This window comes from Camellia sinensis, chromosome 6, assembly GCF_055761805.1.
Source record: "Camellia sinensis isolate YWXY chromosome 6, ASM5576180v1, whole genome shotgun sequence".
NCBI lineage: Eukaryota > Viridiplantae > Streptophyta > Magnoliopsida > Ericales > Theaceae > Camellia > Camellia sinensis.
The window spans coordinates 111,789,873-111,861,961 of NC_138966.1; the positions used below are offsets into that span (position 1 = coordinate 111,789,873).

Consider the following 72,089-nt stretch of genomic DNA (forward strand, 5'->3'; position numbering starts at 1 on the left):
GATGATAACCATCTATTAGGCAATATTCCTCCAGATTTCAGCAAGTTGTCAAATCTAGAGATCCTTAATTTGGCAGAAAATGACTTGAGTGGTTCAATCCCTGGAGCACTAGAAAAGTGTAAGAAACTTTGGAACTTGAATTTGAGCAATAATAGATTTGGGGAAAGCATTCCTGCGGAAATAGGTGGTGTGCATAACCTTCAAATTCTTGATCTTGGTCATAATTTGCTAAAAGGTAAGATACCACAGTAGATTGGAGAATTGCAAATGTTAGAAACATTGAATATCTCCCACAATGAACTCTCTGGTTTCATTCCATCATCTTTTGATAATATATTAGGTTTGATATCAATAGATGTATCTTTCAATCAATTGGATGGTCCTATTCCTAACATCAAAGCCTTCCAACATTTGACGCACTTAGAGGTAATAAAGGTTTATGTGGTAATGCTACTAGTTTGAAGACTTGCTCGCAAAAAATAAACAATGGGGTTGCTAAAAAAAAGAGTAACGAAGTTGTGTTATTAATTGTTCTTATTTTTGCTTTTCTATTTCTTTTATTAATGGTTGCTAGAATAGTACTCTTGATTTTTTTTTTTAAATTGAGGAACACAAAAAATGAGCCAAGACGAGTAAATAACAAAAATTGTTTGAAATTTGGAGGTATGACGGGAAAATGGTGTATGAAAACATCATTGAAGTGACTGAGAACTTTAGTACCAAATATTGTGTTGGGGAGGGAGGATGTGGTACTGTTTACAGAGCTGATCTCACAAGTGGTCAAGTAGTTGCTATGAAGAAACTTCATGTATCACCCGATGGTGACTTGGCTAATCTAAAAAGCTTTACGAGTGAGATAAGTGCATTAACAAAGATTTGCCATCACAATATTGTATTACTTTATGGCTATTGTTCACACCAAAGGCACTCATTTTTGGTTTTCGAGTTCTTGGAAGGGGGAAGCTTGGGAAAGATATTGAGCACGGAGGATCGTGTATTATACTTTGATTGGATTAGGAGAGTGAATGTTGTCAAAGATGTAGCAAATGCTTTATCTTTTATGCACCACGACTGTTCACCAGTGTAACGCCCTCATAATAATACATAACACCCAACATTTTAGACATGCATTGATACAAAGAATTCAACCATTTCTATTCATCAGAGTAATTCTTGCAACGGTATTACATGTTAATAGTAAAAGCAAATGCCCTATGGGCTTACAGCTTTCCAAGTTAACACTTGGTCACAAAAGAAGAGTACTAACTCAATACATATTAAGCCCTTGGCTTGAATTTACATGTAATACATCAAAATAAACAAAAAAAAAGAGTCTTCAACTCTCATCATCATCCAAGCTATGTCCTTGGAGGTGGCATACTACCTGTACCTGAAAATAATGTCCCATATAGGGTGAGCCAACGCCCAGTAGAGATATGCTAAACACAGTATGAGCAATGACTAAGACATTAGCAATTGATAAATGTTCAATTTTCATAAACCAACCCATAATCCATTTCCATTTCATGACCACTATGTTCATGTTTCATTTCAGTTTTCATTTCTTGTCAACTTTCACAATTTACATCAATGGCTCAAAACCTGGCCAACCACTTATATGAGACAATGACTCATATTAAACGTTTCTCATTTTACAGTAAATAAACGTATTAGTTGTATCAACATCTCAACAGATAAGCATACAAGCTGTATCCACATTTCAACAGATATGCATATTAGCTATATCAACACTTCCAATGACAAGCATATGAGCTGTATCAACACTTCCAAAGATAAGTATATGAGCTATATCAACACATTATCTGACAATCATATGAGCTGTATCAGTGAAGTCCATCTCCTATCTCCTCCCAAACAATATCCGGTTTAGAGGTCCATCCCCTATCTTCCCCTAAACCGTGGAGTACATCCCCTATCTCCTCCCACACACACAACATATATACACAAAGGTCATATACGTAATCAATCAATACATAACATTAATGTATTCTATCAACCGTCATACTCTATGACATATCCATTTGATTAGTTTTAGTTTGCCTAATCATCATGCATTGTCTACAACAATCAAAACTACCCTCCACCGGTAGTCCAAGCAATTATTTCTAAACAGATAATAAAAGCTCCAACAGATAAAATATCAATGTTTTCAAAAGTGAGCGATTTACAAATCCAACTCCACTATTCAATCATATAATGAGTCAATTTCATTATTCTCAACTCAATTCCATATAACCATCATTTTCTCAAATTAATCATACAAATTAATTTATATAACCAATTAGGGTTTTCTAACCCATTTCTAGCGACCCCGGTCTTTTCCCATTTGATTATTGTATCCGGACTTAGGTTCCGTAGATTCTGTCATTGTATAATTGTTGTTGTCGTCCTTTATTTTCTCATTTGGAGTTATAGGATGTGTTGGGCAGGTTGGTTGGGTTGGAAACCAAGTGTTGCTGTCCAGATTTTTTGACCTTCGCTCAAGCGAGGAGTTGGTCGCTCGAGCGAGAGACTGCATCTGGCTCTAGACCTGAGAGTTGTGTTTCTTGGCTCGAGCGAGATTTCCTTCGCTCGAGCGAGCTTCTGTGTTGCAGACCTGAAGCATTGTTGCTGTCCAGATTTTTTGACCTTCGTTCGAGCGAGGAGTTGGTCGCTCGAGCGAGAGACTGCGTCTGGCTCTAGACCTGAGAGTTGTGTTTCTTGGCTCGAGCGAGATTTCCTTCGCTCGAGCGAGCTTCTGTGTTGCAGACCTGAAGCATTGAGTTTTTGGCTCGAGCGAGCTTTTCTTCGTTCGAGCGAGGTTTTCGTGTGTCTGGTCGCTCGAGCGACCAAGTCTTCGCTCGAGCGAGCCTGTCAGGTTTAAATAGGCAGCAGCGTGTTTCAGATCAGTTTTTCATACACTTTCAGATTCCAAAACCCTAGTTACGAGTTCTCTCTCCCTCTACACACCTTCTCTCTTAGGATTGATCTACTTAGAGTGAGTTTCTACCTTTGATCCTTTATTAAAAAGATAGAGTGAGTCGAGGGCTTCCATTTAATCTGAACATTTAGTGATTTGGAGCACATTGAAATTTGGGTATTCATCTCTGTCTTCTTCATTCGGGTTATTTTCTTCGAGGTAGGGATTTCCTACTCCATCTTATAAGTTTTGTTCTAAGTTTTAGTATTTTGATATGTTGGGGGTACTTTGGTAATTTTGGGAAAAACCCTAGTTGTATTAATAAATTAATTTGTATAATTAATTTAAGGAAATTGGGGAAATATGGTTAAATTCATGGAATTGGAGAATTCATTGATTAAATGGCGTAGTTGGATAATTTAAATCACTCGCCTATTGAATTGTTGATATATTTATTTTTTTAGTTTAGAAATAACTGTTTTGGGCTATCGGTGGAGGATAGCCGTGCTTGTTGTAGACACTGCATGTGGATTAGGGATAACTGAAACTAATCATTGATTAAGTCATCAATTTTGACTGCTGAATTAATACGGACATTATGTGGATTGATTGTGTGTTGTATATGTTATGTGTTTACATACATTGTTTTGTGTGGGAGGAGATAGGGGATGTACTCCACGGTTTAGGGGAAGATAGGGGATGGACCTCTAAACCGGATTTTGTTTGGGAGGAGATAGGGGATGGACTCCATTAGCATCACTTTTATGTGTGCTTATTTATATTGAAGTGTTTTTATTGATACAGCACTAAAATGTGTATCAAATTGGAAGTATGAAGTGTTTTGATTTGAGCCTGAGTCTCATCTGTTTGTTGACATTGGAAGAATGTGAATATGATATATATAGTTCACTGTTGTAAGTTTGGCCAGGTTCTGAGCCATATTGATAAAGTTGAGAAGTTAAACGTGTCTTGGACAATAGTGTCATGAGATTGTAAAATAATGTAATTGATTATCTTGGTTAACCATCTATTGAATGATATTCCTTTAATCAATGCTTATATTTGGTTTAGTATATCTCTACTGGGCTGTGGCTCACCCTTTATGGGAACATCATTTTCAGGTCCAGGTGATAAGCTACCTCCAAGGACTTAGCTTGGAAGGATTTGGATTTTGAAGACTATCTTTAGTTATTTGTTTTTATTTGATAAACATACAAGCCTAGGGCTTTATTTGTATTTGAGTTAGAACTCATATTTTTATGTCCAAGTGTTGCCAACTCATATACGACATTCCCTCTCGAGCGGAGAACACAACGCTCGAGCGTCAAGAACAAAAATCTGGACACGTTCGAGCGCAAGAAGGCCCGCTCGAGCGCCAAGACACAAGAATAAAGCACATCCGCTCGAGCACGAAAATCAGTCCGCTCGAGCGTAGATTTCCCCCTCCCAGAACTTATACCCAGAAAGTGCTACCCGCTCGAGCGTAAACAAACCCGCTCGAGCGCCACCGCTCGAGCGTAAAGAAACCCACTCGAGCGTAGAAATCATACCTGCAGAAGTTTTACAGAGACACATAGAAACTGGGAGTGTGCAATCCCCGCTCGAGCGGACCGCCTAAAAACTGGGCAACAAGGAATTGAAACCAAGGCCTAACCAACCTGTAACAACCCTACCCAAAACATTCTAAAACTCAATCAAGTGGAATTAAAGGACGACAACAAGATAGATACAACTACCAACTTCACGGAACCGAGTCCGGAATACAACAGAACAGTAGAGCGGCAACCGGGATCGCTATAACCTGCCCCCCTTAAAGAATTTCATCCCCGAAATTAAACACAAGTTTTTCAAAAAAAAGTTTTCTCCATTCTCAACAATATTACAACATAATATTAAACATCCCGACCCATTACCGATCAATTCCATCTCTTTTCAAGAGGCAAAACACATTATTCATAGCAACCTGCTTGCACAATTCCATAATACATGCAGCATTTATATCATGCTTGCATTTCCACAATATACTTAACATACGCAATGTTGAAACAAACTTCCATTAACCCAAACATTTACAATGTTTCACAACTTAAGACATATACAATGCTCTTAAAGTTCAACAATATTACAAAATTTCATTACAAAATTACACATCAATGAACATGTCCGGATACTTTTCACGGACTTCCAACTCACGTTCCCAAGTGGCTTCTCCACTCCGTGATGTTTCCACAGAACCTTTACCAAGGGAATGGTCTTGCCTCGCAAGACTTGATCCCGCCTATCCAAGACCCGAACCGGTCTCTCCTCATACGAGGCATCCTCATCTACCTCCAAGTCGGTCCAACCTAACACATGGGACGGATCCGGCTCATACTTCCGAAGCAAACTAACATGAAAGACGTCATGAACCCCGGACAACTGCGGTGGCAAAGCCAAACGATAAGCAACTTTCCCAATCCTCTCAAGGATCTCAAAGGGATCAATAAACCGAGGGGATAACTTCTCACTCTTCCCGAACCTCATCAAACCTCGCCTAGGTGATATTTTCAAGAAAACATGATCACCTACTTCAAACGCCAAAGGCCTCCTCCGACGGTCGGCATAACTCTTTTGGCGACTTTGGGCTGTAACAAGCCTCCTACGGATAAGCTCAACTTTCTCCATCGTCTCCCTAACCAACTCCGAACCCAACAAAGGTGCATCACCCACCTCGGCCCAACACACTGGAGACCTACACGGTCGGCCATACAAGGCCTCAAACGATGCCATACCGATGTTAGACTGAAAACTGTTGTTGTAGGCAAACTCCACCAAGGGCAAGTGCCTCTCCCACGTCCCACTAAAGTCAAGGACACAACCTCGAAGCATATCCTCAAGGATCTGAATAGTACGCTCGGACTGCCCGTCAGTCTGAGGATGATACGCCGTACTAAAGGTCAACTTAGTGCCCAAGGCACTCTGCAAACTCTGCCACAACCTGGCTGTAAAACGAGAATCTCTATCTGAGACAATCGTCACTGGGACCCCGTGCAGTCTCACTATGTCCCGAATATACAAGTCGGCGAGATGATCTACCGAATCTCTCACGTGCATAGGAATGAAGTGCGCTGACTTGGTCAACCAGCCTACAACCACCCAAATGGCATCACTACCCCGCTGAGTCCTCGAAAGACCAACAACGAAGTCCATAGTGACATGCTCCCACTTCCACTCGGCAATAGGCAAGGGTTGCAACAAACCCGCAGGCCTCTGATGCTCGGCCTTCACTTGCTGGCAAGTAAGGCACTTAGACACGAAAACAGCCACATCTCTCTTCATACCCCGCCACCAAAACTGGCGACCCAAATCCCGATACATCTTAGTGCCTCCCGGATGCACCGCAAAACGCGAATGATGAAACTCTCGGAGTACTTCCTCTCGGCACGACTCCGGTACAAATAGACGGTCTCGGTATCTTACACTCAGGTCGGGATACATCGTCAAACCCTTCTCAACCTTCGCATTTGAGATCTTCTCTTGGAGGGATTCTACCTCAAGGTCACCTTTTTGTGCCTCTAACACTCGAGCCACGAGTGTAGGCTGCACAACAACAGAAAACAAGGTCGCAGCCTCAACAGATTCTCCCAGGAGCAAATCAAATTCACCAAGCGCACCCAACATCTCCCATTCCCGGATGGCTATACAAGCTACATCACTAATGGATTTCCTACTAGGGCTGAGCAAGGAATCCGTGAAATCCGTAATCCGATCCAGTCCAGTCCAATCCAATAGGTTTGGATTAGTTTTTTGAATCCGTGGTTCGGTTCCGGATTGAAAAATTAAAAATCCGTAGTTCACGGATTGGTTCCGGATTGAATCCTATGGTTCTGGATTGGAACCGATCCGGACCGTATACAAATAGTCTATATTTTTATTATACACCCTCCTACATAGTATCTTCTCTTTTTTCATATAAAACTTAAATCCAAACCTAAATTGCATAATACCTTCTTTTATTAATTTTGTTTGCTAGTTTTTAGTGTTAATTTGTAATAGTCTAAATACTTATGGTGGAACTAGTTTCTTTATGGTTGTTTAAATTTTAGAACAGTTTGTTGCTATTATGAAAAGACATGTTGCTATTGCGAAACTAATATTGTGCTATATTTATATTTTTATGAAAATAAAGTGTTATATATATTTTTTTGTTATTTAATTATATAAATCCATGGTCCTAAACCGATCCAATCCGTATTTAAATGGGTTGGTTCGGATTGGTTCCACGATTTAAACGGATTGGATTGGTTCGAATTTTTCAGGATCCGTAGATAACGGATTGGTCCTGGTTTTACTCCAATCCAGTCCAATCCGGACCATGCTCACCCCTATTTCCTACAAAGGGCATCGGCTACAACGTTGGCCTTTCCCGGGTGATAGTGCAACTCAAAATCATAGTCCTCAATGAACTCCAACCACCTTCTCTGCCTCAAATTCAAGTCTCTCTATGTAAATAGATACTTCAAACTCTTGTGATCCGAGAACACCTCGAACCTCTCACCATAAAGGTAGTGCCTCCAAATCTTCAAGGCAAAGATCACTGCTGCTAACTCTAAGTCGTGTGTAGGGTAATTCTTCTCGTGTATTTTCAACTGACGTGAGCCATAAGCTACCACTTTCCCCTCTTGCATCAACACATAACCCAAACCCTCTCGTGAGGCATCACAATAGACTGCATAACCCAACCCTCTCTCCGGAATAATCAAAACTGGAGCGGTGGTCAATCTAACCTTCAACTCTTGGAACGACTTTCACAAGTCTCACTCCATACAAACTTGACCCCTTTCCGCGCCAATCTAGTCAACGACGAAGCTAGCCTAGAGAAATCTTTTACAAACCGACGGTAATACCCAGCTAATCCCAGAAAACTGCGGATCTCAAACACACTCTTAGGCTATGCCTAATCTTGCACTGCCTTCACCTTAGATGTATCAACAGACACCCCTTCCCCGGATACCACATGGCCTAAGAATTTGACTTCCCCTAGCCATAACTCACATTTCCCAAACTTGGCATACAGCCTATGGGCTCTAAGTAACTCAAGCACCACTCTCAAGTGTTCCTCGTGTTCCTCCTCAGAAGGCGAATAGATAAGAAAGTCGTCCACGAAAACGTCTACAAAACGGTCTAAGAATTACCGGAAGATCCGGTTCATCAAATCCATAAAGACTGCCGGTGCATTGGTGAGCCCAAATGGCATCACCAAAAACTCATAATGGCCATACCGCGTACGGAATGCCGTCTTAGGAATATCCTCCTCCCTGACCCTCAACTAGTGGTAACCCGATCTCAAGTCTATCTTAGAGAAACAACGGGAACCCTTCAACTGGTCAAACAGATCATCTATACGGGGCATAGGGTACTTATTCTTGACCGTAGCCCGATTCAACTTCTGGTAGCCTATACACAATCTCAAGGCACCATCTTTCTTTTTAGCAAAGAGGGCTGGTGCTCCCCACGGCGAAACACTAGGGCGAACAAAACCCTTATCTAGCAATTCCTGGAGCTGAATATTCAACTCACTCAACTCGGCTGGGGCAAAACGGTAAGGTGCCATAGAAATCGGCACTGTGTCGGGCACTAAATCAATAGGGAACTCTATCTCTCGGTGAGGTGGCAAACTAACGAGATCCTCGGGAAAAACATCCGAATACTCACAAACCACCCTCGGCAAAACAATCTGGGTCTCATCACACTCACCACTCATAAAGCTAGCAAGTAGACCACTAAACTCATTCCGCCCTCACGGATCATACATCGGTGGCAACACACTACCAACCCGATCCCCCAAGAAATGAAAACACTCCCCGCTCAAGGTACAAACTGTGACCCTCTGGCGGTAGCAATCAATAACAGCCCGGTATGACGATAGCCAGTCCATACCCAGAATAACATCAAAACCCTTTATGGACATGACAACAAAAGGAAAAGGAAGCCTATGGTCGGCGACCTCTATATCACAACCCCTAACACCTTCTTTCAAGATCAACTCACCACCAACAGGCGATACTACACATATAGGAGATGCTAACTGTGCCAACTCCAATTCCAAAACAGATGCAAATGCAGCAGAGACAAAAGAATGAGATGCACCCGTATCAATCAATACACTAGCAACCGAGTTACAAAACAGAAAGGTACCTCTCACTATTGATGGAGCCGGTACTAGATCCTGCACGGTAACAGCATACACGCGCCCTGTAGGCCCCTGATCTACCTGCTCACCTCTAGGAGCAAAAGACTGCTGCACTGACTGGGGTGACGAAGCTCCCGGATTGGCCCTCGAGGCCTGCACAGACTGAGCTGGCTGATAACTCTGCGTCTGCTTAGAACCAGACGTTCCTGAAGTAGCACTCAACTGTGGGCAATACCTCTTCAGGTGCCCAGGCTGACCACACTTATAACAAGACAAAGGCTGGCCCCTGCCCTGACTCTGGCTCTAAGGTCTAGTTGAAGAAGAAGCAGCTCGCTGACTGTAGACACCCCATTTTTGACCGACCTTAAGACTCAGACGTCACCGATTGAGCGCTTGGTGATGTTCCATAATGTGCTTGTTCAGAAGTTTCAGAGTCGCGGCCGTGAGCCCTGCCTCCGGACTTCCGAACCCTTTTCCGTGCCATGTCTCGGTTTGCGAACCAGACTCGGTTTTCTCTATTTCTTTTCCTAAGGGGAGGGAGAGGTCCCATAGACCGTCTCTCAAATGTCCGTAGGCTACATTTGGTGGCCGTAGGCCATTTTGCCCATTTCGGAGTCCGGTTCCCGGTTTTCGGAGCCGTCAGGCCGTGTGCCTCGGTTCGGGACCGCTTAACCATCTCCTATTGCTCTGATTTTTGGCATACATCTTATTTCATCCCTTTTGAGGGACACTGGGGGTTGAGAAACCCACTTCGAGGTCGAATACCATTTTCGGTGCTTAACAGCCCATTTTCGGGACCCCAAACTGCGTGTTTTGGCCCCGGAACATTCGTTTTGCAACGGTTTTCGTTCATTTTTGGCAGGTACCTCTGTTTTATCACAAGGAAGGTCACTGAAGGGTGGGAGGCCAGCAATTGTTGCAACAACCAGTTATCTCTCTTCCGGAGCCTCCCGGCGCCCGTTTTTCGCACTTCCGGGCTAATGTTGAATACCTTGGAGCTAATGTTGTCAACTTTCAACCACATATCTGTGATGTACACACCTGAGAGGCCCCTAAAAGTTGGTGGCCGGCCATTAAGGTCACCTGACCCTTTTGACCCCTTTCTTCCGGGCTAATGTTGAACCCCTTGGACTTTTTTTCTTGAACTTTCAACCACATATCTGTGATGTACACATCTGAGAGGCCCCTAAAAGTTCATGGCCGGCCAGTAAGTCAACTTGACCCTTTTGACCCCCTCTTTCCGAGCAATTGTTGAACCCCTTGGGCCCACTTTCTTGGAATTTCAACTACATGGTTGTGTTGTACACACATAGGGGTACCTCTCCAATAGCTGGCCGGCCAGAAAATCACCTTGACCTTTTTGACCCCTAGCCGGCCGGCTAGGGGGTGTGGCCGGCCGGCCACCTCCAGCAAAAGTAATGGGCCGGCCGTGTTCTTTGCACTGTGCACTTTACAGCTGTGGGGCAATGTCCACCAGATATTTTCTGTATCCGGGGGATATTTTGTGGGGGAGTTTTGCCCTCCTTCTCCCCCACCTTTACACCCCATTTTGAACCCTTATAACCAGCTGGTGGCCTTCTTTGTAAGGGTTAGAAAATTTACTCTTCAAAGCTCCATAGCCAACACTATCTTCTTCCTTCTCAATTCTTCAAAAAACCCTAACTCCCTAACCATCATTCCTTCTACACCACCAAGCTCTACCACCACCATCTCATTTCCAGCAACAAGGAAGGATTCTTGAAGGCTAAAGAAGCTGCAAATCCATCCAAGAAGCAACAAAAGTTTGATTCTTCAAGGGTAAGTTACACTTTTACCCTTTTGACCCTTTTTCTTGATCTATTTCTAAGCCCCACTTATTTTTGGTTTCAAGCTCCGGCCCTAACTGAAAAGGGCCATATTTTGAGCTCATCTTCACTTCTCATTAAGGGCTCAACCTTGTTTGAGCCCTCCATAATATACTTGCTTCATTGATCATCTTGTATGTCATAGTTTTGCATGCTATTTTTGACCCATGAGAAATTTATTTTCGAGCATGTTATAAACTGATATTAGGCTTATTTTGAGCCCCTCTTCAACATTGAGGAAGGGCTCAACCTTGTTTGGTGTCTCCTTGTGTCACTTGTAGTTCAATCCCTTATTTGGCCCCATTTTTGCATAAATTGGTAGCCCTCTTTGCTTCTGTTTTTGGACCTTGGTCCGAACTGAAAGTGGTCTTATTTTGGCCTATACTTCATGTTTCATTCACACTTTTTTTCTGTTTGGTGATTATTTTATATACTTCATGTTATAGCACCTTTTGAGCCTTGTTTTGCATCACATTTTTAGCATGTTTTTATACTGATTTGAGGTCTGCCATATACTGTAAATGTTCATATTTTTGGTCCATATTCAGTGTTGTAGAAGGAAATTTTTCAGTTTGAGTTTTTCTTATACCACTTGCTTCATTACCCCTCTTTTGGCCCCTATTCTTGCATGCTATTTTTCCCCTACCTATACTTGCTGTTTGGCCATGTTTATAACTGTGAAAGTGCATCTTTTGGGACTGTCTAGCTTCTGTCTTTGCATTACATGTCCATATTGTGCATGTTTGGCATAGCTATAGGCCATTTCGGGTGCCTAATGTTGCATTTCGGGACGTTTCCTTGCATTTCATGTCATTTCGTTTCATTTCGGGACTGTTTTCCCCCATATTTTAGTGCTGAAATTCCATTAGTATGCTTGCATATCATTTTTGCCACATTTCATTGCGTATGCATTGCCTCGGTTTGCGTGCCTGTGTGCACGCATTTCGAGGCACTACATTTTCTGCCATCGGCATCTTATGTGAGTGCGGCTGAGGCTCACTCATGTTAGTATAAGTCCATTTGTCTTTTTTTATGTCATTTGCATTGCGTATGCATTGCCTCGGTTTGCGTGCCAGTGTGCACGCATTTCGAGGCACTTCATTTTCTGCCATCGGCATCTTATGTGAGTGCGGCTGAGGCTCACTCATGTTAGTATAAGTCCATTTGTCTTTTTTTATGTCATTTGCATTGCGTATGCATTGCCTCGGTTTGCGTGCCAGTGTGCACGCATTTCGAGGCACTACATTTTCTGCCATCGGCATCTTATGTGAGTGCGGCTGAGGCTCACTCAGGTTAGTATAAGCCCATTTATCATGTTTTCACATCATTTCATTGCATTCCGCCACTGCCTCGGTTTGCGTGCCCGTGTGCACGCATTTCGAGGCACTCCATTTTTACCCGCCGGCATCCTATGTGAGTGCGGCTGAGGCTCACTCATGTTGGTATAAGCCCATTTATCATGTTTCCACATCATTTCATTGCATTCCGCCACCGCTTCGGTTTGCGTGCCTGTGTGCACGCATTTCGAGGCACTTCATTTTTATCCGCCGGCATCCTATGTGAGTGTGGCTGAGGCTCACTCATGTTGGTATAAGCCCATATCATGTTTCCATATCATTTCATTTCATTGCATTCCGCCATCGCCTCAGTTTGCGTGCCCGTGTGCACGCATTTCGAGGCACTTCATTTTTATCCGCCGGCATCCTATGTGAGTGTGGCTGAGGCTCACTCATGTTGGTATAAGCCCATTTGTCATTTCCATGTCATTTCATCATATCATATCATCGCCTCGGTTTGCGGACCCGCGTGCACGTATTTCGAGACACATGTCATCGCCTCGGTTTGCGTGCCCACGTGCACGTATTTCAAGACACATGTCATCGCCTCGGTTTGCGTGCCCGCATACACGTATTTCGAGACACATATCATCGCCTCGGTTTGCGTGCCTGTGTGCACGCATTTTGAGGCATCTCGGTTTGCGTGCCCGTGTGCAGGCATTTCAAGGCATCTCATTTTCATAGCATAGTGCATACTAGGTTGTATCTTAGATCGCATTCTGTCATTTTCTCGATTTGCGCGCCCGTGTGCACGTATTTCGAGGCATGTCATTTCCATAGCATTGAGTATGTTAGGATTGTATCTTAGTTGCATTTCATGCATATCATGCATATTGCATCGTGTCCGGAATAAGAGTTAGCCCGGGCACGGGAAACGAGGTACATTTCGTACTCCGAGTGACGGAATGTGTCTCAATTCCCCAGTCGCCGACACTCCGGATTATCCATGATGGAGTTAGGTTTTAGCTGTAGTTTCATGTGCATTCATCCTATATTGAGTTGTGCATTTCGACTCCTCGGCCATCATGCCTCGGTATGCGTGATTGGTGGCACGAGGATCGAGACATGCATATATTTGTGCAAATACATTGCTATGCCCCTTTCCTGCTCTCTGTTGCAGCAAAACCAGGAATCAACAACCTTTTGGGGCTTGGCACGCATTTCAAGAACAGGTGTAAACAGAGGCTAATTGGGGCATTCCGGTGGATTTCCGCGCAAGACAATCCGGACATGCATCATCCATCAGAAGCAAGGCAGTCCCTGGCTTGCATGCCAGTTTTATTTGCTTTCTTAGTTAATTTGTAAATTAATTAGGAATTTGTACATATTCGGACTGTAATATTTGGACTGTAATATTCTTTTATTTGGGACTGTATATTTATTCGGACCCTCTGCGCGAGGGCCACAACTGTAATAAGTGTGCGTGAGTGTGTTGTATGTCTTCCAACCCCACGTCTTTCTCCCTTTTATTTATCCGCTTTTGATGGTTAGATTAGGACATATTTAAATTAGCATACAGTATGACAGCATGTTTGCATTCATTCATCTGTATTGCATGCACCGGGCTCGGCGCATCATACTAACTGCATTGTACTTTCAATTTCAAAATTGAATACATGATAGTTGTAGCATTTCATATGCCATCTTAGAATAGCCGAGCCTGCTATAATTGCATTTTGCATGTGTTGCATTAGGCATTTCTGTATAGTTAGGATCATGCATGATTTCTAATGAATTCTTATTTTGGCTTGGAGTACTCGGTAAGCTTTATGCTTTAGCATCCTTGCATGTGTGTGAGTGACTGCCATGAATAGCATGCTTACCATGAGGCTATTTGCTTATATGATATAACTGCCTGAATGCCTGTGGGTGAAGGTTGGGTTACTTAAATTGGAATAAATCATCAAATGTTTTAAAGCCTACTTGCGGGTAGCAAAACCTCTTTCAAAAATAAACATGAAATGTTTCGTTCCAATTCAGGCGATCCGGTCTATATTTGTATGCTGTGCGCATCACATAGTAACCTAGGCTAATAACTGGAATAAGAACTCACAATGTTTTCAAAAATTGATATCATGGTTAGTAGAGGCCGGTCTATGACCGGGCGAGCGGGGGTGCTCACGAAGTGACCTTCCCCAATCGTACCCAAGTTCCCGAGCCGAGGCAACTTTGGTGATGACGGACACGTGGCCTTTTGGCACCGAGTCAGGGTTTCCTAAATTTCCCAAAATAAAATATTTAGGTGGCGACTCTGTATCTGGCAAAGCAGTCCATGTTTGGCACTTCTTTCAAAAATCTGTTTTTCTCAAATCGATTTGCCGGATTTGGACTCTTTGGTTCAGATTTAGAACCGTGACTACAACAAGTCGAGTCCGAGCTGTAGCGAGGTCCCCCGCGGGCTTGTTACACTGACCCCCTCCCTTCTGCGGGCAAACCAAAGACTTGTGACCCAGCTGGCCACACGCAAAACAGGTCAAACCTCCCTGACTACCTCTCCCAGAGCCCGCACTCGGCACTGGAAAGGTCGATCTAGCCACACCACCCTGAGACTGCTGAGGGTTAGAGCCCCTCTGTCTCCTGCCATCACCCTGACCATCTTGGCTCCTCTTGGAGCCTCTCTGCCCCTCGTCTTCCTCCTGCATCATAATCTCCATATGAGCAGCAGCATCCACCAAACGCCTATACTCTCGGATGAAAGATCCACCAACCCTCAACTTGAGGCCTTGCTTCAACTTCCGCTCAAACTCAAAGCAACGGCGTTCCTCGGACGCCACCAGTTCAGGTGCAAACCTGGACAGACTAGTAAAAGTAGCCTTGAACTCGGCCACAGACAAGCCCTGCTGTCTAAGCAGGCAAAACTGCTCCCTCAGCTTCTCCCTCACAGCTGAAGATAAAAACTTCTCCTGGAAGGTATTTACAAACGTCTTCCATGCACCACCAACACTGCCCTTCTCGTACTTCCACCATTGACCCGCATCTCCCTTCAGTTGGAAGGATGCCAAGGTCACCTTTAAAGCCCCGTCCTCGATGCCAAGCATCTCGAACGTCTTCTCCATTTGTTCTAACCACTCGTCAGCCTTAAGTGGCTCTTTCGGATCCCCAACAAACTCGTCCGGGTTAGACCGGAAGAATTCCCTCTTCAAGAAGAAAGGCCCTGCCTCAGCAACCTGATTCTCAGCTCTGAGAATACCCAAAGCCCCCGCTATCTCTCGGGCCAAGACGCCCACAGCCTGCTGACCCGCTGGCTCGACCACGTTGGCCTGGCCAACTCCCTCCTGCATTGCCGGAACATCATCCGGTAAAGGCATCTCCTGCCTACCACGCCTGCCACGCTTACCACGCCCTCGTCCTGACATCCTAATAAAGGTAACCAAGACTATTAGCACATTCACAAATGTGCCGAAGCTATAACACTCACGTCCTAATGCATGGACAACTGTAATTCACTCCACGTAAGCACATAAACACATAAGCACTTACGAATTTCATTTCCGGATAATGATAGTCCCGAGGCGTTACTAGAGTTCCGGTTAGAAACAGCATTGATCAAGTGCCTTTCCGAAAGGACTCACAGAAACCCAAGGATCCAATCAACATCCTAGAAACTAAATCCCATACCCATATAGTCACATAAGCATGTTATCAATTAAACACATAGCACATGACACTACATCTAAGTCTCTATCGAGCGAGACGAACCCATTGTGATCCTAATCACTTCCCACGTACCCAAAGTATTCGAACCCGGTACGCTCTGATACCAAGTTGTAACGCCCTCATAATAATACATACTACCCAACATTTTAGACATGCATTGATACAAAGAATTCAACCATTTCTATTCATCAGAGTAATTCTTACAACGGTATTACATGTTAATAGTAAAAGCAAATGCCCTATGGGCTTACAGCTTTCCAAGTTAACACTTGGTCACAAAAGAAGAGTACTAACTCAATACATATTAAGCCCTTGGCTTGAATTTACATGTAATACATCAAAATAAACAAAAAAAAGAGTCTTCAACTCTCATCATCATCCAAGCTATGTCCTTGGAGGTAGCATACTACCTGTACCTGAAAATAATGTCCCATATAGGGTGTGCCAACGCCCAGTAGAGATATGCTAAACACAGTATGAGCAATGACTAAGACATTAGCAATTGATAAATGTTCAATTTTCATAAACCAACCCATAATCCATTTCCATTTCATGACCACTATGTTCATGTTTCATTTCAGTTTTCATTTCTTGTCAACTTTCACAATTTACATCAATGGCTCGGAACCTGGCCAACCACTTATATGAGACAATGACTCATATTAAACGTTTCTCATTTTACAGTAGACAAACATATTAGTTGTATCAACATATCAACAGATAAGCATACAAATTGTATCCACATTTCAACAGATATGCATATTAGCTATATCAACACTTCCAATGACAAACATATGAGTTGTATCAACACTTCCAAAGATAAGCATATGAGCTATATCAACACATTATCTGACAATCATATGAGCTGTATCAGTGGAGTCCATCCCCTATCTCCTCCCAAACAACATCCGATTTAGAGGTCCATCCCCTATCTTCCCCTAAACCTTGGAGTACATCCCCTATCTCCTCCCCCACACACAACATATATACACAAAGGTCATATACGTAATCAATCAATACATAACATTAATGTATTCTATCAACCGTCATACTCTATGACATATCCATTTGATTAGTTTTAGTTTGCCTAATCATCATGCATTGTCTACAACAATCAAAACTACCCTCCACCGGTAGTCCAAGCAATTATTTCTAAACAGATAATAAAAGCTCCAACAGATAAAATATCAATGTTTTCAAAAGTGAGCGATTTACAAATCCAACTCCACTATTCAATCATATAATGAGTCAATTTCATTATTCTCAACTCAATTCCATATAACCATCATTTTCTTAAATTAATCATACAAATTAATTTATATAACCAATTAGGGTTTTCTAACCCATTTCCCAATATTGACCCAATGGCCTATATATCAACAACCAACAACAACATCATTATTTTGAAACCCAAAATACACATTTTGAGACCAAAATCACAAAACCCTCTTTAACACATTTTGAAACCCTAAGTCCCAAAACCACCCAACTACAACACTTTATCAAAACAGCTAAAAATCTAGGTCAAAGACCATAAGAGTGAGTAGGAACCCCTACCTCAAAAGATGACACTCGAAGGAGAAGATGCCGAAAACAAAGTTGCTCCAAATCACAAGTTTCTCAGATCAAAAGATAGCCCTCGACGATCAACAACCTTTTTGTAAAGGCCAAAGAAAAAGGAAACACTCTAACTAGATCAAACCCTAGAGAGAAGGGAGTTTCTAGAGAGAGGAACTCTCAAAAATGTCTTTTTAGAAAGTAAGAGAGAGAGAGAGAGAGAGAGAGAGAATGTAAAAAGTGATTTTAAAATGCCCAGCTACCAACTCATATACGACATTCCCGCTCGAGCGGAGAACACAACGCTCGAGCGTCAAGAACAAAAATCTGGACACGTTCGAGCGCAAGAAGGCCCGCTTGAGCACCAAGACACAAGAATAAAGCACATCCGCTCGAGCGCGAAAACCAGTCCGCTCGAGCGTAGATTTCCCCCTCCCAGAACTTATACCCAGAAAGTGCTACCCGCTCGAGCGTAAACAAACCCGCTCGAGCGCCACCGCTCGAGCGTAAAGAAACCCGCTCGAGCGTAGAAATCATACCTACAGAAGTTTTGCAGAGACATATAGAAACTGGGAGTGTGCAATCCCCGCTAGAGCGCAAGAAGACCCGTTCGAGCGGACCGCCTAAAAACTGGGCAACAAGGAATTGAAACCAAGGCCTAACCAACCTGTAACAACCCTGCCCAAAACATCCTAAAACTCAATCAAGTGGAATTAAAGGACGACAACAAGATAGATACAACTACCAACTTCACGGAACCGAGTCCGGAATACAACAGAATAGTAGAGGGGCAACCGGGATCGCTATAACCTCCCCCTCTTAAAGAATTTCGTCCCCGAAATTAAACACAAGTTTTTCAAAAATAGGTTTTCTCCATTCTCAACAATATTACAACATAATATTAAACAACCCGACCCATTACCGGTCAATTCCATCTCTTTTCAAGAGGCAAAACACATTATTCATAGCAACCTGCTTGCACAATTCCATAATACATGCAACATTTATATCATGCTTGCATTTCCACAATATACTTAACATACGCAATGTTGAAACAAACTTCCATTAACCCAAACATTTACAATGTTTCACAACTTAAGACATATACAATGCTCTTAAAGTTCAACAATATTACAAAATTTCATTACAAAATTACACATCAATGAACATGTCCGGATACTTTTCACGGACTTCCAACTCACGTTCCCAAGTGGCTTCCTCCACTCCGTGATGTTTCCACAAAACCTTTACCAGGGGAATGGTCTTGCCTCGCAAGACTTGATCCCGCCTATCCAAGACCCGAACCGGTCTCTCCTCATACGAGGCATCCTCATCTACCTCCAAGTCGGTCCAACCTAACACATAGGATGGATCCGGCTCATACTTCCGAAGCATACTAACATGAAAGACGTCATGAACCCCGGACAACTGCGGTGCCAAAGCCAAACGATAAGCAACTTCCCCAATCCTCTCAAGGATCTCAAAGGGACCAATAAACCGAGGGGATAACTTCCCACTCTTGCCGAACCTCATCAAACCTCGCCTAGGTGATATTTTTAAGAAAACACGATCACCTACTTCAAACGCCAAAGGCCTCCTCCGACGGTCGGCATAACTCTTTTGGCGACTTTGGGCTGTAACAAGCTTCCTACGGATAAGCTCAACTTTCTCCGTCGTCTCCCTAACCAACTCCGGACCCAACAAAGGTGCATCACCCACCTCGGCCCAACACACTGGAGACCTACACGGTCGGCCATACAAGGCCTCAAACGGTGCCATACCGATGCTAGACTGAAAACTGTTGTTGTAGGCAAACTCCACCAAGGGCAAGTGCCTCTCCCACGTCCCACTAAAGTCAAGGACACAACCTCGAAGCATATCCTCAAGGATCTGAATAGTACGCTTGGACTGCCCGTCAGTCTGAGGATGATACGCCGTACTAAAGGTCAACTTAGTGCCCAAGGCACTCTGCAAACTCTGCCACAACCTGGCAGTAAAACGAGGATCTCTATCTGAGACGATCGTCACTGGAACCCCGTGCAGTCTCACTATGTCCCGAATATACAAGTCGGCGAGATGATCTACAGAATCTCTCACGTGCATAGGAATGAAGTGCGCTGACTTGGTCAACCGGTCTACAACCACCCAAATGGCATCACTACCCCGCTGAGTCCTCGGAAGACCAACAACGAAGTCCATAGTGACATGCTCCCACTTCCACTCGGCAATAGGCAAGGGTTACAACAAACCCGCTGGCCTCTGATGCTCGGCCTTCACTTGTTGGCAAGTAAGGAACTTAGACACGAAAACAGCCACATCTCTCTTCATACCCCGCCACCAAAACTGGCGACCCAAATCCCGATACATCTTAGTGCCTCCCGGATGCACCGCAAGACGCGAATGATGAAACTCTCGGAGTACTTCCTCTCGGCACGACTCCGGTACAAACAGACGGTCTCGGTATCTCACACGCAGGTCGGGATACACTGTCAAACCCTTCTCAACCTTCCCATTTGAGATCTTCTCTCGGAGGGATTCTACCTCAAGGTCACCTTTTTGTGCCTCTAACACTCGAGCCACGAGTGTAGGCTGCGCAACAACAGAAAACAAGGTCGCAGCCTCAAAAGATTCTCCTAGGAGCAAATCAAATTCACCAAGCGCACCCAACATCTCTCATTCCCGGATGGCTATACAAGCTACATCACTAATGGATTTCCTACTAAGGGCATCGGCCACAACGTTGGCATTTCCCAGGTGATAGTGCAACTCAAAATCATAGTCCTCAATGAACTCCATCCACCTTCTCTGCCTCAAATTCAAGCCTCTCTGTGTAAACAGATACTTCAAACTCTTGTGGTCCGAGAACACCTCGAACCTCTCACCATAAAGGTAGTGCCTCCAAATCTTCAAGGCAAAGATCACTGCTGCTAACTCTAAGTCGTGTGTAGGGTAATTCTTCTCGTGTATTTTCAACTGACGTGAGCCATAAGCTACCACTTTCCCCTTTTGCATCAACACACAACCCAAACCCTCTCGTGAGGCATCACAATAGACTGCATAACCCAACCCTCTCTCCGGAATAATCAAAACCGGAGCGGTGGTCAATCTAACCTTCAACTCTTGGAACGACTTTTCACAAGTCTCACTCCATACAAACTTGACCCTTTCCGCGTCAATCTAGTAAACGACGAAGCTAGCCTAGAGAAATCTTTCACAAACCGACGGTAATACCCAGGTAATCCTAGAAAGCTGCGGATCTCAAACACACTCTTAGGCTGTGCCCAATCTTGCACTGCCTCCACCTTGGATGTATTAACAGACACCCCTTCCCCAGATACCACATGGCCTAAGAATTTGACTTCCCCTAGCCAGAACTCACATTTCCCGAACTTGGCATACAGCCTATGGGCTCTAAGTAACTCAAGCACCACTCTCAAGTGTTCCTCGTGTTCCTCCTCAGAAGGCGAATAGATAATAATGTCGTCCACAAAAACGACTACAAAACGGTCTAAGAATTCCCGGAAGATCCGGTTCATCAAATCCATAAAGACTGCCGGTGCATTGGTGAGCCCAAATGGCATCACCAAAAACTTATAATGGCCATACCGCGTACGGAATGTCGTCTTAGGAATATCCTCCTCCCTGACCCTCAACTGGTGGTAACCCGATCTCAAGTCTATCTTAGAGAAACAACGGGAACCCTTCAACTGGTCAAACAAATCATCTATACGGGGCATAGGGTACTTATTCTTGACCGTAGCCCGATTCAACTTCCGGTAGTTTATACATAATCTCAAGGCACCATCTTTCTTTTTAGCAACGAGGGCTGGTGCTCCCCACGGCAAAACACTAGGGCGAACAAAACCCTTATCTAGCAATTCCTGGAGCTGAATCTTCAACTCACTCAACTCGGCTGGGGCAAAACGGTAAGGTGCCATAGAAATCGGCGCTGTGCCGGGCACTAAATCAATAGAGAACTCTATCTCTCGGTGAGGTGGCAAACTAACAAGATCCTCGGAAAAAACATCCGAATACTCACAAACCACCCTCGACAAAACAATCTGGGTCTCATCACACTCACCACTCATAAAGCTAGCAAGTAGACCACTAAACTCATTCCGCCATCGCGGATCATACATCGGTGGCAACACACTACCAACCCGATCCCCCAAGAAATGAAAACACTCCCCGCTCAAGGTACAAACTGTGACCCTCTGGCGGTAGCAATCAATAATAGCCCGGTATGACGATAGCCAGTCCATACCCAGAATAACGTCAAAATCCTTCATGGGCATGACAACAAAAGGAAAAGGAAGCCTATGGTCGGCGACCTCTATATCACAACCCCTAACACCTTGTTTCAAGATCAACTCACCACCAACAGGTGATATTACACATATAGGAGATGCTAACTGTGCCAACTCCAATTCCAAAACAGATGCAAATGCAGCAGAGACAAAAGAATGAGATGCACCCGTATTAATCAATACACTAGCAACCGAGTTGCAAAACAGAAAGGTACCTCTCACTACTGATGGAGCCGGTACTAGATCCTGCGCGGTAACAGCATACACGCGCCCTGTAGGCCCCTGATTCACCTGCTCACCTCTAGGAGCAAAAAACTGTTGCACTGACTGGGGTGACGAAGCTCCCAGATTGGCCCTCGAGGCCTGCACAGATTGAGCTGGCTGATAACTTTGCGTCTGCCTAGAACCAAACGCTCCTGAAGTAGCACTCAACAGTGGGCAATACCTCTTCAGGTGCCCAAGCTGACCACACTGATAGCAAGACAAAAGCTGGCCCCTGCCCTGACTCTGGCCCTGAGGTCTAGCTGAAGAAGAAGCAGCTCGCTGACCCCCTCCCTTCTGCGGGCAAACCGAAGACTTGTGACCCAGCTGGCCACATGCAAAACAGGTCAAACCTCCCTGACTACCTCTCCCAGAACCCGCACTCGGCATTGGAAAGGTCGATCTAGCCACACCACCCTGAGACTGCTGAAGGTTAGAGCCCCTCTGTCTCCTGCCATCACCCTGACCATCTTGGCTCCTCTTGGAGCCTCTTTTCTCCTCGTCTTCCTCCTGCATCATAATCTCCATATGAGCAGCAACATCCACCAAACGCCTATACTCTCGGATGAAAGATCCACCAACCCTCAACTTGAGGCCTCGCTTCAACTTCCGCTCAAACTCAAAGCAACGGCGTTCCTCGGACGCCACCAGTTCAGGTGCAAACCTGGACAGACCAGTAAAAGTAGCCTCGAACTCGGCCACTGACAAGCCTTGCTATCTAAGCTGGCAAAACTGCTCCCTCAGCTTCTCCCTCGCAGCTGAAGATAAAAACTTCTCCTAGAAGGTATTTACAAACGCCTCACATGCACCACCAACATTGCCCTTCTCGTACTTCCACCATTGACCTGCATCTCCCTTCAATTGGAAGGATGCCAAGGTCACCTTTAAAGCCCCGTCCTCGATGCCAAGCATCTCGAACGTCTTCTCCATTTGTTCTAACCACTCGTCAGCCTTAAGTGGCTCTTTCGGATCCCCAACAAACTCGTCCGGGTTAGACCGGAAGAATTCCCTCTTCAAGAAAAAAGGCCCTGCCTCAGCAACCTGATTCTCAGCTCTGAGAATACCCAAAGCCCCCGCTATCTCTCGGGCCAAGAAGCCCACAACCTGCTGACCCGCTGGCTCGACCACGTTGGCCTGGCCAACTCCCTCCTGCATTGCCGGAACATCATCCGGTAAAGGCATCTCCTGCCTACCACGTCTGCCACGCCTACCACGCCCTCGTCCTAACATCCTAATAAAGGTAACCAAGACTATTAGCACATTCACAAATGTGCCGAAGCTATAACACTCACGTTCTAATGCATGGACAACTGTAATTCACTCCACGTAAGCACATAAACACATAAGCACTTACGAATTTCATTTCCGGATAATGATAGTCCCGAGGCGTTACTAGAGTTCCGGTTAGAAACAGCATTGATCAAGTGCCTTTCCGACAAGACTCACAGAAACCCAAGGATCCAATCAACATCCTAGAAACTAAATCCCATACCCATATAGTCACATAAGCATGTTATCAATTAAACACATAGCACATGACACTACATCTAAGTCTCTATCGAGCGAGACGAACCCATTGTGATCCTAATCACTTCCCACGTACCCAAAGTATTCGAACCCGGTACGCTCTGATACCAAGTTGTAACGCCCTCATAATAATACATAATACCTAACATTTTAGACATGCATTGATACAAAGAATTCAACCATTTCTATTCATCAGAGTAATTCTTACAACGGTATTACATGTTAATAGTAAAAGCAAATGCCCTATGAGCTTACAGCTTTCCAAGTTAACACTTGGTCACAAAAGAAGAGTACTAACTCAATACAAATTAAGCCCTTGGCTTGAATTTACATGTAATACATCAAAATAAACAAAAAAAAGAGTCTTCAACTCTCATCATCATCCAAGCTATGTCCTTGGAGGTGGCATACTACCTGTACCTGAAAATAATGTCCCATATAGGGTGAGCCAACGCCCAGTAGAAATATGCTAAACACAGTATGAGCAATGACTAAGACATTAGCAATTGATAAATGTTCAATTTTCATAAACCAACCCATAATCCATTTCCATTTCATGACCACTATGTTCATGTTTCATTTCAGTTTTCATTTCTTGTCAACTTTCACAATTTACATCAATGGCTCAGAACCTGGCCAACCAATTATGAGACAATGACTCATATTAAACGTTTCTCATTTTACAGTAGATAAACATATTAGTTGTATCAACATCTCAACAGATAAGCATACAAGCTGTATCCACATTTCAACAGATATGCATATTAGCTATATCAACACTTCCAATGAAAAGCATATGAGCTGTATCAACACTTCCAAAGATAAGCATATGAGCTATATCAACACATTATCTGACAAGCATATGAGCTGTATCAGTGGAGTCCATCCCCTATCTCCTCCCAAACAATATCCGGTTTCGAGGTCCATCCTCTATCTTCCACTAAACCGTGGAGTACATCCCCTATCTCCTCCCACACACACAACATATATACACAAAGGTCATATACGTAATCAATCAATACATAACATTAATGTATTCTATCAACCGTCATACTCTATGACACATCCATTTGATTAGTTTTAGTTTGCCTAATCATCATGCATTATCTACAACAATCAAAACTACCCTCCACCGGTAGTCCAAGCAATTATTTCTAAACAGATAATAAAAGCTCCAACAGATAAAATATCAATGTTTTCAAAAGTGAGCGATTTACAAATCCAACTCCACTATTCAATCATATAATGAGTCAATTTCATTATTCCCAACTCAATTCCATATAACCATCATTTTCTCAAATTAATCATACAAATTAATTTATATAACCAATTAGGGTTTTCTAACCCATTTCCCAATATTGACCCAATGGCCTATATATCAACAACCAACAACAACATCATTATTTTGAAACCCAAAATACACATTTTGAGACCAAAATCACAAAACCCTCTTTAACACATTTTGAAACCCTAAGTCCCAAAACCACCCAACTACAACACTTTATCAAAACAGCTAAAATTCTAGGTCAAAGACCATAAGAGTGAGTAGGAACCCCAACCCCTACCTCAAAAGATGACACTCGAAGGAGAAGATGACGAAAACGAAATTGCTCCAAATCACAAGTTTCTCAGATCAAAAGATAGCCCTCGACGATCAACAACCTTTTTATAAAGGCCAAAGGAAAAGGAAACACTCTAACTAGATCAAACCCTAGAGAGAAGGGAGTTTCTAGAGAGAGAAACTCTCAAAAATGTCTTTTTAGAAAGTAAGAGAGAGAGAGAATGTAAAAAGTGATTTTAAAATGCCCAACTGCTAACTCATATACGACATTCCCGCTCGAGCGGAGAACACAACGCTCGAGCGTCAAGAACAAAAATCTGGACACGCTCGAGCGCAAGAAGGCCCGCTCGAGCGCCAAGACACAAGAATAAAGCACATCCGCTCGAGCGCAAAAACCAATCCGCTCGAGCGTAGATTTCCCCCTCCCAGAACTTATACCCAGAAAGTGCTACCCGCTCGAGCGTAAACAAACCCGCTCGAGCGTAGAAATCATACCTGCAGAAGTTTTGCAGAGACACATAGAAACTGGGAGTGTGCAATCCCCGCTCGAGCGCAAGAAGACCCGCTCGAGCGGACCGCCTAAAAACTGGGCAACAAGGAATTGAAACCAAGGCCTAACCAACCTGTAACAACCCTGCCCAAAACATCCTAAAACTCAATCAAGTGGAATTAAAGGACGACAACAAGATAGATGCAACTACCAACTTCATGGAACCGAGTCCGGAATACAACAGAACAGTAGAGGGGCAACCGGGATCGCTATAACCAGCAATCATCCATCAAGACATATCAAGCAAGAATGTTTTACTTGATTTATGGTATGTGGCTCACATATCTGATTTTGGCACAGCTCGATTTATGAAGCCTGACTCGTCCAATTGGACATCTTTTGCAGGGACCTTTGGGTACACTGCTCCGGGTATGTAATGTTCATTTTATTTTATCAACCATTGCATTTTAAGAGGTTTCTAATCTTGGATGTTATTTCACTCAAATTGAAAGGGCCGTTGAACTTCTAATTGTCATTTTGATATGGAGCATGAGCATGTGCATGTTTCTTGTTTTTCTTTTTTCTTTTTCCAGCTTTGTTTTGTTTTGTTTTGTTTTTTTTTTTTTTTTTTGATTACTATTTTCTTCTCTTGGTCACTTGTTTCATTTGGTAGAACTTGCTCATACAATGGAAGTGAATGCGAGGTGCAATGTTTATAGTTTTGGGGTTCTCACATTGGAAGTGATTATGGGGAAGCATCCAAGCGATCTAGTCTCCTCTCTGTCATCGTCGTCATCCTCCTCCTCATCCACATAAATTGTGCATGGGATATTATTGAAGGATGTGTTGGATCAACGCCTCCTAGCTCCTGAGAATCAAGTGGCAGAGCAAATAGTTGTGGTTGCAAAACTAGCATTTGCATGTTTGCATGCCAATAAACCATCTCGGCCAACCATGAGACAAGTTGCCATGAAACTATCAGATGATCGAAGGTCACATTTGCAAAATGAATTCCACATGATCACATTGGGACAACTGATATCAACTGCTCAACCTCTTTCTATCCTTGGATTATATGTTGTTCTTATTTTCCATTTTCTTCTTAGATTGTTCAATTTCAACCCCCTTTTCTTGTCTATTTTTCTGCTCTTTTATACTAATTAGCATTTTACAAAACTTTTTAAAGACTAATTTAAAAGCATCTTAAATCTTCATGTTGTGGGTTGTTTTCATTGGATTTTTGCCAGCTTTTTAAATGAATAGTTTCACTAAAAGTTTTCTACTTATTTATCTTAAATTTATTTGACATTTGAGTTGCTCCTATAATTTATACATTTATAAGCTCTAAATTCCACATTAGCTTCACTCTTATTCAGTATTTCGAACTTGCTTACTCTGTTTCTTCCAAAGTGGTGTTGTGCTATGCAGGCAACTAATGCCCTTAGCCATCCAGTCTATTTGAAAGCCTTTTGAGGTAATTTGAGATCAAAATCGATAAATTTGATTACGACGTTTTTATTTTTCAATATTTTTTTTATAATTTATTTTTCTGTGATTTTGAGATGAAAATTTACTAATTGAATCCTCATATTCAAATTTTGATAACATTTTTTTTTTCAATTGATAATATGGCTAATTTACTGTTGTTATAAAATATTTTTGAAACTGTCATCATCTATTGATTTTATTTTTTAAAATTAAATGAAAAAATCAACAATTTCTTCCAAAGTTAGAAATTATTCAACATGACTTGAATTGAAGAAAGCAAGCTAAAGAGAGGGGGTCTGTTTGGTTTGGCGTAACTTTTTTCAAACTTTTGAACTTTCCTTTTTTTGATCTCAGCAGAGAGTTGTATCAGTAAAAGTATTATGTAAATTAAAGAAGGTCAGTGTAATTATATCAAAAGTATAAAATTAAATGTATTTTCTTCAAATCTCAAGAGAGGTGAGTATAATTTATCCAAAGCAAATGTAAGAATTATATAGAATCTTAACCACAACCTGTAGATTTTCAAAAAATGTGGGTCATATTGGGTCTGTTTTTCCATGTGAACCAGCATGCCTTATTTTCGGGGTGAAAAATATTGAAGTTAGATAGGGCCTTAATATATGCGATAATTGCTAATAAGTCCTATTGATTGGATTTATTTACTCATAAATATGAAGTGATATTTTTATTTTTACGTATTTACCTCTTATTTTAATAATGAGAAAATTTTGAAACTTTATACATGTATTTTGTGTTTGTGAAATGATTGTTTGGCAGTCATAATGATGCTAATAAATTTATCAAAGTGATAAATGATTAGGACATTTTGAATTATGTTCGTGAGTTTTGCATAATTTTTGTTTATTTGTGTTGATTTGCATTAAAATATGATGTGAGAGGTGTAACTAGTTAAATTATATTTTTTTTATAAATATTTTTACAGTAATAAATTTATCACTAAAAGTTAAAATAGGATATTTTTATAAATAAATTTGATTCATAGAATCTATCCCTTAATGTATAGGCTTTCAAAAAATTAGGACCATAAAAGATTAAGGCATAGTAAGGGTTTTATTGGCTTTATGGTTAAGCCACCCATGTTTCCATGTTTAATTTTACAACAATGATTGAGACCTCATTTTTTGAAGACCCCCACAATCCCTTTTGGATCTCCACCATTAATGATGTGAGCCCCACACATACATTAATGGTGGAGATCCAAAGGGGTTGCAAGGATCTTCAAAAAATGGGGGTCTCAAGCATTTTTCTTAATTTTAATTTTATCTTTTTCATGTTGCTTCCATTCCTTTCACAAGGTCATCCACTCATATTAATGATTTCATCTTCTGTTTGGAAGGATTAAAGACCATCGAGATCAAGACCAAGAGCTGATAAGTTAGAAGAAGCATTGGCTGGTGCACATATGGCCATGTGTGATTACATGGACCTGCATATTGCTATTGCAGGTTGTCTTGTGTATTGGATTGTATGTGAAGGCTTAGAGTTATTCTCTGTTCTGTTATTTGGCTGTTTTTTGGGTTGGTTTCTCACCAACTTGTGGTGATGTCCTTGCACATGATTAGGCTTATATTTCAGTATCAATCTAATTGGGATCGTGTGGTCTTACTATGATGCAATCTTGCACTTGCCTTTTTTCACTTTATTGATGTTCTATTTGTTTATATGCTAATCTTCATCAATAAAAATTTGTCTTTGTATGATAATAATAAAAATAAAAAGACAGTGGTCTTGTGATGGTGCTATAACGTAAGTATTTGATTTATTTTTTTCCAAGTTTTTCATTTTTCTTCCGTAAATCTTTTCTTAAAATCCATAATTTATACATAACCAGAGTTCATATCACACAAGAAGAAGAATGGAAAATAGGACACCTAAAGTCTATTAGACAAACGAAAGTGTTTCATTAAGATTCCTTACCTTTTATACTGTTGGAAAATTTATAAAGAGGTAGTTGTGAATTGAAACAGACTCCATTTTGAATGAAAGGGTGTAACCTTTCATGATGTCTTTTTGTTTTAAAGGAAGAGTCAAACTTCCATTTGAATGAAAGGGTGCAAACCTTTCATGGTGTCTCTTTATTTTAAAGGAAGGGGTATGCCCCTTATTCATACATTTTCTATTCAAATTGAATAGGTGCCAACAAAGCCTATATAAAGGCAGCCCTATTCCAATTTTGATTAATTCCGAAAATTCATTTTCCTTACCTTCATTTTGCTCTCTTGCGTCCTTTATTCTTCATATTATTTTAGGGTAATTAAAGAGAGTATAGATCACAGGTTTGGTTCGTCGAATAAATTTATTTGAAGTGCTTCTATAAATTTGTGAAGATCATTGTATCCTGGAACCGTAAGCACCGTAGCGGGGCGAATCTGTCTTAAGGACAGAGTGTCACACACTCGACTTGGTCTTAATTTAAATTCGGTTCAATAAATAAATTCGGTATGTTATTTATTTATTTTGTTTGAATTTATTTTAAGTTATTTTATTTGCACAGAAGATTGATCCAACATATACATGGTAAAGGCAAATCATTGGTCCTACACAATTATTTATATGATTTAGGAAAAAATTATTCTTGCATCTGGGTCAAATTCATGTGCTATTTTTACTTTATAACTTATTTATTAAAATAACAAGATTTAATACTTTTTTGTTAGATTTTTCAAAAATAACTTGTAAATATTAAATGATGAATAATGTAAAGTAATGTTCCAAAACTATAAAATAATCAATCATGATTCGGAGTGTATTCCATTATTTTCTACACATATACTAGTGTTAGCAGGTGTTTTCCAGGTAAATTGTTTTTTGAGATATTTTTTATTAGTTACTTTTTAAAGAGTGAGATACTTATACAAAAAAAACACAATAAAAAATGTTCGTTGGTACCTTGCGTACAAATGATATGTATGATTATGCAAAACCCTGGTCAAAAGCTCTTAACCATCAAGAAATTTTAGGCGCACTCGCACAGTATTTTGACAACTAAGAGAGTGTTTAGAATAATTTAAATAAATATATTTTTTAATTTTTTATAAAAAAGATGTGCACATAAAAAAAATAATATAACCAAAAATATAAAAAATATATATATATATATTTTTTATAGAGAATGTCCAATAATGTGACTGTTTGGCAGAGCTTAATTACAGCTTATTTCAGCTTTCAGCTTAATTTAAGCTATTTTGATGTGTTTAGTTTAGTTTATAGCTTATAACTTATAGTTTTTTGGAAGTCAGAAATCAGCTTATTCTTTGAGTGGAGCAGGAGATGCTTTAAGAATAAGCTGGAAATCAGCTTAAGCTGAAAGTTATAACCTATAAGCTGTTGAGGCATAAACTATAAGCACTTTTCCACAACTCTACCAAATAGGGCCAATGCCCAATTACACCTGCATGACATCTGTTAATTTATCAGAGTCACATCCCACACGTCGTCTATGTAGCGCGAGTATAGATTTTTCTGTACGCGATCGAGTGCGTGACTCCTTCCCGATCCGTTAAGAAGCGGGAAAACTCAGTTTCATTCAAATTCAAAACTTCCGCCAATGGTATAAAAAACAAAAACAAGAAAGATCGAATCCAAAAAAAAAAAAAAACCAAAAGTAAAAGAACTCTCTCTCGCTAAAATTTTCACATCTTCGATTTGGTAATGTGACTGAGCCCAATCTCCGTCTCAGGTGTTAGATCTCTCTCCATACAAGATTTCAATCATCTTTTTGTTTTTCACTTTTCATTTTCCTTGTTTTGCTGCTATCTTCGTGTTTGATTCGTTTTCGTTTTGTAATTTTGAGAGTTTCAGAGATGGATTTTCATAGCATGAAACGGAAAGAACTTCAATCACTATGCAAGAAGCACAATATTCCTGCAAATTTAACCAATTTAGAGATGGCTAACGATCTTACTTCTCTTCTTCAGGTGCACCCATTAATCATAAAAATCTCACCTTTATATAGATCTCCTTTTTTTTGTTTTCTTTTTTTTGTTTTGTTTTGTTGGGTTCATATTTTCGATGTATAATTTTGTGATAAATTCAGGGAAAAGAAAAACCCATAAGGCGAGGACGGTCTTGCTTGAAGAAAGTGGGTGATTTAGCAAGTGAAAATGATTCTGATGCTGTAGCTAGGCAATTGAAGAAGGTTAGGTTTAGTCCCGAGAATGAGATGTTTGAGTTTGTTGAATTGGAGGCTGAGCCCGCGGAGATGAAGAGGGGGGCAAGGAGGAAGTCGATAATGAGGCCCGAGTTGAAGAAGCAGAGCTTTGTTATTGAAAACAAGGAAATTGTGGAGAACCCAATTAGAACAACTAGGTCTAGGACACAAAAGTTCTCAAATGGAGGTGTAATTGAAGTTGTGTTGCCCATAGTTGAGGCGAAGAGAACGAAAAGGGTCGTGAAATCTGATAGTTTGGAGGTGAAAGAGAGTGTTAGTGGTGATAACCTGCCACCAGTTGTCGACTTGTCTGATAAATTAGAAGAAAACAGAGTGGCATCAAGAAAATCTTTGAGGAATAGAGAGGTGCAGAGCAAGAAGAGTAAAGAAATTGACAAAGATGTCAAGCCCTATGGGGAAACTGTGGAGAACCCAGTCAGAACAACTAGATCTAGGGCACAAAAGTTGCCGGATGGAGGTGTAATTGAAGTTGTGTTGCCTATAGTTGAGACGAAGAGAACGAAAAGGGCTGTGAAATCTGGTTGTATGGAGGAGAAAGATGGTGTTAGTGGTGATAAACCGCCTGCAGTTGTGGACTCATCTGATAATTTAGCATCTGACAGTACTGCTGTGGAAGAAAACAGAGTGCCAACAAGTAGGTCTTTGAGGAATAGAGAGGTAGTGAGCAAGAAGAGTAAAGGAGTTGATGAAGTTGTTGCAATTTCGAGGAAGAATCAAACACAAAGAAACTCAAAGAAAAGGAATGTGAAAACCACTGATGAAATTTCTGAGAACAATGCCCTAGCAGCTGATGGGGGAATTACTCAACCCGAGAAGGCCTTAAGGTGGTCAAAGAGAAATGTGGAAAAGGTTGAAGATTATGCACTGCTTAATCAGGATTTGGGTAAAAATGAAATGGTTGGAAGGAGAAGGAATACTCGGTGCAGGACTCAGTTGGCAGAGAATGCGTCTACAGCAGAGAGTGGTACAAGAACTGAAACTGAAGTTGAGGTTCATGGAAAACTTGAAGTGGTTCTACAACTTGAAGAACCTTCAAGGCGTCCAGTTAGAAATGGCAACAGGAGGCAGTCTGTCATGCCTCAAGTTGAGAAAGCAGAAACTGATGGAGCTAAGCTAGAAAATAAGAACAGAAAACTATTAAGGCCTTCAGTCATGGAAGGTGGTTCAAGTAGTAAAAATCTGGAAGAAAATGATGGGAGGCCAAGGAGGAGTTCTAGACATGAAATAGTTGCAATTTCTGATGAAATGGATAGAACTGCTAATAACAACGGAAAGATTAAGCCACGAAAGAGCAGAAGAGACCCAATTCTAGAAGAAGAGAGTGTTGTGAATAAGAGTGCTTTTGTTGAAGAACCCCCTAGATGGTCTGCATGTAATGCAGCTAAAACTGACACGGTTGCATTAACAGTTGGAACTGATAAAACTGTTGGGAGAAAGAAGCAGCCAAGTAGATCAAAGCTACCTAATTTAGAATTGGAATCATTAGCTAAGGGCACTTCTGCTGTCAAAGAACCACCAATTTTAGATGCACAACTTTCCATGCCTGGTATCGCAGAAAGTGCAATTGATCCAGTTTTGAATGATTATACTGGAAAGAAGAGGAAAAAATTCAGTGGGACATCTCTAGCAAAGGAGGTTTCTGCTGAAACTTCTGATTTTGAAGAAGCTACAGCACTCAAAATGGTGAATTCAGTGGAGATTCCAGCTTCTGAGCCTGGGAAATTGCAGAATGATCATGGGGAAAATGAAGTTTTGTTTTCTGTCAGTGGTTCTGAAGTTGTAGAAAAGGTTTACAATGCAGTGGGAATTGATAAAGAGAAGCCCCTTCAAGATAATATTAGTACAGTCAATGAACATGATTCGGCATCTCACAGCTGCAAAAGAATTAGAGATTTTGATACGAATGATTTGGTTGAGCCCAAGACTGCAGAAGGTTTTAATGTATTTACCGATGTGGGTTTCCCTCAAGCCACATTTGGAGATGACTGGATACATTGTGTTGGTAAGGGTGTTTATTTTCCTTTTGGCTCAAAAAGTTCTTTTATTCTTTATTTTTCCTAACTATGTATTTGATTTGCATTGCAGCCAAACCTGCTGATAACTTGGATCTGGGGAAGGAAATGGAGAGAGATGAAAAGCCTGGAACAGGAAAATACATAGACTCATGTTGTGTTGTGGACCAACATGGAGTTGATGATGACAAAGCTTATGCTCCTAAAGAGCAGAAGTCGGTAGAATTTGAAAATGTTAACAGTTTTGGTGAATCAATTAAGACTGACTTGGATGCTGAGGGGCTTTTAGATGAATCTATTGAAAGTAGAGTTTCAAAGGAAAACTCTGAAACTGTCTGTGAGGAAGCTGGCGAAAGTGTTGTTGATCATTCTGATAGCGAAAGAGTCATCTATAGTAATGAAAAAGACAGAGAAATAGATGAAGATGAGAAATCTGCAGTGGATGCTGAGGGACAGGAATATGCCAATTGTTGTCCAAGGATGCTAAACATAGAAGCAGAAAGCTTGTTAACCAAGCACATTTCAGCATTCAAAGGTCCACCAGTTACAGATTCAGTAATGACAGAGCCAGAAGTTTCTCAAGGTGCCAGCAACCCAGCTTCGAGCAGCAGCAAGAAAGTTTCTGAATATACTAATATAGAACGAAAGGGGTCCAGTGAGGATTCTAGTTTGAAGATGCAACACCATTCAATGGGGCTTCACACCAAAAGTCCATACTTAAATGAGATCAGAGGTCTCATAATGGAAAATTTAGAAGGGACCCCAGCTTCCAATTCTTTGAAGTTGCAGAGTGATTCTGCAGAGCCAGAAAGAGAAATCCCTGACGGTGAATCCTTAGCTGCTACGGAGAAGGAAAACATTGTACTGGTGGCTGGCAATCGAAACTTCACAGAATTTCAAGAGGTTTGCGGGTTTGCTGAGCCAAGTACATATGAGAGAGTTTGTGAGGGACATTCAACTGAACCTGATGAAAGTGAAGGCGCTGGGGAGGATTGTGAAAATGACTCCAAGAAAGCTGCGGATATTAGTGTGCTTGATGATCCTTCTCATGGAGAAAGAATCACTCCAAACATGGTAGAGAAAAACAATAACAAAGCTGAATCTTCTGTGGAGAGTGGTAAATTGCACGAAAAGGTTTTAGTTTCCAATGTGGTAACTGCTGAAGTAGTTTCAGAAAAGGCTACCAACTTCCAACTCACAAGTGGCTACTGCTCTATGGGGACACAGCTCACACCTCTTGTTGCCTCAGAGTATCAAGGTGAGGGATACTTGTCTTGTCTTCCCTTTAATTTAATGTTTACATGTATAACTATCTTAAATGTTTGATGTGTAGTTGATATGAGTGTGCAATTTCTTTGACCATCTTATCTCTATATCAGTTTCCTCTATCAATTGTCAATGATGCATGTAAACAAAATTAGTTTCTCAGCTCATCTTACAGAAATGTGTGATGCACTGAATTTCTTTTTCCTTGAATTTAATGCAATTAAAGGAGTCCATCCAAAGTAAAATGTGCAATCCATCGTTTTTGCAGGAAATACAAATCATGTCGAACTGAAAGAGAATTCAAATTACGACACTGAATTCCATTATGGCATACTGAGCGCTGCTGATACTTTTGCAAGCACTGCAGGTGATAAAATTTGCTGTCAAGAGAGAATTGATGAAGCATTGCCAGAAATGAAAAATAAGTCCGAAGGGATATTATCTGTGGAAAGAGCGTTGCATCGTGTTGATGAAGAGACTGATCATGAGAGCTTAGGGGGAAATTCATTACGGAAATGCAGTTTCCTTCCTATCTTAAGTGAGTTAAATGGTCAACTTACTGAGAAGAAAGAAAATACAGGCTCAGAGACAAATTCTCTTCATAATTCTGAGGAAATTGAGGAGAAAATCACACGTAAATTTACTGATGGAAAAATGAGTCTGATCATCTCAGTGGAGAGGGATACTGATCCAACTGAAGATACACATGCACCTATCAACACCCCCAAATGTGAGAATTTGATTGATTTGTCTACTTTACATTTTTGTTTTTGGTTTTTGTTTTTCATCTGTAGTTCTTTTAATCAGCAACCATTAAGCCAACTAAAAGAGTCTTCCTTTTGTTTGAAACAATTTCTTAGTTGATTATTCACTTTCTTGCAGCATCTCTTGTTGTTAACAATGAAATAATGTCTTCCTCTGAGCATACTTCCTTGAAGGATGTCAATGAAAGTGGACAAGGTTAATCCAATAGTCCCTATTTTTTTTTTTTTTTTATGCTATTCGGCATGTTCTTTTAAGTCTGAAATTTTTTACTTAAATGATGTGCAGAAGATGGACTCAAAGCTCTGTTTGCTACACCAGACAATAATACATTTTCTAATGAAGAAGAAGCTTCTGATCATGAACTGTGTCAAACTCCTTCAAAATCAAATTTAGTGATGGAGGACAAATCATCTGAATTCACTGAATCAACTGTTAATGGAGGTTTTTACACTACATAGATTTTCTGCTTGTGTTTATTGAATATATTGTCTTCTGTCATGATGACTGAATGGTTGGTCTTGTTATTTCTTTCAAAGGGGCTGCTGCTGAAGATGCTCAGACGGATGTTAATAGCCTTTTGGCTAAATCAAATGGAAGAAGAGGTTCAAAGGAAAACTCTAAAAATGTCTGCGAGGAAGTTGGAGATACACTTGCACCTATTATTACTCCTAAATGTCAGAACATTTGATTAACCTGCCTATTTTTCATTTTTGTTTTAGTTTTTGATTTTATAAGCCAACTAAAAGAATTTTGTTTACTTTTGTTCAAAGCAATTTCTTAGTTGGTTATTCATGTTGTTGCAGCATCTCTTGTTGTCAACAATGAAATAATGTCCTCCTCTGAGCACACACCCTTGAAGGATGACAATGAAAATAGACAAGGTCAGTCCGATTACCCCTCTTTTCTATGCTTGACACTGTATTCAGCATTGTTTTTATTTTAATTGTGAAATTTTACTTTTTGATTCACAGAAGATGAACTCAAAATTCTGTTTGCCACACCAGCCAACAATACAAATCCTAATAAAGAAGAAGCTTGTAGTCGTGAAATTGAATGTGATGATGTAAGAATGCAGGAGGGTTCAACTATTAGCAATGTGAAGAATGAAAGGAATAATTCTGGGGAGCCTCAAGAAGTTGTTGGACTGACAGAAAATGAAGATGAAAAAATGGCATGCAAGGAAAATGCATTGCCAACGTTCAGTGAAGAGGTTACTGATGAAGGATCTGATGGAAATGAAGAAGTTGAAGTGGCTCAAGAGCTGAACAGAAGTGCTTCTACTGCGTTAGATAATCTTGCAAACAGAAAAGGAGATGAGGATCGAGTGGAGATCTTAAAAAAATTTGAAGGGGCTGTGCTGACTAAAGATACACCTGCACTAATTAATACTCCCAAATGTGAGAATTTGATTGATTTGTCTACTTTTCATTTTTGTTTTTCTTCTGTAGTTCTTTTAATCAGCAACTACTAAGCCAACTAAAAGAATTTACTGTTTGTTCGAAACAATTTCTTAGTTGGTTATTCACTTTGTTGCAGCATCTCTTCTTGTCAACAATGAATTAATTTCTTCCTCTGAGTGCACCCCCTTGAAGTATGACAATGAAAGTATACAAGGTTAGTTCAATAATCCCTCTTTTTTAGTTACCCTATTCAGCATCTTATTTGATTGTGGAATTTCTTAATTTGCAGAAGATGAACTCAAAACTATGTTTGCTACACCAGCCAATAGTACAAATCCTAATGATGAAGAAGCTTCTAGTCATGACACTGAAATGGATGATGTAAGAATGCAGGAAAGTTCATCTTTTAGCAATGTGAATGACATGACAAATTTTGGGGAGCCTCAGGAAGTTGAATTGACAGAAAATGAAGATGAAAAATTGTTGTCAACTGCCAGTGAAGAGGTTACTGACAAAGGATCTGATGGAAATGAAGATGTTGAAATGGTTCAAGAGCTGGACAAAAGTGCTTCTACAGCTTCAGATAAGCTCGCAGATAGAAAAGGAGATGAGGATCTAGTGGACATCTCAAATAAATTTGAGGGCGTTGTGCCACAAGTTGATGGAATGAAGTTCAATAATCTCACTGGTGACAAAATAGAGATGGTTCAGGATCTGGACAAAGGTGCCTTCCTTACTTCACATGAATTTGGCTCTGCGGGCCACGAACATGGTGAAGACTTAAAGGAAAGATCAAGTGATGTTGCTGGGAGTAAGGTGCAAGTTGAGGGAATGAAGCTTGACGATTTTGACAGTAATAAAGATTTCGAAATAATGGGAGGGAATTTGAATATCAGAGACAAAGATTCTGATGCAGACAAGGAAGTTTCTCCAGGATACTCTAATCATTACTCCGAACATGAGAAAGTTTGCTTGCCATTAAATGTTTCAGATTTTGATGGTAAGTCAAAACACAAACTCGTGTTGATCTTTGCCTGTTGGAATTCATCTTATGCTGCTATATACCAAATATTGATTTTATGTTATTTTATCTCAAATTGTTAGTCTGTCTTTCCAAATCAATGCCCAAAATATATTCCTCGTTGAAAAGTGAAAGCATGAAATTTTATAATTTTCCAAAATCCCTTGTAAATGGTAATGAATATATTTAAAAGTAGGAATAAGGGGCAATCTTATGACCAATGTGGCGTGCTTGTTAACTGTCATACAGCCACAAAAACATTTACTTTGTTTCAGTTGAATGTCGTATGATTTATTGTTTTACAGGCAATGCTCCTACTTCGCTGGACAAGTCTTTCCCGGACAATACAGATATAACAAAAGAGACAATTGTGGATGACATGGTAGATAATGTTTCAAGTGATGCTACAGATGGTTCCAACGTTGAAGAAAATGTAAAAAGTTCTCAAATACTTTCGAAAGAGCAATTACTTGGCAATGAAGATGCAGTGGAGGAAGATGCCTTCAAGGGTGACATTAGTTGTTTGGCATCAAATGAAACTAACATCATACCTGAGGAGGCTGATGCAATGCATTGGTCCTTCAGTAATAATTTCAATGACATGGTCCATTGTGCTGTTGAGTCGAATGAATATGCAGAACAGAAAAACATCAGCCTGGCTTCTGCATCAACACCTGAAGTGAATGATGATTGTGCTGCTGTTTCACCATATGGTCTTGCTTCTTTTCATGGTTGGTGCTGAATGCCTTATGCATATATGGTTTAACTAGTATTGGTTTTATCTACATAGCTAATAATTTTATTTTATTTTTTCCAGGAACAATGGGCTATGGAGCCTCAGAACTCAGTCTTGAATCCAACATGTTCAGCAGTTGGGAAATCAATACGTTTTTAGGACATGAAGGTATGAAATCAACTGCAGGGATCTCAGAAACTCATTTTACATGTGAGGATACAGTCGTAGCCAGTGTGAAGAAAGAAAATGCAGAGCAACTTGGCAAGCACAGTAATCTCATGGAGGAAAGAGTAGTGGAAATAAATGGCAGTTGTTTTGTTTCAGATGAGTCCAATTATTGCAGATATTCTGAGAATAAGTCTGTTGAGGTTGAAAAATCTAGTGATTCTATGCATGGTGTGATTTTGACAGACGTTTACAATAAGAAAGGCAGTGAATATGCTGCCACAGTTGATCTGACAGTAGGAGGTGAATTCAAGTGTCCAAGAGAAGAAAATATTGACAACACAGTAGTGGAAGAAGCCAAGTCATTGGTTGAGGGGCATAAATGCAAAGAAACGGTTGGAGAAGAAACAGAGCTGTGTGAAGCTGTTACAAAATCAAATTCGACAATAGGTCAATCATTCAAATCGACTGTTTCAGCTGTCGATGGAGGTAGGTATATATAGAGAGCTTCATTTAGAACTACTTCATAGATTTTTCTTTATTTGTTGAATATATCGACATCTATCAATGATTGAATGGTTGATCTTGTTATTTCATTTCACAGAAACTTCTGCTGAAGATGCCCAGTTGTGGCAACCAAACTCGGAAATTGTTATAGTGAAAAATCCACTTGCAAAAGCAGAGGAAGGCGATTTTGCTGTTAGGCATTTGAATTCCACAATGATGAAAATGAAGAATGACAGAAATAAATTGATTCAAGAAACACCCAAGAAGCGAATAACAGCACTTGACATGAAGGAGAATGAAACTGCCATCAAGGGAGATCATGTAGGCAGTATATCAGTGAGATCAACGGCAAAGAGACGTGCCCTGGAGGATCTTCGAAACAAGTAGAGAACTGGGTTCTGCTCGTTAATCAGTTGTTTTGAAGAATCAACGAGTGAAACTCACAGGAAAGTACCAGTGTAGTAACTGTGTAAGCATATCTCATGCAAAAGTTCTTTCAATTTGGTTGTTTTGATAATTTATTGTGATTTCAGACTACTCATTAGTTGTAACAAAGTGATTGTGGTGTTTTGATGATTTAATTTATGTATTGACAATTTCACTGCTATATAGAGCTTGATTGTTTGTGCATTATTTTAAATTCCCACATCTAGAATGAAAGTTGGCTCTGTTTGGTTGTGAATTCAAAATGTAATTTCACAGGTGTATTTTAGTATGATATTTGGTTGTGTGTTTGGAATTAACTTTTCAAACATCTACAAAGAGCTCTGTATTACAGCCGCGTTTTTTGTGAAAATTTTGGTCAGGGAAAGACCACCAGGACGTCCTTAGGGATTATCGCCCGGACGTCCTTGGGGACATCACCCGGAAGTCCTCTGCTGTATAGGATTTTTTTTTTTTTTTTTGCAATTGATTTATATAATTAGAAAAAAAAGTTCTGAAATTTTTTTAATTTTTAATGTGCTTTAAAATAATTTTGAGTTGTATATTTAATTATGAGTTATAAATTTTTGTATCACATATCAAATATCACATTAACAATTCCTTACTCAAATCAAACCTCTTTTTCAAAACTATTTTCAAAACTCTTTACCAAATAAATTTTTTACACTCAAATCATAATTCTACAACACACAAACTCAAAATACAATTTATACTCTCAAATTACATTTACAAAACACAACCAAACGCAACCTTAGGCTTTGTTTGTATCGATTTCCAAACTATATTTCTATTCACACATTTTAATATAAATGTTTGGATAGGATTTTCAAATTACGTTTTTACAATATTTAGAAAATTTTGTGTGGGACATGATTTTCAAAAAAAATAAAATTGAAATTTGGCCTAACTGGATGTCTTACCCAAACCGTCTCATCGGTCATTCGGCCGTTTAACCGAAACAGTACAATTTTTTTTTTTTTTTTCTTGGACACCTGTTAATTTTTATATATTCAAAAAAAATATTTTCCAAATTTTTTAAAATTTTTTATATGCTTTAATAGAATTTTAAATTATATATTTAGTTATGAATTGTAAATTTTTATATTAAATATTATGTCATATCAAAAATTTCTTACTCAATTTAAAATTCTTTTCAAAACCTTCACCAAACAAATTTTTCACACTTTAATCATAATTCCAAAACTCACAAACTCAAAACATAATTCTTACTTTCAAATCATATTTAAAAAACTCTATCAAACTTAACCTTGGAATGTTAACATTTGTTTTGTATGTGAAATGCGAGTTGGAAGATTGTTTTTTTTGCTTTCTGTGCTTTTCAGAGAAAATGAGCTTGTCCATGCTATACACAACCTACTTTCAAGAAAATATCAAAATGTTCTTGAATATTCAAAAATGGTTCACACGAAATTGAAAAGCACAAATGTTTTCAAACTTAGCATTGTTTTTGTTTCCAAAAACATCAAAGAGGCCCTAACTTCATGAAAGCTGCTGAACTGAACAAAAAGCTGGCATCTTATTAAACACTACACAGACAGCAAGAAATTTGAGTACCACAATCAATCACTGTTTTGAGGGGAAAATATTAATCACAGTTCAGAAAATAAGAACTATAAAATTTGCACACAAATCCTTACATTAAGTCCCTTATTGAGAAGGGATTATAAGTTACGATGAAAACTACTTTTATGTTCTTCCTGGGATTACAGAGAGATCCTCCGAATTCCATTCCATCCCTTCCATTCCAACCCACAAAACCGAAATGTACCAAAAGAATCAATGATAAATTTGCAGAACAAATATGAATGTATCAAGTCCCAATCCTTTTTTTTTTATCTACACAACTGGCAACGAAATTCCTTTTTGACTCATCTATACTACTGATGATTCTCATCAATAATCATACCGTGTCAAAGTGATGTTTCACACGATACGTCTTCGCCTTGAGCCAAACCCATCTTCTGTAATCCACGAAATGACCTTTCCACATTACATAACAATTCAAACCATTCTAAACTTGTATTTTTGCGCATCTTTAGTTACAATTCAACCCACAAACTTCCAACACGATACCGCCTCTTGATAAAAATGGATTGATCCGGACCCACAAAAGTGAGAAGATTGAAGCCAGAAGAATCGACCACACAATGAGAATGGTAGGAACACCGTCTTGCTTCCCCATTAGACCTTTCAAGAATGGGTAAAGATGGACGATGACCCAAAGAGCGAAGAATAACTTGCCAAATAGAGGTCCCCACGACTCGTAACCGTTGTTGATTGCATCGGAAACTCCTACTATGACACCAATTATGTTCACAATCAACAAAGTCATCGGAGGGAGCAACAACGACGTCCATTTGAAAAGGTAGAGCTCGGAAAATGCCCCATCATCTCCACCTTTGGATGTGACGGTGAAGTTTGTGTTGACACCGGCCAAAACCTTGAGAAGACCTTGGAAGAGTGCAAAAAGGTGTGATGAGGCACCACCAATCACCCAGAACTGTTCATTTCTCCACCAGTCATCAATGGTAACACCGCCCCATTGCATTTCCAGGATGCTAGTCGCAGCAATGGATATGAACATTGCCATGAACACAATACTGGCATAGTTGCTAATCTGTAGATAATACCAAAAGATTGTTAAATGAAAGCCTTGTAAAACAATGTACAATCAGTTTTGATGCTAATCTGTATTGTACCCATATTATGGCAAAGTGTTTTTCAATTTTTTTGGATCATATTCCGAAATTTGAATTTAATATCATCTCTGCATTATTTGTCAATATGAAGAAGAAAAAAAATTCAAACACCAGAGAACAAAGACATTTTATGGGATAATTCGGATGAATTTCTTGCGTTGCCAAAATACCCACATCGTTAATGCTCTGGAATTGCAAGAAAACATCAAAATTTACTAGTTACGTCATTTACAGACAATAGCTATTGTCATCACAGATGTGGCTGCAATCACAGCAAAATTTGCAATACAATTAAAAAACCATGTTCTACATGCTAGAATTACTAGTTTAACCACCCAATTACGGTGCTCAAAATGGATATTTCGCTCCTTTTCCAATAATCATGTACAAAAAAGATATTAAAGATTTAAATTAGAAGCTGTGGGGTTTACCTCGGGGACAATGAACTTCCCAGTAAGGAGACAGACTGCTGGTAACGTACAATAGGCGATCAAGGGTATAGACGTCAATGGATAAACAACTGAGTTTATATATGAAAACCGCTCCAATGGTTTTAAACCACACCCATAACCATACCAGATTGGACAGTGTCTGCTCAAGAGAATCTCAACGGATCCCAAGGCCCATCGAAGAACCTGGTGCAGACGATCTGAGAGATTAATGGGAGCTGACCCCTTGAATGCAGGCCTTTTGGGCATGCAGTACACTGATCGCCAACCATGGCAATGCATCTTGAAGCCAGTCAAAATATCCTCAGTAACTGAGCCATAAATCCACCCAACCTGGTACAACATAGAAATCAAGCAATAAATAAATTGAAAAACAAAAAATTGTTCAAAATCTCTAGAATTTTGAAGCAGTTGTCGCATACCTCTTTTCCCCACTCGGTTTTATCCTCGTAACCACAGCTAATGACATGAATGGCTTCTTTCAAGAGTGACGCAGAAGTTGCTCCTGTTGGAACTCCACCGTCGTCTAACAGCGTTGAAGCAATGAAAACCGGTGACTGTCCAAACTTTTTCTCAAATTTTATTTGGGGAATGAGGGATGATTTCTCATTTTCTATTCCTGCAATGAAGAAATAGTTAGCAACAACAGATTGTGTTGGTTTGATATAGACTTCTATATTGAGCAAGTGCCCACTACTCGGAATCTATATATAATTTGAAAATGTATCAAAGGTAGTGCCTTTAAACCCCATTGGTTACCTTCAATTCCTTCCTCAATATTTTCAAGTGCATGTATTTGTGTCAATGCCTCCCTGCTCTTTGTCTTCTTCTTACTCTCCTTTGATTTCCCTTTCTTACTTTTCTTTTTAGATCCACAACAGCAGCAACACCATTTAGGCAAACAATTGCACGTCTTCCCCGGGGGTTTCTTCTTGATCGGGGCATCATAGCCGTAGAGTGCTTGCCTCCTGAAGACACAACCCGTTCCGACATAAATTGGTCCCTGGATCCCATCCAGTCCTTTCATATTGATCTGTTTTCAATTCATAAAAGGTATTAATTAGCTCATCTAAGTAGTATAACAAGCATGTATAACATGAACACTATCAAGAAGGTGCTATACATACATCAAAGAACACAACATTGCGATTCGAGTATCTATCGTGACGATCAATCCCATCAAACCTTTGAGGAAACTGCACGTAGCATATTTTCTTTCCAGAGGTGGGATCCATCATGAAACACATAGCTTCACGGAGTGCCTTACTGTTGTTTATATAGTGATCACAATCGACGTTCAGTAGGTAAGGAGCATTTGAGATGACTGCCGAGACTCGCATCTAGAATTAGGAAAAACAATTAAAAAAAAGTCAGAGAATTGAGTTAATTCCAAGGTTAGAGAGAGTGGGACGGAGATTTACCAGGGAATTCATTGCACCGGCTTTTTTGTGGTGATCAAATCCTGGCCTCTTCTCACGAGAAACATAAATGAGTTGAGGCAACTCATTTCCTTCAACATCACGGACACCATTTTGACCCAGGAACACCTAAATCAAGAAAAACAAAATTAAAAATTACTCAAAACCTTTACCATTTAACGTCCCATGGACCAAAAAACCTATAGGCATGCAAAAGGAAAAGAATACAAGAACACATCCACACCTGGATCATTCCAGGATGATCTCTGACATTGTTCCCTGGCCATGGAGTCCCATCCTGCATTGTCCAACCCTCCTCGGGAACCTTCTGTGCCATGGAAACCAACCCATTTATCCGAACTTTAAATTCTTCGTATTCCCTCTGTACCAACAAAGAAGACACTAACAATCAATACATTTGAAAAAATTAAATCCGAAATTCCAGTTATTCTTGGTATTTATCATCAAGATTCATAATTAATTCAAGATGATGGCTATTAGTACAGGTCATATGTTTTATTGAATGCCAAAACATGAATCCTAGAGTTGTCTTTGGTATGCTTTTGTATCCAACTGTATTTTCACGCAGTTCACATGCCATGGGTTAACTACACCAACACCCCCGCAACTATAAAAACCGTACAAATACCCCTTCTGAAGGTCGTCTAGAGGGGGTGAAAGTGACATTTTTATAGTCACGTGTACATAGATGAGTGGGGTAAGTTGATATTCACTAATAGTTGATGGGATCTTGGTGTAATTAACTCCTTTTTTTTAAAACTTGAATGGAAAAAGTCATATAAATAAGACAAATTGCAAACCTTAATTGCACGCCGTTCCCTCACAAATGTAGGATGCACTTTGTCTCTAAGATAGTCAACCTTTTGAGCAAAATACCACTCCGGGGCACGAGGCTCAATATTGAACTTCTTGACGAATGGCACCCACTTCCTTGCAAATTCAGATGTCTCAGAGAGCGCTTCAAAAGTGAGCATGGCAGCACCATCATCTGATACATAGCAAGCAACCTTGTCGACCGGATAATCCACAGCAAGGATGGACAGAACTGTGTTTGCAGTGATAAGTGGAGGTTCTTTCAATGGATCAACAGTACTAACAAACACGTCTATAGGAGCTAACTCCGATGGCTTCCCCTCTTTCTCATACCTGAGATTAAAAATAAATAAATAAGCACGAGCTCAGGAAGGGGAGAGAGAGAGAGAGAGAGAGAGAGAGAGAAAGATGACGATATACCTCAGCGATAATCTATCTAGGTATGTTTCTCGCTCGATTGGGAACCATTTTGGGAACTGATCAAATATCCAGGACACTGCGAACCATATTTCGCAAATAATCGAGGTAAGCCACAATCCATATGCATCATGGACAGGGTGGCGAATTCTATAGTCAAAAAATAATCCAAGAATTGCAAGTCGGAGTAAAATGATCATTCTGTATGGATTTATCTTGCTTGAAGATATCGGTAACTTCCTCCAAAGTGGTTGCCTGCCTTCATCCATCCTGATGAAAAAAAGAAACAATAATAAGTAAAAATTTCTGAAATCAAAACAGAGAAGCAGTTTATAAATAATGGAAACATAGTCCATCTGTTTTCTTAATTATCATTAATTGCATTCGCTTCTTGTCATGTATCCACACTTTTATATTCCCCTATATTTTGAAGAACAATGTGTGAAATCTAATATAAATACAACTACTTATGGGTAATTTATCATGCATTCATGCCAATACCACAAGTTATTGTTATAAAGTCATGGACTATTTTTTTCACCCAATTACTGATATTTCAACAGCTTCCCACCACCACCCCAAAAGGAAAAGGGACAAAAAAAAAAAAAAAAAAAAAAGATGCTCAAACATAAAGCATACATAGAACCCTAGAATTCATGTCAGTCTTGCATGTTACCAACCCTCAAACCATAGGTTAACATCCTTATGACAAGAACTAAAACTCAAGCAATATTAGTAGAGTTGTAGCACTTGGTACCATGAATGTAATTTTGAATTGTTCACGCGCACACCTACGATTTACCACAAGTATAACTATAGATAAGAAAACAAAACAAGTGAAGGAGCTTCTTGACAGATAGAGAATGGCAAAAAAAAATATTCATGTAGCCAATCCCACTAGTGGGACACAAGGCTTCGCTTGGTTTGGTTTGTTTTTTTAGTTCACATTTCAGCTTGCAAGAGCATGTCAAAGATCCAGTTAGAATTAACAACCCAGGAAAATAATCCATATAAAGAATATACTTACTACCAGTAGTGGTTGGAGATGAAGGGGATACGGGTACGAGCACTGATGCTGGTATGATATGAGCACGTTGATATAGTAAAATTAAAAAAAAAAAAAAATAGGATATGGATACGCTTGGTACACTTGTAAAAAAATATTTATTTTTAATTTAGAATAATGCAAAAAATAATTAATGATTTAATTTGTTAAGGTCCAACCTACAATTAAATTTAATGTCAAAAGTAAAAATATAAATCAAAATTAAATGTCAATATATTAAATAACTTACAAACCATAATTTAATTTTAAAATCATAATAGCATAAGACAAAAAATAAAAAAGAAATTTAATGAAATAAATCTTTGTAGTAGAACAAAATATTATTTCAACTGTAATACGGTACGGTACAGTACGGCTTGAGATATATATTAAGTACGTCTGGCTATACCAAAAATTAAGAAGAAAAATTTTAAGTACATGTTTCGTGTATCCAGCACATATGCAGAAGTACCATACGAAATATTATACACCGGTACGACATGTTTTTGGAAATACCATGCTTTATAAGGTTGGACATTTGCTTAAAATCAAGTCATTTTTGTTTTACATAAAAAGAGAACTAATCTCGTTATGTTAATAATGATGACGATTGAGATGAGCTACTTTAGTTTAAGTTTTTGTCATTTATTCCGAATATTCGTTATTTTAGTCCAAACATGCATCACATCGATGAAACAGTAGAAATTAACGGAGTACCACCAACGTTGGGCATGCACTTGCACCATAAATGACTGTCAATTAATTATTCCTATTCTTCAAATTTAGCTTACTAAAAACTCCACATCTTCTGAATATTTAAGCTAGTGATTTACACCATATTCAAGATACAAAAATATATAGTAATTCCATATTTCACTCTGTCACAAAGACCAATTGCTCTTGATGACAGCTGCCTTCCAACACCTAGATATAAAAATACATAGTAATTTCATATTTCACTTCTGTCTCAAAGACCAATTGCTCTTGAAGACAGCTGCCTTCCAACACCTAGCTAAAGATTAATTAGAGAAAGATAATTATTAGCAATCAAAAGACCAAACTAATTTCCAAAACTTCAATAGCTAGGTCAGACACTATCCAACATAACTAATCAAGAAAAGAACAAAAACGACTTCCTAAACTACTAATTAAATGACCTAAACTACTAATTAAATGACCAATGCCCCTATCCTGATAACTAAGTACCTTCGAGTCACACTTAATATCTACCAACTTCAAATAACAAAAAAAAAAAAGGGGTCAATTACCATTTACCATAAGTATAATATATTGAATTAAATAAAGTAAAATAAAATTAAGTGGACCTACTTGGGCAAATCAGGATCATCAAGCTCATCCCCGCCATTGTTACCACCACCACCTCCTTCATGCTTAATCACTTGAAGTTTATCATTCTGCCTTTTTTTCCACTCCTCCATTCTGTCTTTCCATGCAACAGTGCCATAACCATACACTGCTAAGTCTTTCTTAGGATCCATTGGCCGGGGTGGAACTGTAAGATCAACACCGACAACTACACTCAGCCACAGAAATCATAAAATTGCAAAAAAAAAATTATTCCATTGAATCAGTAAACTTACAAGACATGGAGGAATCAGGAAATGGCACGGGATGGACTCGCTTTCCACGACCCATAAACGGAGGAATGATGAGAGCATGCTTATCAGCAGAAATCCCAGTATCCTAGTCAAGAAAATTATACCATTACATTTTAGAACATACAAATACCACAAACAAACAAAGAAAGAATGGAATTAAGAGAATGTCAAAACAATTCACCTCTTCACCATAGGTCAGGAGAGGGATTTCAGGACCAAGTGCAGAGGACTCCATCTCCATTGGAGTAGCGACTCCTGAAGCATTGGATTGGGGACCACGGCCAGTATTAAGGCGAGCAGAGAGCACCGCCACTGCAATTTGATGAGGGTCTCTCTGGTCATTGATCCCGAAATCGAATTCGTGATCCAAATCATCAAATTCTTCTTCTTCTTCGTCGCCTTCAACTCGGGGACTCCCTGTAATAATAGGTGGAATGTCAAATAATCCGTTACCATAATCGGTAGTAGTTTCCTGAAATTAACTAAAGTCAACCACAGGCATCTCCATTACTACCCATATGTTGACTCAAACTTCAATTTGGCATACCAAACGCCTTTTACTAATTTTTACCCAAATGAAGACTCAAATCTTAACTCAAATTTCCAAAGTTTATATTTCCTTAACTTGATACTTCGTTACTGAATTTCCATTCTTGGGATATGATAAGAATATTCAAAAAGAATCTAAACAAAAATTGCAGTTTGCCATCGGAGCGCTTCATATCAAATGAAGTTTTTCCTCAAAACTTTTTGTCAGATTTGAGTAAAAATTTGAGTCTTGATTTTAAATGGCTTGAGAATTGGCAAGAACATAAAAATATTACCTTTGATGCGTTTGTATCTGGTTTTGCATTGAGGGCAAGCTTGATTTCCCTCTCTTCTTTCGTACTCATAGCAAGGTCTGCAAACAGGGAATGCACATTCATTGCAGGCAACAAATGGCTCTCCATCCACTGTAACTTCGATCTCATCTCCACAAATCTGACAAATCTGCCCACTTAATTCCTTCACAGATGTTACCTGTCATGCAAAGAACAATTAACAATGTAAATCTGCATCAGATCAACAAACCCAACTGAGTGCTGAAGCAGCATAGGCTCAGATGTTCAAATCTCTAAACAAGAACAAGAAAACAGAAACAAAGTTGACAATTTGCAAGCAATGGGAGTCTTTTTGACTAGGTCCTAAATCTGAAAATGGGTTTGTTCTATAGAGCTGAAAAACTGAAGATTCAAGCGAAAAATTAGAAAAATCCAACAAAAACAACAGAAATCTATGCCTAATAGCCTAAACTCTAACAATGACGTCGGATTTATCACTGACCAATAAGCAAAAAAAATAGATTCACTCTGTTTTCGTTTTCAGAAAAAATACTAAAATTAATTCAGTGAAAAATAGAACCCAAATCGTATAAACTCAAACTGAGTCTACTCCAAATCTGAAAATGGAGTCAAAAAACAAAACCAGAGGCAGTGAGAAAAGCAAAAAAAGATCAGATTTTTAGAAGATTTACATCTTCAAGCTCTCCAAAACCCAAAAATGGAATTGAAAAGGAGATAAGAGCTAATGTAGATTAGCAGAAAAAGAAAGAGATTTAGCGGGACACTTACCCGTCCAATCTCATCAGCATTGATGACGACGAACTCATTCCTGTTGTGTGAACCAGCAACGAGTCGTCCTTTGGTATCCATTAGGCCTCTCCAAAACACACACTCAACACACACACATAGACACACCCAAACCCTTCAACGAGAGAGAGAGAGAGACAGCTTTTTTTCTCTTGTTTAGCCAACTCTCTTAAACACCCATCACAAGAAGCACCAAACCCACATTAAAGAATGACCGAAAGTGACATACGAACAGCACAAAATACGTATCTCTATACGTGTGTAACGAATACTAGAATATAAGAAAAATGTGTGTAAATCAAAATAGTCCCTTTTGTGGGTAAAAATTTTATTCCTTTCTTGATATAGAAAACTTGAGATAGAAACCCAAGTTTGAAGAGAAGAGGCTCTCTGTCAAACTGTGTTGGTGTGGCTTGATGGGTTAAAGAAAGAAGCCACAAGAGTTGAAGTAGAAAAAAGACTTTAGACAGAGGAGAGAGAGTGAGAGACAACTTCTGATCCAAAAAATAAACAAAGAGTGAGAGACAACTGGGTTTAATGAGAGGGTGTTGAAAATTTTTAACGCGTAATTCAAAAGGGACAGAGAGATCGGTTAGATGGATTTGTTTCTGTGAATTTGATGATCAAGTTGGGTTTTTTTGGTATAGCGGTGGGGGCCCATCGGAGTTACGGTGGTGCTGAGCTAAGAGGAGAGAAGGAAGGGTATTTTGGTAAATTACAAAAATAAGAGAGAAAAAAAAACTTTTTGTTTTTTTTCTTTTTGAACAGAGAAAAAAAGGGTTTGGTCTGGGTTTTATTCTATTAACGTGTTGGGTTGACGTAGCTAATAATAATATGTTTTCTCACTCTATATTAGCTGTCTATTACACTTTTATTGTTTGAGTGCTGTGTCGAAGGCTCTAGAAAGAAAGCATATGATAAGAAAGTGAGATAGAGATATATGAAGAACAAAAAATGTTAATTAATGTTGATTTGGAAATTGCTATTTTTGGTTTTTATAATAAAAAAAATTATAAAAAATGTGTAAAAAAACAAAGAAGGAGAGATTTTTTGTGGAGTAGTGATTTTTCATTTTTGGTGTCACTGTAAATTAATTATAACCAAATAAAAAATATTATAATTATAATTATTAATATTTATAATATTTTCCATCTCTTTGTAATTAATTTTTTTTGCCCTTCATTTTTTATCTAAAGCTTTAACTTCTCAAACAAAACCTAATCTTTTAATTATTTGTAAATATCACTTTACCCTCTTATCCATTTCAATTATAAAAATCTTATAAATATACATTTTTAAAAGGGTTTAACAATGAAAGTGATATATTTTTTTATATTTAAAAGATTAAAATATATTATTTTATAAATAATAAAAATAAAATAATATTTACTAATAATATATGTGACTTAATTTTGGATTTTTTTTATTGAATTTGTATTAGTAAAAAAATTTCAAAAAAAAATACGATGTGACATGTATCTAATTCTCATTTTCACTTTTTTTTTTTTTTTTTTTCAATAATTTTCACTATTTACAGACTACTCAAAAAAATAAAAAAAGCAAAGTAGCAAAGACGCAAACTATCACGTGCACACAGTTCCTGTGGGATGGTCTGACAATAATTTCAATTTCTCGTGAGTAATTGAAGAACCTGGTAAGAGAAAAATGCTCTATGTGATTGCTCATACCTTTATTTCTGTATGTCATATTATTTACATGCCCAAAAAATGACCCACACACAAAATTATCATACAAAAATCAACCAAAGTGATAATCACATTTTTTTAATTATAAATAATAATAATAATAAATGAAAACAACAAATCATCCGGTATAAAAAAAAATTAAAAAGTCACCGAATAAATTATACATACCTCCCTTTAGATTTGAGAAAATACATCAAATTCTATAAATTTGACATCATTATATTGTGTATCTTTATGATTTTAATTTATTCAATATTTTACTCTTTTTTATGAGCAATTGGTTGATTATTCTTTTACTTATGCACCATTTGTATTAATTTTGTTTGTGTTGACTTTTATAAAAGAAATATTAATATAATTGTAACAAATTTATTAGACTTATTACATTTTTTCAAATTTATAAGATAATCAATTTAATTTATTCAAAAAATTTATTTATATAACATCACTTGTATTCATCAAAATAGCTAATGTGTTTGGGAAGACTAAATAAGTGTACTTTTTGACTTTTTATGAAATATGGGTTGGGTTTGGATTGGGTTTGAAGTGATGTGTTAGAGAGATGATGTGACTTAAATAAGATGATGTGACTTAAATAGGATAGTGACTTTTTGACTTTTTATTTTTTTTCAATCATGCCAAACTTGACCTTAATTCGTCACATCTATCTTGGTGAATTGTCAATCTCGGGAATACAAAATGAAGCACAGTTTACACTAGGTTAGACTAAAAAAATAATAAAAAGTTGACATTGGTAATAATTGGTATATATGGTTACCTTAATGTACATAACAGGCATCAATTTGAAGTATAGGGTAAATTTTAATATGGCTGGTTGTCAATTGTGTGTAAGTAAATCTTCTCAATTGGGTTAGGTGTAATTGAATATCAATACGTAGAGATTTTGTTAGACAATCTTCACTGAAAATAAATAATATTTGTATACTTAGCAACAAACAGAAGAAATAAAGAAAGAAGAGAGACTTATGTATTTATTGAACAAAATTTTAATCAAGTCCAGTGTTTAACACTGTATCCTTAAGACAGATTCGTCCTCTCCACTGTACTTTCAGATTGTAGATGTCTATCTCTTAGGATAAAATGATCAACAACAAACAGTAGCAGCACTACAAACTGTTTGCACAACGAACACACTTTGTGTTTACACTTTTTCTCACAATAAAATAATGCAGCAAAATGCAGAGAGTGCAATGGCAGAATTTGGACAAAAATTCAAGTGAAGAAACCAAATAAAGGACTTTGTCTATTTATAGGTGCAATGGTGGCTTTTAGATTTGAATTAAATAGGAAAAGGTTTTAAATTGAATCTGTTCGGACATATTTGAAATCTGTACAGAAAGGTGCAAATTTTCCAACCGAAGTTTGAATTTAAACAGTTAGAATTTATTTTCCAAAAATTTAAAAATAAATTCAAATATTTTTTACCCAAAAAAAATAAGTATTGGACCGGACAAGCCCAACTCAACCTCACACCGCACACCCGCGCCCAAGCCCAAGCTAGCCCACCCGACCGATCAGACAGACAGACGACGACGGTGCGCGCGTGTGTGTTTATTTTTGGGTCCAATAAGTCTAGCCCACTTTATCCATAACCTCTCCCTTCTACAAACTTGGGGTGCCCCGTGGGGCCCTCCCCAAGTTGCAAACTCAAGCCTTATAAACCCATGAAAGTTTTCCCACCAAACCAATGTGGGATAAGCCTTTAATTCAAACCTTAAGGAATTTCCACCAAAAACTTCATTTCGATGGAGCTCACTTTGGTTTCAATTTTTCATTCACCCGATAATGGTTTTGAGTCACCAAATATACTATGTGAATCACAACGTGGCATAGAATGCTTTACCACTTAGACCCGTCAACTTTAGCACATGGGTCCTACTTAAAAAATAAACCAAAGTTGAGGAAAAATCTGTTTTTCTAAAACCACTTCTAACAATCCCCCATATGAATGGAATTTGACGACAACGAAAATGCAACAATATACAGAATTTGTTAAAAGAATATAAATCAAAAATATCTTGCATCAAGATAAGTAGTTTTCGGCCTTGAACCTTCTCTAATGATAACCTATTGGACTTACTAGCTAACTAATAGACGCGATGCCTTGAATTGTTTAGCCGTTTATGTAAGCCAAGACAATAAATTTCATACAAAATATCTTCTGACACATCGTGGTTCTCACGATTGTATTCATTTTGGCCTTAAACGCTCCTACTTGTTCATGAGTGCTTTCTAGAGAATTTAGCCTCTTCATTCTCATAGAACCGGCCCCAATTCGATACTCATATAGGTGATTCTTATTGGAAGTATCTCCTTATCCTCGTCTTGATTTTTTATGCCTAAATCAAGATATAAGTAATCATTAAAAGTAAAGTTTATCTTTAAACTCCTGCATACAACATATGTTGTAGATATCACTCTCACCATAGGAATGGGTATGGAATTTTAAATCCTTTGGTGATTTCTGGTGAGCCACACATAACTTAGTTGTCCCTTTGAACTTAGTTCTTGGGATCTCCAGTCATATAAGTAGGGTTACCATTATGATGACTCTTATGTAATAGGCTTTAATCTTATCCCCTTCGATGAACTATACACTTGCTCTTTGTCAAACCGTTTGTTAACGGATCTGCAATATTTTCTTTAGATTTCATATAATCTATTGAGATTATTCCATTTTAAAGCAATTGTCTTACGGTATTATGTCGACGATGAATATGTCGTGACTTACCATTATATATATGATTCTGTCCCCTACCTATTGCAAATTGACTATCACAATGAATGCAAATAGCTGGCACAGGTTTTGGCCACGTCGAAATGTCTTCTATGAAGTGGTGAAACCATTCTGCTTCTTCTCTTACTTTTTCTAAAGTAATGAACTTAGATTCCATTATGAATCGTGCGATGCATGTTTCTTTCGTGGACTTCCAAGAACTTCCAACGCCTCCCAAAGTAAAGACATATCCACTGGTGGATTATGAATCTTTAGTATCTGATATCCAATTGGAATCACAATAACCTTCTAGTACTGCAGGATATCATGTAAAGTTCAAACCATGATCACGGGTAAATCTTAGATATCTAAGAACTCGAATGATCACTTTAAAATGGTCTTCTTCGGGATTAATAGTGTACCTACTCAATTTACTGACAGCATAAGCTATATCAGGATGAGTTCAATTCATTAGGTACATTCGGTTTCCAATGATTTGAAAATATTTTAGTTGAGACACCTCATGACCTTTATTTTTTGATAAATAAAGACTGATGTCTATAGGTGTTCTTGCTACATTTATATCATCCTTGATATACTTACCAAGAATTTTCTCAATATAATGAGATTAAGATAATGCATATCCATCAGATATTTTAGTTATTTTCATTCCTAATATTATATTGCGACTCCCATATTTTTCATATCAAATCTTTTATTCAACATTTACTTAGTCAATTTGATCATGATTTGACTGCTTTCAATGATAAGCATGTCATCCACATAAAAACAAATGATGACATAACCTTTGTCAGTGTTTTTAACATTGACGCACTTGTCACATTCGTTTATATTAAACCCATTAGTAAGCATAGCATGATCAAAATTTTCATGCCATTACTAAGGTGCTTGTTTTAATCCATAAAGAGATTTTACAAGCTGATAAACTTTCTTTTCTTGCCCTAGCACTACAAACCCTTCGGGTTGCTCCATATAGATCTCTTCATTTAGATCATCATTTAAGAAAGCTGTCTTAACATCCATTTGATGTATCTCTAAATTATACAACGCTGCTATGGCAATAAGCATGCGGATGGATGTTATTCTTGTCACAGGAGAATAGGTCAAAATAGTCCAGACCTTCCTTTTTTCTGTAACCTTTTACTACAAGTCTTGCTTTATACTTGTCTATTGAACCATCTGCTTTCATTTTTCTCTTGAATATTCATTTATATCCAAGAGGTTTAGAACCAGGTGGAAAATCCACCAATTCCCAAGTATGATTGTGCATAATGGATTCAATTTCATTATTAACAACCTCTTTCCACAAAGGTACTTCAGGACCTGTCATTGTTTCTTTAAAGTTTTGAGGTTCATTTTCTAACAGGTATGTTAGAAAATCTGGACCAAAAGATCTTGATGTTCTTGCTCTCTTACTTCGTCTTGGTTCATCATCAATTAAATTTTGTTGGTCGAGACTATTATTAGTCTCTTGTGTTTGATTGTCATTAGTCTATTGACTTTGTGTACAATCATAAATTCTTTTTCTATGAACTTAATTCCTGTCATTTCTTGTAAGGAAAAACATATTCAAAAAACACAGCATTCCTTGACTCTATAATAGTGTTCACATTTATATCAGGTATTTCGGATTTATAAATCAGAAATCGATATGTACTACTATTCTGAGCATAACCAATAAACACACAATCCACTGTTTTTGGTCCTATTTTTGTCTTTTTCGGAACAGGAACTTCAACTTTTGTCAAACACTCCCACACTTTTAAGTATTTATAAGAAGGTGGTCAACCTTTCCACAATTCATAAGGAGTGCTGTTGGTTTTCTTGTGGGGTTTTCTGTTAAAAACATAATTAGCATACAATATTACTTTCCCCCACAAGTTTTGCGGTAAGCCTGAACTTAGTAACATGGCATTCATTATTTCTTTAAGGGTTCTATTATTCCTTTCAGCAATTCCATTTTGCTGTGGAGAATACGGTGTTGTAGTTTGGTGAATAATGCCATATTGTTCACAAAATTTATTTAATGGTTCATTATATTCACTACCCATATCATTTCTAACCATTTTAATGGTTTACCAAGTTAATTTTCAACTTCAGTTTTCTAGAGTTTAAACATTTCTAAGACTTCATCTTTACTTATAAGTAAGTATACATAACAATATATTGTTCAATCATCGATAAATGTTATGAAATACTTTTTGCCTCCTCTAGTTTGAACAAATTTAAGATCACACATATCAGTATGAATTAATTCTAGAGGTTCGGTTTTTCTTTCAACCGATTTAAATGGAACCTTTAGTTTTGTTTCTACACAAATATCACATTTGTGATTATGATCAATTTCAAACTTTGGTATATAATCCAAACCAATTAATCTACGCAAAGCATCAAAATTCACATGTCCTAATCTACCATGTCATAAATTTAACTCAAGAATATAAGCAAAAGATGTGTTATTCTTATTAATAGCAAGTTTTGGTACAACCATCATTACATTCACAACTCGAAGAGATCATCATTCATGTATGTCTTACCAACATACATACCACTCTTTGTTAATACAAATTTATCAGACTCAAATACAATCCTAAAACCATTTTTACTTAACAAAGAACCGGAAACTAAATTCTTTCAGATGCCTGCTATATGCAGCACGTTGTTGAGGGTCAGTTCGTTCCCCGATGTCATCTTTAAGACTACTTTCCCTTGTCCAGCCACAGCAGAAGTAGATGAATTTTTCATGAATAGTTGTTCACCATTTGTAGCCTCATTATAGGTAGTGAACATCCTCCTGTCCGCGCAAATGTGTCGAGTTGCCCCAGTGTCAACCCATCATTCTTTGGGATTTCCAATCAAATTAGCCTCAGACACCATGGCAGAGAAATTGATGTCATTTACCCCGTCAGAAATGTAATCAAGTTCTATCACATTGGCTTGATTGGTAGTCTTCTTACTTGTACTTCCGCGATCCTTCTTAGGGCGGTGGCAATCAGAGGCTCGATGTCCGGTCTTGCCACAGTTATAGCATTTACCTTTGAACTTTTTATTGCCATTGCTGTCGTCGTGTTTAGGACCATCTCCAACAAACTTCCTCTTTTTGTTATGTGGTTTGGGCACATGTTCAACCACATTAGCCTTAGACTTAATGAGATTTTTATCATTCCTCTTTTCAATCTTACAGTTATCTTCCTCAATTCTTAGGCTTACAATCAATTCATCCATGGTCATCTCCTTGCGTTTGTGTTTTAAATAATTTTTGAAATCTTTCAAAGCCGGTGGTAATTTTTCCACTAACGCAGTGACTTGGAAAGACTCGCTCAGAGACATATCCTCAGCATAAATATCATGCAAAATTAATTGAAAATTTTGAACTTGAGAAATTACCATTTGGGAGTCTACCATAACGAAGTCCAGAAATTTACCGATAACAAATTTTTTTGTACCGGCATCTTCTGTCTTGTATTTTTTCTCCAAAGAATTTCACAATTCTTTTGCTGTTTTCAGAGGGCTATAAACATTATACAACATGTTATCAAGGCCATTGAGGATGTAGTTTCTGCACAGAAAATCAGAATCTTTCCAAGTGTTTACAGCGGTAACAACTTGCCGATCATTTTCACCCTCTTTAAGTACTGGAGTCTCTTCACGAAGAAACTGGGCCAGATTTAGAGTTATAAGATAAAACAACATTTTATGTTGCCATCTCTTAAACTCTGTACGGTTAAATTTTTTTGGTATTTCTCCATGATTTATTGGAACTTGAACATGGTTCTGGATAGAGACCAGAGTGATTGTAACAATTGGAGTACCACTTTCAGTTACAATTTCAGTTGCAGTAGCTATAATATCTGATTACTAAAATCAGAAAAACCAAAACACAAATTAATTTTTTAGTTACTCAAACCAGAAAATAAATTATAACACAAAATAATTTTTCTAATTACTAAAACCAGGAAAATAAAATACTACAAAATAATTTTATGTAACACTACTACACAAATTAATATTCTGAAATTATTAATGACACCAGTATATTACTACTAGTTGTCAAAGAAAATAAGCAGTATATTATTACGATTTGTCAAACAGTATATGACTATTATTTGTATTTTCCAACTAGAATATTACTTTGTAAAAAGCACAGAAAATAAATACAATGAAGACACCAAAAACGAAGCTGTCTTAAGATTGTTGGACAATCTTCACTGTATTAAGAATAAATGATGTTTGTGTATTTAACAACAAACAGAAGAAATAAAAAAAGAAGAGAGACTTATGTATTTATTGAACAAAATTCTGATCAAGTCTAGTGTTTAACACTGTGTCCTTAAGACAGATTCGTCCTCTCTACGGTGATTTTAGATTGTAGACGTCTATCTTCCAGGATAAAATGATTAACAACAAACAGTAGCAGTACTACAAACTGTTTACACAACGAACACACTTTGTGTTTACACTCTTTCTCACAAGAAAATAATGCAGCAAAATACAGATAGAGCAATGGCAGAATTTGGACGAAAATTCAAGTGAAGAAACCAAATGAGGGACTTTGTCTATTTATAGGTGCAATGGTGGCTTTTAGATTTGAATTCAACAGATACAATACCTGTTCAGTTTAAATTAGACAGATACAAACCTGTTTGAATTTAAATTAAACAGGTAAGGGTTTTGAATTGAATCTGTTCGGACAGATTTGAAATCTGTACAGAAGGGTGCAAATTTTCCAACCAAAGTTTGAATTTAAACGGTCAGAATTTATTTTCCAAAAATTACAAAATAAATTCAAATGTTTTTTACCCAAAAAGATAAATATTGGGTTGTACAAGCCCAACCCAACCTCACACCATGCACCCAAGCCCATCCGCCCGACCGGACAAACAGATGGCGGCAGCGCTGTGCGCGCGTGTGTTTATTTTTGGGTCCAATGAGTCTAGCCCACTTTGCCCATAATCTCTCCCTTCTACAAACTTGGGATTAGGGCTGAGCAAAGAATCCGTGAAATCTGTAATCCGATCCAGTCCAGTCTAGTCCAATCTGATAGGTTTGGATTGATTTTTTAAATCCGCGGTTCGGTTCCTGATTGAAGAATTAAAAATCTATAATCCACGGATTGATTTCGGATTGAACCCCACGGTTCTGGATTGGAACCGATCCGGACCGTATACAAATAGTCTATATTTTTATTATACATCTTCCCCCATAGTATCTTCTCTTATTCTATATAAAATCTAAACTCAAACCTAAAACTGTATAATATCTTCTTTTATTACTTTTGTTTGTTAGTTTTTAGTTTTAATTTGTAATGGTTTAAATACTTATGATGAAACCAGTTTTTTTATGGTTGTTTAAATTTTAGAACAGTATGTCACTATTATAGAAAACATATTGCTATTGTGGAACTAATATAGCACTATGTTTATATTTTTTAGAAATTAAAGTGTTATATATATATATTTTTGTTATTTAATTATGTGAATCCGTGGTCCCTAAACCGATCCAATCTGTATTTAAATGGATTGGTTCGGATTGGTTCCATAATTTAAACGGATTGGATTGGTTCCAATTTTTCAAGAACCGTAGATAACAAATTGGTCCTGGTTTTACCCCAATCCGGTCCAATCTGGACCATGCTCACCCATACTTGGGATGCCCCTTAGGGCCCTTTCCTACTGTCACGACCCAAACCTGCTCCTAAGGGTTTAGCATCGTAACCGGCCAGTAATCCGTGATTACCAAAGGCCTATTTAACAGTAATAACAGTAATACAATATAAAAGGGGTTGGCGAAAGCCATTCAGTAATAAAAAGATATCCAATGAGCTGTGAAAACTTGAATGGGAAAAACTTTTATGGATAACCACATTCATAGCCATATACATATATATACATATAAAAACACATATGCTCAGTAGCATACAGGTTAGGGACCTAATCCTTTCACCATAACTGCACAATCAAAAGTCTTAAGCATTCAGTACGCTAATAGAGACAAAAATGGTGAATCTGGAACACCCCAAAACAGTCTTGACTCGTGCAGGTTCGGGACCTCGAAGTGAGGCACAATGGTTGGCTTGATAAAACATGAGCCTAAGCCGGCACCTCTAGCTCTGGTCCAGTGCTTAACCACCTACATATACATATACACTGTGAGCTAAAACCCAGTTGTAGACGTCCCCGGAACGTCCTGGGAGGAACGAGCTCCCGTTCTGTTCATGTTGGGGTCATTACAGCTTAGGACTCTCAAATTTGTCACGGTTCTAAATCTGAACCAAAGAGTCCAAATCCGGCAAATCGTTTTGAGAAAACAGATTTTGAAAGAAGTGCCAAACATGGATTGCTTTGCCAGATACAGAGTCGCCACCTAAATATTTTATTTTGGGAAATTTAGGAAACCCTGACTCGTTGCCTAAGGCCACGTGTCCGTCATCACCAAAGTTGCCTCGGCTCGGGAACTTGGGTACGATTGGGGAATGTCACTTCGTGAGCACCCCCGCTCGCCCGATCAAAGATCGGCCTCTACTAACCATGATATCTATTTTTGAAAACTTTGTGTGTCCTTATTCCGGTTATTAGCCTAGGTTACTATGTGATGCACACAGCACATAAGTATAGACTGGGTCGCCTGAATTGGAACAAAACATTTCATGCTTATTTATTTGAAAGATGGTTTGCTACTCGCAAGTAGGCTTAAAATGCAGATTTTGCCACCCGCAGGTGGGCTTAGAAAAGATGGTTTTGCCACTATCTAGTGGGCTTAAAACAAACATTTGATGAATTATTCCAATTCAAATAACCCAACCTTCACCCACAGGCATTCAGGCAGTTATATCACATAAGCATATTGCCTCATGGTAAGCATGCTATCATGGCATTCACTCACACGCATGCAAGGATGCTAAAGCATAAAACTTACCGAGTACTCCAAGCTAAAATAGAAACTACATTAGAAATCATGCATGATCCTAAGTATACAAAAATGCCTAATGCAACACATGCAAAATGCAACTATAGCAGGCTCAGCTATTTTAAACATGGCATATGAGATGCAACAGCTAACATGTATTCAATTTGAAATTGAAAGTACAATGCAGTTAGTATGATGCGCCGAGCCCGGTGCATGCAAAACAGATGAATGAATGCAAACATGCTATCATACTGTATGCTAATTGAAATATGCCTTAATCTAACCATCAAAAGCGGATAAATAAAAGGGAGAAAGACGTGGGGTTGGAAGACATACAACACACACACGCACACTTATTACAGTTGTGCCCTCGCGTAGAGGGTCCGAATAAATATACAGTCCCGAATAAAAAAATATTACAGTCCAAATAATATACAAATTCCTAATTAATTAACAAATTAACTAAGAAAGCTGTAAAAACTGGCGTGCAAGCCAAGGACTGCCTTGCTTCTGATGAATGATGCATGTCTGGGCTGCCTTGCGCGGAAATCCACTGGAATGCCCCAATTAGCCTCTATTTACACATTTTCTTGAAATGCGCGCCAAACTCCAAAAAGTTACTGATTCTTCATTTTGCTGCAACAGAGAACAGGAGAGGGGCATGGCAATGTATTTTCATAGATATATGCATGCCTCGATCCTCGGGCCACCAATCACGCATACCGATGCATGATGGCCGAGGAGTCAAAATGCGTAACTCAATATAGAATGAATGCACGTATAAACACAACAAGAACCTAACTCCATCATGGGTAATCCGGAGTGTCGGTGACTGGGAATTAAGACGCGTTCCATCACTCGGAGTACGAAACGCACCTCGTTTCCCGTGCCCGGGCTAACTCCTATCCCGAACACGATGCAATATGCATGATATGCATGAATGCAACTAAGATACAGCCTATCATGCACAATGCTATGAAAATGAGATGTCTCGAAATGTGTGCACACGGGCACGTAAACCGAGGAAATGCATAAATGCGATCTAAGATACAACCTAGTATGCATTATGCTGTGAAAATGAGATGCCTCGAAATGCGTGCACACGGGCACGCAAATCGAGAAAATGACATACGCAATGTAAATGACATGGAAATATGATATGGGCTTACACTAACATTAGAGAGCCTCAGCCACACTCACATAAGAGGCCGATGGATGAAAATGAAGTGCCTTGAAACGCATGCACACGGGCACGCAAATCGAGACAATGGCATACGCAATGCAATATGGCTAAAATGGCATATAGAATGCAACATGGACTTACACTAACATGAGAGAACCTCAGCCACACTCACATAAGAGGCCGATGGATGAAAATGAAGTGCCTCGAAACGCGTGCACACGGGCACGCAAATCGAGGCAATGGCATATGCAATGCAATAATGGGCTTACACCAACATGAGAGAGCCTCATCCACACTCACATAGGAGGCCATCAGATGAAAATAAGACAACTCGAAATGCGTGCACGCGTGCACGCAAACCGATGACCGACCCTCAGGCACCGAAATGCCACTCTAATGAGACATGGCAAAGACATGGAAAATGATATGCAAACATGCAATTCTCAGTAGCAAAATGAGGGGTAAAACAGCCCCGAAACGAGGCGAAAGTACACCCAATGCATGGAATTTCTCCCGAAATGCAAGATTAAGTACGTGAAATGGCTTACAGCTATACAAAGCATGCATAATTGATACATGGAATGAAAAGACAGAAGCAAGGCAGCCTCAAAATAAGCATTTTTACAGTTCAAAGCATGGCCAAACAGCTAACCGAAACAGGGAAAAACTAGCATGCAAAAATGGCCCTAAATGTGAGGTTATGAAGCAACTCACAGCTTCTGACCTCAAACAGGTTAGGGCCCTTCAACAACATTGAAGAGGGGCCCAAAATAAGCCACTTTACAGAACTGTAAAAACCCCAAAAACAAACATAGATATGGCTAAGCTCTTATGCAAGAAAATGGGCCAAAAGGTGGCCAAAGAAGCAAGTGGTATATGCAAAGCCCAAACTGAAAAATTCCCTTCTACAACACTGAAGAGGGACCAAAAATATGCACATTTACAGTTTGTGGAAACCCCAAAATCAGTACAAAAACATGCTAGAAATGCAATGCAAAATGAGGCTCAAAAGTGGCTATAACATGAGGTATACAAAGCATTCACCAAACGAGAAAAGACCCTTAATAAAACATGTTAATAAGGTCAAAATAAGGCCACTTTCAGTTCTGATCATGGTCTAAAAATAGAAAAATGATAGGCTAGTGAAGCATGCAAGAATATTGACACACAAGGAGATATTGAAGCAAGTGCAATATGGGGGCCTCAAACAGTGTTGAGCCCTTAAGTAAAAGTGAAAAAGAGCTCAAAATAAGGCCACTTTCAATTAGGGCCGGAGCTCAAAACAGTAGGCATATATGGCTAAGAAATGGTGCAAAAATGAGCTAGAAAAGAGGGAAAGTCTACTTACCCTTGAAGACCAACACTTTTGTTGCTTCTTGGACCAGATTTGATGACTCTAAGCTGCTGGAATCCCTTCCTTTGCTGCTGGAATGGAGTGGTGATGGTAGAGCTTGAAGATGATGAAGAAAATGGAGCCAAAACTTGAAGGAAATGGAGTGATATGTATGTATATCCTCAAGCCAATTCTTGTAACCCTTTCTCTTGAGTTGGGAGGCCAGCAATATAGGCAAGAGAGGGAGAGAAGAGTCTAGGCAAAAGTGGAGGGAAATGAGGCCTCCTTTCCCTCCAAAAGGGTCCCCCGGATATAGATATTTTTGGGGGAAAACCAAGGCACAGCTGGAATGTACTCAACCTGAAAAAGCAGGCCGGCCTGACATTTTGGCTACAGGTGGCCGGCCGGCCACTTCCCCTAGCCGGCCGGCTAGGTCAAAGGGAAAAAAGTGGCCAGCCACCCCCTAGGATGAAGCCCCAGAAGTTATCTTTCCAATGGCGCAAACCTTGCATTAAAATTCCTCCTGTAGAAAAAGTTATGCCCTTTCCGTGAAGCCGCGCAGATTCGGTCCAACCAGACTTCAACCAACCACATCTCCCCCCCCGGACTTGGACCTGGGAGATTATTGAGTGCAAAATGAGTCCCCGGAAGTAATCTTTCCAATGGTGGTGGCCTCATATTTTAATTCCTCTTGTGCAAAGAGTTACGCCCGTTTCGGTGAAGCCGCGCAAATTTTTCTCCTTCCCGGATTCATGCTGAACCACTTTTGACCAAAATGAAGTTGGCTTTTCAACAAAATTGCTGGCCTCCCACCCTCCTACAAGCTTTCTAACAGTGAAAATAAGGTCTCCACCAAAAATGAGCCCAAACCGATGCAAAATGAAGGTTCGGGGGCCAAAACGCACAGCCCGAGGCCCCGAAAACTGGCTGTTAGGCACCGGGAGTGGTGTTTGACCACGAAGTGGGTCTCTCAGACCTCAGTGTCCCTCAAAAGGGAGTAAAAAGGAAGTATGCCAAAAATCAGAGCAAACGGAGATGGTTAAGCGGTCCCGAACCGAGGCACACGGCCAACGGTCCCGAAAAACCGGAAACCGGACTCCGAAATGGGCAAAATGGCCTATAGCCACAAAATGTAGCCCACGGCCACTGAGAGATGGTCTACGGGACCTCTCCCTCCCCTCAGGAAAAGAAACAGAGAAAATCGAGTCTGGTTCGCAAACCGAAGCAAGGCACAGAAGAGGGTTCGGAAATCCTGAGGCAGGGCTCACGGCCGCGACTCTGAGACTTCTGAACGAGCACATTATGCAACATCACCAAGCGCCCAATTGGTGACGTCTGAGTCTTAAGGTCGGTCAAAAATGGGGTGTCTACAGTTGCCCCTCTTTGACAGAACTCGGAAGTCACAAGTAACGGGAGTGAATGTCAAAGCCCAGAGACGACCCATTTTTGACAAGGCCGAAGACTTAGACGAACATACAAGATAAACAGAGATGTGCCCGCAGGCATGCCTGCAGGCAAAGGGGGCAAAGTGCAAATGATACGCAGAAATATTTTGAAGATTGGACTTATACGCTACGCGAAGCCGGTTTTGATAATTGGACTTATACGCTACGCAAAGCCGGTTATCACTCATGATCATGCAAAGAGAGCTGTAATGAAGTAATTATGCGAAATAAATGCAACATTTTAAGCCAATGCTAGGCAAGCAAGTAAACTCGAGCCAAACTACACCTCGTGCAGAAAGGATGTAAGAAAATTATGGAATTCTCACTGCAAATACAGTGTGCATGTGTGATAGATACACAGAGCGAACGTGTGATTGATACACAAAAATGTGAACACAAAGTGTGATAGATGCACTAAGTGAACAAGTATGATAGATACACAAAGCGAGAGTGTGTGATTGATACACAAAAAGGTGAGCACAAAGTGTGATAGATGCACTAAGTGAGCAAAGCGAGTGTGTGATAGATACACTATTTGAGCAAAGTGTAATTGATATACAAAGGGTGAAGTGAGCAAAGTGTGATGGATACACACTAAAGGTGAACACAAAGTTTGATAGATGCACTTAGTGAATCAAAGTGTAATTGATACACTAAAAGCGAACACAAAGTGTGATAGATGCACTATGTGAACAGAGTGTGATTGATACACTAAAAGTGAACACAAAGTGTGATAGATGCACTATGTGAGCAGAGTATGATTGATATACTAAATGTGAACACGAAGTGTGATAGATGCACTTAGTGAACAGAGTATGATTAATATACTGAAAATGAACACAAAGTGTGATAGATGCACTATGTGAACAAGTGTGATGGATACACAAAAGGTGAACACAAAGTGTGATAGATGCACTTAGTGAACAAAGTGTGATTGATACACTAAATGTGAACACAAAGTGTGATAGATGCACTTAGTGAACAGAGTATGATTGATATACTGAAAATGAACACAAAGTGTGATAGATGCACTATGTGAACAAGTGTGATGGATACACAAAAGGTGAACACAAAGTGTGATAGATGCACTTAGTGAACAAAGTGTGATTGATACACTAGAAACGAACACAAAGTGTGATAGATGCACTATGTGAACAAGTGTGATGGATACACAAAAGGTGAACACAAAGTGTGATAGATGCACTTAGTGAACAAAGTGTGATTGATACACTAAAAGTGAACACAAAGTGTGATAGATGCACTATGTGAACAAAGTGTGATTGATACACTAAAAGTGAACACAAAGTGTGATAGATGCACTATGTGAACAGAGTATGATTGATATACTGAAAGTGAACACAAAGTGTGATAGATGCACTATGTGAACAGAGTATGATTGATATACTGAAAGTGAACACAAAGTGTGATAGATGCACAATGTGAGCAAAGTATGATTGATATACCGAAAGTGAACACAAAGTGTGATAGATGCACTATGTGAACAGAGTATGATTGATATACTGAAAGTGAACACAAAGTGTGATAGATGCACAATGTGAGCAAAGTATGATTGATATACCGAAAGTGAACACAAAGTGTAATAGATGCACAATGTGAGCAAAGTATGATTGATATACTGAATGCGAATGTATGTGATGGATACACAAAATGAAAGAAGTGTGATTGATACACAAAATGAGAATGTATGTGATAGATACACAAAAGTGAATGAAGAAAAGTGTGATAGATACACTAAAGAAATGATCTTAAACCAAACTTCTTTGAACGAACCGTACATACAATATCGTGCATGAATGAGAAAGAAACTTGATAGGTACAATGCAATACAATGCATGATGTTTAATGAACGCAATAAACAAGCGTAGCGGCGCTTTAAAAAGCACCTCATGAGGTGAGTGGCGGTGAACCGCTCTTCTCTGATGGGGATCTCCCCTTGTGCTCTTCGAACACTTACCTTCAATCTTACAGTATAAAGGCTCTGAAATATTGACAAGGATTCTTCACGTAGAACACTTTGGATGTTGCCTTTCTTCCTGATCATATTCACAACTTTCCCTATTCTCCAACGGGGTGACAGACTAGGTTGGTTCAGTATCCAGAATTGAGGTGCATACACGCTATCTCAACCTATGGGGCTTCCATACAGATTTCAAGCCGAGGACGCGCCTCTGGGTATTTAAACCAGACTTTAGTCCCGGAAATCCCGAACCTTTACATTCTAGGCATCAGCCATTCGAACTCTAGTTTCCACCGTCGTAGTTGGTCTCCTAGGAACTCATTGCAAACACAGCCAAGATGCCTCTGGCGGGGAATGGTACTCAGGGAGAGCACTTTTGATTGCCATTTTGGCTTGAAGCAGCCTTGATCTTGAGCTTGAGGTAGAGGCGCACTCATACTTCGGAGCTTTGGCAAGACTTGAAGAGGTACACACGGAATGTAGTCTCGGAACTTACTGAAGTTGGAACAAACTCAGATACCCGACATTTCCTCTTTTCTTTTGCTTTGTAGTCTGGAACCCATATAGTTTCAAATAGGTCCTAGTTTTGCTATTCTGACATGACCTGGGTTGAACCCTGCGGTTTTATGAAAGAACGAATCTTGTTTTGCACAGATGTGGAGAACGACACGGCACTCGGAGCGCAAAATGATTTTATTTTTGAAATTGGGAGATGAGTTTTCGACCAAGTATTGAGCCTACGACTGAACACAGCAAAATGACTCAACAAGGAAATAAAAGGCACACAACCTAGACACATCGAGTAACACTCGAAACGACTTGAAACAAGAATCGAGATAAAACAAAACAAAAGACACGACACTCAGACGTGCACAGGGAGCCCGTTTCACCGGGTAGTGTTTCCCACCCTTTCTCATTTGTGGTTCTCACATCACTCGGCCCTCAAGCTCTGTTTTTCTGAAAAAGCCCTCTTCTCACTTTTTCTCTCATCGCACGTCTCTCTATTCTTCAATCTCTCATTTTTCATCCCTCCCCTGGGTGGTTGATGGATAAACAGCAAATTGTGGGCTCGTGCCCCTAGCATTCTGCTAGATTCTCTTTCTTCCACTCACAGCTAGTGAATTCCTCCCACGGAAAGGTTGTGCTACAACTGGGTGTGTAGCAAGTCTGCAGCTAACATCAGTTGATGATGCTTTGCTGGGGAGTTTGGACGTGATAAGATCTGTCCAGATGATGGAGTGGAATATCTTGCCCTATTCTAGTTCGTGCTTCGCACTTTGCTTGATACCTCGTTGCTTGGAGGATGTGAGAGCTTTTTGCCCTTTGTTGTGCCCTTTTCTGGTGAATACGGTGTCCTTTCCGACAAATAGAGTGCCCTTTCTGGCAAGTATTTTGACAAAGGGGAAAAGACAGAACACCTGATTCAACTGTGCCCCTAGTTCATCATTTTGACCATTTTTTATTTTTGCTTTCTACTAAAACAGTTTTGACCAACATGAGAGTTAGATTAACATGCTTGTTCAATTTTCTGATTTAAAATCATGCAAGTTAGGCTGTGAGCACTGAAAATTTTCCTCTTTTGGGTCCAAGAAATGGTCCGGTTTTGAAAATTGAATACTTTTCGAAAAGGTTAGTCAACCTCAGTAAAAATTCTCAAAAACTATTTTTGCAAACGACCACTGCTCAACGAGCACGGAACCTACTCTTGAGATGCACAACTTCGGATTCGAAGGAAGATTGCCCCTTGCTTGAGGGGAACTGCATGGCAACGGAAAGTTTCCCCTTGTTTGAACGGCATCGCGGCGCATTGAATGGCAACGGAAGGTTGCCCCTTGTTTGAATAGCACCGCAGCGCATTGAATGGCAACGGAAAGTTGCCCCTTGTTTGAATGACACCGCGGCGCATTGAATGGCAACGGAAAGTTGCCCCTTGTCTGAATGGCACCGTAGTGTATTGTAATCAGCCCTCAGAGCGATGATTGCAACCGAACTCCCGGATACAGAAAAGACAAAGATGACCAGAACCATCGTATGGACATAATCGAATTGTTTTACGGCTGGACTTCAGAATGAAGTTGCCTACGTATCCCAAAGATGGGAATCAAGCCTCACGTGGTTCGGGGTTAAGGTACACTCGGGTATTAACCTCTTCTTTTTATGCTCTAACTTTTGCCAAGGCGCCTGTTGCGGGTTTTCGACCTTGCGAGCTTTGTTTTTCTTTTCTTTTCAATTTTTTTCATTTCTTTTCCCCCTTTTTTTTTGATTTTCTTTTTTGTTCTTTTCTTTGCATATTTCTTTTTTGTTCTCTTTTTTGTTTTCTTTTGCATTTTTGTATTGCTTCTTTTTTTTGTATTTTTCTCTTGCTCTAACTTTTGCCTGGGTCGCCCTTCCGGGTTTTCGGCCAGCGAGCCTCTCCAAGGTAAAAGTGTAGTAAGTCCATGCCAAATGGTTTTGAGATCCTGAAATTATCTGAATCCAGGAGAATGGCTGTTGTTCTAGCTTCGGAAGCTTCTTTTGATGATATCTGATCTTCTTGATCTGACTTTCTTGCCTCTTGTTCGAGGGCTGCTTTGAATCCGGCCACGCAGGCCTCACATCGTAGTTGATCATTGAACCTTCTGAATTCAAGTTCAAGGTTTGGAAGCGAAGGGGTTGAGTCTCGAGGCTGAGAGCGATCCTAGGCTGCACAATCTCAGGAGTGATTCCACACAGGTCTTCGCAAGGCCGCGCAAAACATTTTTTTTTTTGAAATTTTTTTTTTAAGAAAGCGACAAATCGCTCGCGCTGAAGATAGTGTGAAGCCAGTCTGGATCAAGCCAGGGTCCTTCTCAGTACTCACGCTAACAAGCATGATTCCATTCATTAAGGGCTTAGCACGCCTTTCTTTCTGTCAAATGATCAAAGTTTTGCAAATCCCGCGGAATTCCTTCTTCTTCGTTTTCACTGCAGTGTTTAAAAAGTTTTGGAAAACTTAGGTCGATGCAATGATTCTGGGGCACAAGAGAGCAGGTGGAATGCACTGTCATTTCATTCAAACTTTCTGGCACAATTGGCACATGGCAGAAGCGAACACAGAAGTGCAAAAATTACTGCTGTTTCATTCAAATATTTTGGTGTTACTGGCTCCTTGGCAGAAACAGACTCAAAACAAAACGAAAAAGACAGACACAAAACAAAATGGTGATTCCCGAGGTAACACCCCCCGGAATCACCCGACTCCTATACAACAGGACTGACTCGATACAACAAGATAGACCCAAAACAAAAAGAGACTGACTTAAAGCAAAAAGACAGACTCAAAATAAAACAACAAGACTGACCCAATACCCAAGTCAGAAACTGGCATTCGCAAATGCTCAAAACAGTGCCTGTCCTTCCTCCATCTGGAGTAAATCGAGTGCCACCCGCAGCCGGTTCAATCTCTGATCAAATCACATTATCCCCCCACAAATTCACTGATCGAGTGCCGATAGACTTTGCTGGACTGGCGCGGGAATGACCCCGTTGTCAAACAGATCTTGTACATCATGGCGCAGACGAAAGCAACTGTCGGTGTCATGATCGGTTTGTTGATGGTAGGCGCAGTATTTGGTATGATCATGCTTTGCAGGGATAGGATCGGGTAAGGGCCGTTGTTCCAATGGTTTCAGATGTCTTTTCCGGATTAAGACCTCTAGGGCCTTTGACAAAAGCATATGAAGTGGGGTGAAAACCCTCTTGACTCGAGGTGGGTACTTGGTTCCTTGTGGGCTACTTCCGGATGCACCGGTGAATGGGGTAGCTGTTTTTGATACGGTGGTAGTAACCATGCCCACATCAGAAGATCTTGCAGCTGCATCACCACTGGTGGTCGCATTCGAACTGCGGGAAAACGCCCTCCTGGGCTGCTCCTTCTCCTGGTCAAAAAGGCCCTGCTTCATAGCGTCCTCGATCTGTACTCCCATCTCATGCAAATCTGAAAAGGTAGGGAAGGGGAGCACGATCATTTTCTGTATTAGTTTGGGCTGGAGGTTGCGCACAACCATCCGTATTTGATCCTTATCCGTTGGCCTAATGGTCATCATTGAGGCTTTGGCTCTCCAGCGGGCCACGAATTCTGAGAAGTTCTCCTTAGGCTCCTGTCTCGTCGTCTCAAGATCACGGGTCGTAATCTCAATTTGGGTATTGTATGAATATTGCGCGACGAAGGCCTCGGCCATCTCCTCCCAACTTCGTTTTACTGAATCCTCCAATTTGGCATACCAGGTGACCGCAATACCTGACAGGGTCCTGCCAAAAAGGGAGAGCTTCTGTAATCTTGTCAAGCCCATCGGGCGCAAAACATCTGAAAACAGACTCAGGTGGACCATGGGATCTCCTGACCCATCAAAACGGTCGATGTGAGGCATCTTGAACCTGTCCGGCAGAGTTACAGCTGTGTCGGTGTACCCGTCCTCGATGCCCGGGATGGACTTTACCCCCTGAGATTTCTTGAACAACTTTTCAAGCTTGCTCAACTTCAACGCTGTGGGGTCGACCTCGAACTCGAAGGGAGAGTCCGGTAGATTGGTAGGTGTTTTGGATAGTTGAGGTAAAATTGGGGGCGGAGCTAGCCCGCCTGGAATGTCCGTATCATCCCGGACGTTTGGCATCTCCCCAGGTGCTGGAGCTCCTGCTGGGGGAGGAACTTGTTGTGAAGCGGACGCGCCGCTTTGCTGTTGTAGCTTGGTGATGAGCTCGGCCTGCTGAGCCATGATCACAGCCTGCTGTTTGGCAAATTCCTCCTGACGAGCAGCATCCTGCTGCATGAGTTTCATACTTTCTTGCATCTGGCGCATCATTGCCTCCATCCCTGACGTGTTCTGCTGATCCATCTGACTGGTTGGTATCTATCCCTGCAGTAGAAACTGAGACCTCAGTCTGACTGTTCACTGGTGGGGTGGATAAGGGCCGCTGACCTGGTAACTGCTGAACCGGTGATTTGTGCCCGACTAGCCCTTTTTACCTTGTCTCTGGCGAAGGAACACTGATTGCCCTTGAAC

The 72,089-nt window shown here is 39.6% G+C and overlaps 2 protein-coding genes and 1 pseudogene across 7 annotated transcripts; 2 read left to right on the forward strand and 1 right to left on the reverse strand.

Annotated features, from left to right (window-relative positions):
• Positions 1–676: 676 nt before the first annotated feature.
• Positions 677–1,087, forward strand: LOC114289053 (MDIS1-interacting receptor like kinase 2 pseudogene; annotated as a pseudogene).
• A 29,609-nt stretch (positions 1,088–30,696) lies between these two features.
• On the forward strand, positions 30,697–39,818 carry LOC114289042 (uncharacterized). Of its 6 annotated transcripts, none has more exons than XM_028232676.2 (15): positions 30,697–30,821; positions 30,936–31,059; positions 31,179–33,315; positions 33,399–34,583; positions 34,860–35,321; positions 35,474–35,551; positions 35,642–35,797; positions 35,893–36,030; positions 36,160–36,237; positions 36,328–36,753; positions 36,893–36,970; positions 37,046–37,756; positions 38,053–38,508; positions 38,595–39,167; positions 39,283–39,818. In XM_028232676.2, the coding sequence occupies exons 2-15, from the start codon at positions 30,946–30,948 to the stop codon at positions 39,570–39,572; spliced, it is 6,882 nt and encodes a 2,293-aa protein (XP_028088477.2). In that variant the 5' UTR covers positions 30,697–30,821; positions 30,936–30,945; the 3' UTR covers positions 39,573–39,818. The 6 variants fall into 6 exon arrangements, with proteins under 6 accessions (XP_028088477.2, XP_082730620.1, XP_082730621.1 ...); XM_082874494.1 differs by having other exon boundaries at positions 38,053–38,490; XM_082874495.1 differs by having other exon boundaries at positions 38,083–38,508.
• Positions 39,819–41,147: 1,329 nt separating this feature from the next.
• On the reverse strand, positions 41,148–50,648 carry LOC114289041 (cellulose synthase A catalytic subunit 2 [UDP-forming]). The gene is made up of 14 exons (XM_028232674.2): positions 49,742–50,648; positions 48,956–49,151; positions 48,313–48,548; positions 48,114–48,216; positions 47,842–48,025; positions 45,471–45,737; positions 45,038–45,383; positions 44,461–44,598; positions 44,220–44,345; positions 43,926–44,138; positions 43,558–43,831; positions 43,221–43,417; positions 42,781–43,131; positions 41,148–42,267 (listed from the first exon to the last, which is right to left on the reverse strand). The coding sequence occupies exons 1-14, from the start codon at positions 49,820–49,822 to the stop codon at positions 41,686–41,688; spliced, it is 3,294 nt and encodes a 1,097-aa protein (XP_028088475.2). The 5' UTR covers positions 49,823–50,648; the 3' UTR covers positions 41,148–41,685.
• Positions 50,649–72,089: the final 21,441 nt, after the last annotated feature.

What these genes read in the sequence shown, in the direction of transcription:
- LOC114289042 (XM_028232676.2), top strand. Translation starts at nt 30,946, where the DNA reads ATGGATTTTCATAGCATGAAACGGAAAGAACTTCAATCACTATGCAAG. An exon ending in ATCTTACTTCTCTTCTTCAG is followed by an intron (nt 31,060 to 31,178) that starts GTGCACCCATTA and finishes TGATAAATTCAG; the next exon opens with GGAAAAGAAAAACCCATAAG. An exon ending in TGAATCAACTGTTAATGGAG is followed by an intron (nt 35,798 to 35,892) that starts GTTTTTACACTA and finishes TTTCTTTCAAAG; the next exon opens with GGGCTGCTGCTGAAGATGCT.
- LOC114289041 (XM_028232674.2), bottom strand. Translation starts at nt 49,822, where the DNA reads ATGGATACCAAAGGACGACTCGTTGCTGGTTCACACAACAGGAATGAG. An exon ending in CTAGATAGATTATCGCTGAG is followed by an intron (nt 45,384 to 45,470) that starts GTATATCGTCAT and finishes TTTTAATCTCAG; the next exon opens with GTATGAGAAAGAGGGGAAGC. An exon ending in TATTGAGGAAGGAATTGAAG is followed by an intron (nt 43,418 to 43,557) that starts GTAACCAATGGG and finishes TCTTCATTGCAG; the next exon opens with GAATAGAAAATGAGAAATCA.